The sequence below is a fragment of the Sceloporus occidentalis genome, unplaced genomic scaffold (genome assembly GCF_023333645.1).
Source record: "Sceloporus occidentalis isolate IW3139 unplaced genomic scaffold, rSceOcc1.0.p SCAF_139, whole genome shotgun sequence".
Lineage (NCBI taxonomy): Eukaryota > Metazoa > Chordata > Lepidosauria > Squamata > Phrynosomatidae > Sceloporus > Sceloporus occidentalis.
Window position 1 is genome coordinate 632,700 of NW_028317119.1, and position 72,089 is coordinate 704,788.

General features: G+C 39.3%; 3 protein-coding genes across 3 annotated transcripts; 1 reads left to right on the forward strand and 2 right to left on the reverse strand.

Annotated features, from left to right (window-relative positions):
- The first annotated feature begins 9,447 nt into the window (after nt 1-9,447).
- On the forward strand, nt 9,448-35,587 carry LOC149281077 (transmembrane protease serine 6-like). Its single transcript, XM_089499768.1, has 13 exons — nt 9,448-9,487; nt 12,482-12,686; nt 19,021-19,157; nt 19,330-19,442; nt 28,792-28,901; nt 31,466-31,608; nt 31,785-31,883; nt 32,063-32,176; nt 32,419-32,535; nt 32,916-33,096; nt 34,166-34,440; nt 35,122-35,258; nt 35,417-35,587. The coding sequence occupies exons 1-13, from the start codon at nt 9,448-9,450 to the stop codon at nt 35,585-35,587; spliced, it is 1,842 nt and encodes a 613-aa protein (XP_089355894.1).
- Nucleotides 35,588-38,830: 3,243 nt separating this feature from the next.
- On the reverse strand, nt 38,831-46,555 carry LOC149281078 (BTB/POZ domain-containing protein KCTD17-like). Its single transcript, XM_089499769.1, has 6 exons — nt 46,370-46,555; nt 46,005-46,113; nt 44,337-44,422; nt 39,965-40,072; nt 39,355-39,480; nt 38,831-38,920 (listed from the first exon to the last, which is right to left on the reverse strand). The coding sequence occupies exons 1-6, from the start codon at nt 46,553-46,555 to the stop codon at nt 38,831-38,833; spliced, it is 705 nt and encodes a 234-aa protein (XP_089355895.1).
- An 8,586-nt stretch (nt 46,556-55,141) lies between these two features.
- Nucleotides 55,142-56,150, reverse strand: LOC149281079 (3-mercaptopyruvate sulfurtransferase-like). Its single transcript, XM_089499784.1, has 2 exons — nt 55,550-56,150; nt 55,142-55,440 (listed from the first exon to the last, which is right to left on the reverse strand). The coding sequence occupies exons 1-2, from the start codon at nt 56,148-56,150 to the stop codon at nt 55,142-55,144; spliced, it is 900 nt and encodes a 299-aa protein (XP_089355910.1).
- Between the last annotated feature and the right edge of the window lie 15,939 nt (nt 56,151-72,089).

A 72,089-nucleotide genomic window follows, 5' to 3' on the forward strand; every position in this document is an offset into this window, starting at 1 on the left:
ACATTTTTTTTTATATTTTGTTGGAACTGAATGGTTGCCCTGATGGTGAAATCACTGCATAATTATTTTTAAATGTTACCATTTTTATTTATGTTTTTAAGCTATTTTTTTAAAAAAATATTTTACTAATCACCCTTTTGGAAACTTGTTTATTTTTTAAAAGGACACCGCCACCTTGCGAGAGGCAAAATCACTCACAGTGGCGCTTGTGACCAATCTCCGGTCCATTGATCAGCCAACGTTGGCCGCCTCCTAAGCTCTTTTAAAAATGGACGTCCGCCTCTATACAGTGTATGATGGACGTTGACACCCCACAGAGGGGACACACAGGGCCCCTTATGCAGATCTCAATGTTGCTGAACGCCTCAACATTGAGACATTACAGCAACACCGTTTGCACTTTTAAGAATTAGTTTTTATACCCCTTTACATTAATAGGTAGGGTTTAGGTCCTATTGGACCATTCATATGAAAAGAAGACCCTCTAACATGAACATCACATGATTAAAAACATATGTTCCTAGCACTCAGGTTGCATTCAGGCCTAATGTGTATATATGTATAGGAAAAAATAAAAGCATGGAAATTATTTCTTACACAAGGCAAGTCCTATGACTTAAGCAAATGGGGATATCCACTCATTTCAATTATTATTTGAATTTGGAATTAGAGCTGGGTGAAAAATTGAGCAATGCTCCGGTGGGAGCTAGTGCAGAGACCCTGTTTTTTTAGCCATTTCTGCACTAACTCTTCTGAAACTAAAGAAGCATTCGAAAGCAGGAGGAAATTGGCAGTTTCTACCAACTGATATCACAATGCATGTTTCATTTTCTGTCAAGACAATACTGTGTACAAAAGGCAAAAAATAAATAAAGGCCCAAGATATATTACAATACGTAATTAGAGTAGGACTCTATATATTGTGTACTGAGGTGCCCACCTTATATATTTAAACCTTAACTTTTAATAGATTTAATGAATTCTCAGAGACAAAAAATACAGCAAAAGTTAATAATCAATATTATATAGCTTGCCTCAAATTAATAGCACTGCCATTACCCGTATAAAGGTATAATACATTTTAAATAGCTACTAGCACAGAAAAATGGGGTGGATGCAGGAAGAAATCCCCCAGTGTAATTCATGAGTGATAAGTGTATATGTTTTTGCCTCTAAAATGACAGATAACCTGGAGATAAACCAGAACATGCCTTCCAAGGCCAACTAGGATTATACATTAAAGGCTGAGAGAAGCTGAGGTTATGAAAAGTTTCATTGAAAAGAACATACTGCTTGACTTAAGCTCTTATTTGTAAATATCTTGGTTTTTTTTATTTTTTCATGACAGGATGCTGAGTCTGTGGTGGTGGCTGAGAAGAGTCTTTGGAGATCCAGGGATTGGCTTAGATTTGCTCCTCTTTGGATAATTCTGGTTCTGGTGGCTGCTGTGGGAATTACGTGGTACCTTCTTGGTGGGTTAGCTACATTAATAGGATTAAGAGGATTTAAATAAAGAGAAGAAAGACGTTGAAAGGGTCAAATGGAATAGAACGGCTTATGTGAATGCAGGGATTTAGCACATTACCAATGGTACCAAGTGAACATACAGTATGTAACTTGTAGATGAGATGGAAATTGTTTAAATGTTCATAAAAAGTCAGTTAAGGTTCTGTTATGTTTTTATAGTGGTTTAATACTTGTTCACTTTGGTGCAATCCACAACAGAATTTTCTCTAAAATGAAATGCTATGTTCTCTCCTGTGTGTCACCATATGTTTTCTTATGTGTTGCTGGGTGCCATGTGCAACAGAGGTGGGATCGCCGTCGGTGCTACAGACCAGCAAACTCTATGCCTGTAATTTACGAGTTGTTAGCCATGAACTCACATATGACCTTACTCGTCCCGAGAGCAGCACATTTAGAAGCGAAGCCGCTCACCTACAGAAACTGGTAAAGTTTTTATCAATTTGTATTTTATTGCATGCAAAAATTAACCTACTTTCTATTGGCCTTCAAGCAGAAGATATGCAGTATTATATTGCTTAAGCTCAGCTCTTAAGGTTGGAGATTTGTCTATGCCAAAAAATCGACCTTACTGGTTAGAAAGGGATGAAGCACTGTTTGTGAGTTATATTTAAAAAGGGAAAAGCCTCAAGATTAACTTGTTTATCTCAGGCTACTCGGCTGGGCTTTCTTTCGAACCTTTTGTTATTAATAAGATGTTGCTTAGCTTCAAATCTTGAGCTACAGCTGGGACCCAATTAGGACATGTTAAATATTTTCACGTGTCTGGCAGTTCAATATTGTCTGTCTTACTTACAGCAATCACAAAGATTGACCTTAGCTGCCTCCTCTTGATTTTATGCTCTTCCACTTGAGGTTCTTTGATGTCCAACTCCACCATCTTCTTCTTGATGACTCTAGCCTGGGTACCCTATTAGTGCCTTCCTGTTCATCAACCTCCGCTCCTAGTAATCTCTACCTGCCACCCCAATCTGACTCTTTAACTATACAACCACCTGCCCCCACTGTCTCTCACCCCAGAAAATAACTCACTCAGCCTCATCAGCATTCAATCTGTCAATCACACTACTTTATAAAACAAAATACATGAGGTGTACATGTTATGCGTGTATAATGGTGTGTGTGGTAAAACATTTTGAAGTGTAAGGTTAATTGCCCAACTTACTTTTAAAAAATGCTTTAAATGCACTCTTTTTTATCTTTTCTCTCTCTCTTACTCTGTCATTCATTTCTGAAGCTTGTATTGTTGCTGGGAAATGTCCAGTCACATGCAAAAAATCTGTTGTGCAGGTTTTTATATAATAAAAAGAGATACTTTTGATAATTGTATGACTCAAGATTTGTTGGGATGTGCTTTTCCCATGGAAACAAATTGCATGAGTATCAGGTTTCCATTTAATAAAGTTCTAATTAGAGGAGCCATTTTTGAACCATGTTTGTGTCAGGACCAAGGTGCTCTGTTGGTTATGGTGGAGACCATGAGCAGTTAAGTGCTTACCTGCTCAAGTGCACCACTGACTGAGAAGGCATTGTAGAGACCAGCCCACAGCACATGAACTGCTCTGGTGCAGGGTACAAAGGCTTTAGGCAAAAGAATGGTCATTCGGTCCATGTACTAGAAAGGGGTCAGATGGGTTAGATGGGAGACAAAGTAGGGGTCTGCAGCAGGAATAAAACGGTACAAAATAATCAGAACAATTAAGCAAAGATCTGACGAGGCAGGTTTGCATAGCCAATTAACAGGTAGCATGTGAAGGTGTTCCAGGCTTCCAGGAACAGCAGTATAGCAGGTAGAAATGTGCTTGGGAATGTCTGCTGTACAGGTCTTTCTGGTGGCAGACAGACAGGAAATCTGCATGAACTGCACATAGTGGCGACTCTAGGAACAATATATAGGGGGCACATAAGATACCACAGTCAAAACTAGGGGGGCACTAATAAGTTCCACAACTAAATCATGCCACTAAAAAAACTAAATAAATGTATTTATCAATATGATGCCAAAATATTGCAGTATGCAATGATACCTTTTTATTGGCTTTTAATACTTAAAAGACAAGAAGAAGAAGTTTTTCTCTCTTCCTCAGGTATTGCTTCAGACCTGAGAAGAGAGGAAAACTATCAAACGCTTTTCCTTATAGTTTACAAAGCGACAGACTCTCTCGCTGGCTCTCTTTTGTGCCCGAGGCAAGAATGTAAAATTGTACCCTTTTAGCTTTTTTTATACAGAGGTTATTTTATTTATACTGGCCTTAAACACTGCCCATACATGCTGCCTTTACACACTGCCTTTACACACACCTGCTCATAAATACACAAATACACTGCCCTTACACATGACTGCCCATACACCCTCCCTTTAAACATACCTCCCAATAAACACGCATATCCACATACACTACCCTTACACATGATTGCCCACACACACTGCCTTTACACACACCTATTCATAAATACATATATACACATACACTGCCCTTTTACACACCTGTCCATACACACACATATACACACCAGCTTACAAACACATAAATCACTACACTGCCCTTACACACACCATCTTACAAAAACACACACATATATACACATACACTCCCCTTACACTCCTTTCTCCCCATCTCTTATCTTTCTCATCTTCCATCCTGTCGGGGGAGCATGAGGTCTGTCATTTCAGACCTCTTTGGTGCTCGCTAATTACAATTGGCTATTGATGCAGAGAGCTGGGATAAAACGTCATCCCGGCACTCGGCATCAGTTGTCAGTGCATAGTGATTAGGGAGCACGGAAGCACTCCCTAATGTTGGGCTGGTTAGAGGGGGATTGTGATCTCCCAACCAGCCCTGCTCATCGGGCAGTGCCTCAGTTCGATCCTGAAGACCGGCCCAGGAGAGATGGCCTCTCCTCTCGCCCCCTCCCCTATAGATACGGTACTGTTTTAGGGGCCCTTGGGCAACTACCCAGAGTGCTTGTACATTTAGAAAGCACTGTGCCAATTGGTCCTGCAGCTGGGGGATTCTAAATTCGGTGGGGGCCAAGAGGGGGAAAGATCTAGAATAATCTAGGGAGGAAATTGCCCCCCTGTAACGAGGCCTATGACTGCACAAGATCCCCACTTCAAGACCAGTAAGAACCTGAATGAAAGCCTAACTGTTGATGACAGGGCAGCCCTTGTGCTTTAAGGCAAGCATTTGCCTGATGACATAAGCATGGCCACACATATGTTTTTATGCTTACTTAGTGTGCACCCAGGCATATCAAAAAAACTCACACTCCAGTGAGTGTGTAGCTTTGACGTTTGCCCAGTGTGCCAGATAACCAGTTTGGGTCTGACCAGATTGCACATGGGCCTGTCAAATTTTGTATGGCGGCTGATTTGAAATTGTATGCAATCTAAGTACATACACTAGGACCTGCCAAGTAATGATATATTTTTTATGTTAAATAGCTAATCCCGTTAATGGGAATTAGCTGTCAGCTCTATTTTAAAATCTAGTTCATATTATTTGAGAGTGTTTCTTTTTCGCACGTCTGCACCAGATCTTTATCCAAACTATGAAATTAAATAATGCCTTTCAAATGTGCACATCTTTGTATTTAACATTTATTGTGTTACAACCTATGTGCGCATTCAATGCCATATTATTATTCTGCGCCATTACAAAACGATTCTATTGTGAGCTCAGCAATTGCATTACAGCATTAAAAAAAACCTTGGTAACTATGCTCATAGTATGTAAGGCCACAGAGTCCTTTTATTTACCTTCATATTATAAAGTTAGATCAAAATGATTTGGAGCTTAATTCTCCTTTAATGGATTCCTGGTTTGGGGGGTTATTAGAAGAATTTGTTGCTGAAAATATTATTACTCTAAAAGACAATTACATTGCAACACAAGAGGTTATGATTCTGATAAGACAAATAATTTTGATATACAGGTTTCATAATTGCCTTTTGTGATAATGTTTCTTACTATATTGTAAACGGACTCTAGGTTAAAGTCACAATTGCAAGAAAAAAAGGCCTATTGATTAGTCATTTTTATGAACTTGCAACAGTTTTTTTGGCTCTGTTCTGGGATTTGCATAAAATAGTGTCTGGAAATTTCCATCATGCATGACTACTATTTTAGTTTAACCACTGGCAAATTTATCAGTTATATGAGGTCTCGAGACATAGCTTAATCAACCGCTTTTTAAGTGTTTCTACTAAATTTGAGTAAGCTTGTTAAAGGTCACATATTCTGTTAGCAATACCATACACCAGGTTTTATAGCTGCTGCTTTATGGAAAATTCTGGATAGCCATACTAAGACACTACTTTTCTTTGAGATTTATAGCAACCAATCAAATGGTCCTCGGTGGTTACTATGGTTTCATTTTATTTTCCAAAAATACACTCAGAGTCACTCTTTAAAAATAATCCCCTATGTATATTAATTTTTATTTTGCAAAGCAGTGTAGCTAAGATGTACATATATTATGCAGGACCTGGTGACTGCCGATCTCTATTGCTCTAATTGCATTTTTTTGTCTAGTTATGTAACCTAATACTTTCCATATTTTAAGGTATCCAACTTTTTTTTTCATCACACACAAAGGGATTAAATGTGAAACAGAACAATTTTTGTAAAAAGTCATTTATATATTTTCTGTATTTTGGAAGATAGATAGATGGATACATAGATAACCAAATGTTTGCATAACTATTATAGATTTTTAAGGTACATGGTGTCCAACGTGTGACCCACCAGACATCTAGGTGCAGCCCACATTGTATCTACAGCCATAACCACACCTCCAACCAGACACACCTCCAGGTGGGTGCACACTGGTTGATGTCAGAGGAGGCCCCTGCCTGAAACCAATAGAGTCGCTCTTATGAACCTTGTAACGGGTTCACCAAGAGAGCTGTAGTAACTCCCAGAGATCACCAACATGTATCCTTCTGTTGTCCCCGGAATCACTTCCAGCACCAGCCAGCATGCGCACCTTGGAACCCTGCTATGTGTACCCAATAAGTAGACACAACTACCTTGAACTGAGTACAGCCAGAATGAACAGTTTATTGTTGTAAAACATAGACTCATATATCCACAGAATGCATTAACATAAATTAACAGATACATGTATTCAACCCAACCTTTAATCCCCAGGCATCAATCCTATTGATGGGATTAATTAAACAATGGAGTTCCTGCCTGTGCTATCTTTGTTTGACAGCCAGGCTGGAGCCATCTCTTACTTGGGGCCCTGTATGACAGGTCATTCTGTCACAAACCTTTAACCGCTTCAGTCCCCTATAGACGTACCGGTACGTCCAAAAAACGCATCTAAAGAAACACATATGGACGCACCGGTACATCCTGCCCTTCTTGCAGCGGCAGGGACACATCCTTGCTGCTACACAGGAGATCAGGCTGTCGTTTGACAGCCTGGACTCCCTCTTGTCAGCAGAAGCCAGTATCGCTGGCTTTCTGCTGCCCGATCTCATGTAACAGCTTCCATTTTTTAATGCCCAATCACGCTGACGTCACCCGGAATCACTGCTGACGTCACCCAGAAGGTCATCAGAGGACAGGATATCCCCTGCAAGGTCTGTCCAGACCCTGCTGGGATATCCGTTGCTCCGATATGGCACAGATCACAGTGTGATCGGTGCAGGGGGATTGCAGAGAGGAGTGTTTCCCATGCTGAAACACGAATCAGTAAGAAAAAAAAGTGTTAGTGATTTTTTTTTAACAATAAAAAAATCACTAAAATAATACAATAAATAATAATAAAATAAACAACAAAGTGAGCTAAGTAATGTCATTGTGACATCACTGGCATTAATAACATGTTTAAGAGGCCCCTAAGAGGACCTCTAACCATACTGCACTGATATTTAAGTGCAATAATAATAAAAATATATATATATATAAATATATTTATTTTTAAAAAAATTATAAAAAAGATAATAACATTCACAACCCCCAAACCAGTTAAGGAGATGCAGCTAAACAATTTTGGCTGGGTTTCTCTGCTGTAACACATACCACTTTTGTGGGTACCTAATGTAAAAATTATATGGCTTTGTGAAGAATAATGTACACCTTATAGTATGTTCCCTATAAGTGCTAGGAAAGTATGGAAATTCTATGTGAATTAGGTATTTCTGAAATCAGGACACCTGAATTGATGAACTTGGAGGAGATTTTCCATTACTTTACCTAATTTTGTGAGGATTCAGAGGGAAAAATATATATTAAAAAAATAGGGTTTTTTTTCAAAAGAAAGCCCTCTCTCTCCTTGAAAAAGCAATATATACTTTACATGGGTACACTATTCGCAGGAAAGGAGAATAATCGCTGAACCGACATACAGCAAAAATGGCTAAATTGCTCCAGGCTTTGAGGTACCAAAAACCCCTGGGAATGAAGGGGTTAAAATTTTAATTTAGTTTAAATCCTGGCACAGAAGCCATTGGTCTTCCCAGGCCAAGTTGCTCCGAGGTGTACCTTGCCCTGCCCTTTCCCAGGAGCACTCAAATCCCCGTTCCTCCCAAGCCAAGTTGCTCAGAGCAGTTGTCAGAGTCTGAAACAACTACTCTAAGCAACTTGGCCTTGGAGGAACATGGATTTGAGTCAGGGTTGCTTGGTACTCTGAAGTAAACAGTTAATAGCCAAATGTTGTTTTCAAAAATTTTTTTACATGTAAGAACTATCATCTCATCTACTGTGTCTGCAGTAGAGCTGGCTTTATTATCTAATTTTCAATATGCATTATAGGTCAGAAATGTCTTATCCAAAAATTGCAACAAGTACTTCAACTTTGAAAATGTTTTTTTTTAAGGTGATTTAAATGAACCGTTTTGTATGTCATCGTCATATCAAATACATCTCACCTTCTGCATCAATATAGAAACAAATTCATTCCAAAACTTAGTTTGCAATTTAAGGGTAAAAATTTGCAGTAGCCCTTTATAGTCTTCTTTTCTGCCATTATTTTTCTTCATAGCCTTTGTTAAAAGTCCAAAGCTGTATATAGGGGCCCTTTATACCATCTTTTCTTTGTCGTGACTTCACTACCCCACCATGTAACTTAGTGTCTTCTTCCGCAGGTAAATGGACTTGTTTTGGCATCCGAATTGGCCGTTTATTATAACTCCAGCACAGTCTATGCCTTTGGGTGAGATCCTCTGTAAAATACAGATAGTTTACAGTGTTGTGCACATTATCTAGAATGTCTCAAAAATATGTCTAGCATTTAAAAAAATATATAGTGAATCCAGCACACCTTCTTTCAACTTCAATATACCATTTTATTAAGGTAATATAAATACATAAAATAGTCATGCAACATTATTCACCAACCACAGATACCCTCTTAACATGTTACCGCAGCAGACAAAAGAATGTCAACTCAGAAGTGGCATTACCTGGGATTATGTGGCCTTTATAAATAACAATATGTATTATATCATGTTACATTTTTATATATTAAATGTGTAAAGTGAATTTAATTACATTGTTATGACAAACACACAATGTTCTGCAAGATGGAATATAAATATCATGACACATCACAATGGTAGAGGTAGGAAAAATGTTGTACCTGAAAGAATGCGTAAACTTTGTAATTTGGGCGTTTCTGTGCAGAATCCCATATTATAATGTAATGAAAAAAAGGTTACAAATGTAAAACTAGGCGTGGAAAGACCCCATATTCATCCTATTTGAAATATAAAAAAAAAACCCTTCACTTCCCCCCAACCCACAAGTTTTAAAGTAACAAACAGAAAAGTATAAGGGAGCATTTAAAAAACAACAATGCATGCAGGGTATTATTGTATTTGTTGGATGTTGTACATAAATCAGAGTGTTTGTCATTAGTGGCACCATAATGTTCTTATTTTAAAACATACAGTATTACCCATACTAGAGAATGGATTATACAAATAAGAATGGTATAAAAAATATTGCGGGTAAACTAAAAATAAAATAGGGAATGACCACTCATTCATTCATTTTCTTTTTTTTTCTATCTCAATATGCTGTAAAAAACCTGTTATTTACTGTGGCATCCATTGTTATTTTCTCTAGGGAAGGCAGTCTGATGGTTTACTTTTGGGTGAGCTTGGAGGTACCGGACACTCACAGCCCATATGTCACCGTGTCATCTGTTAAGACAGCACTTACCAGGGTCCTGAAATCCAAGATTAGCAAAAAAGGAACCTACATATTTGATCAGTACCATGTGGACCCTGAATCACTGGATATACAGGGTTAGTTTCTGTGAAAGACAAAATGGGTACAATGTAAGATACATTTCTCGCACATTTGTATTAAATTTAAAAAAGTTGATTTAAGAAACTATGAGGAAGCAGGGAGGATAGGACTAGGATAGAGACTTAATAATGAGATCTAGACAAAGAACAAGAGGCAGGCGGAAGGAAGAGTAAATAATATTTGCACACTTGTATACTGCACTTTTATTTATGTTTGTTTGCCCATATTTTCACACGGCAAAAGACATTCAACAGTTATTCTTCCGATTGTGGAAGTTGTAGGTTCCACATTGGTTCCACACTATATTGCCAAAACTTTGTGGACACCTTGCGAATAGGTGTTTCAGTCACACCCATTGCTAGCAGGTGTATAAAATAGGCAGCCAACTCCATAGACAAACATTGTGACACAGTGACTTTAAACATGGCACTGTCATAATATGATCTGGCCCGGTCCACTGTAAATGTTATTGTTGTGAAGTGGGAATGTCTATGAGTAATCACAGCTCAACCATGGTGAGGTAGACGATGTTCACTCACAGAGCGGGGCTGCTTAGTGCTGAAGTGTGTCAAAATCATGTCCTCTGTTGCATCTTTCACTACATACTTCCAAACTGCCTCTAGAAACAACACTGTGCATCAGGAGCTTTACAAAATGGGGTTACATGGCTGCAACGGTTGCACGCAAGATAAAGATCACTATGTGCAATGCCAAGCTACGGCTGGATTCTGGAGCAGTGGAAACATGTTCTTTGGAATGATGAATCTAGCTTCACTACCTAAAAGTCTGATTAATGAATCTAGGTTTGGCAGATGTCAGGAGCATGTTAGTTACTGGAATGCATAGTGCCTCCCATAAGGTTTGGTGGAAGAGGTATATAAGTATTTGGCTGTTTTTCAGGGTTTGGGTTGGGCCCCTTAGTTCCAGTTAAGGGTAATGTTAATAGCATAGAAAGACATTTTCAACAATTGTATGCTTCCAGCTTTGTGGTTCCATCAAAGCAAAATCCATAAAGACATGGTTTGGAGGACCTTGAGTGGTCCCCACAGAGCCCTGATCTAAATTCCATTGAACACCTATGGGATGAACAGGAATGCAGATTGTTCATCCAACATCAACCCCTGACCTCACAAATGTTCTTTGAATGGGTGAAAATTCACACATACACATTTCAAAATATTGTGGATACCTCCCCCTTTATCACTTTTTATACCCCATCTTTTCTGAGATGTACACTGGTACATATTAATTACTTATGTTTATTAAAAATCCACACATAGTTATCCTACAAAGATGAATGGTGTTTGTTCAAAACCAACTCACAGGACCAAAAGCAAGACTTCTAGAGTTGTAGATTAACTATGTCTGTGGTGCCCTTCCCTGCATGCATTTTATTGCTAACATTCTAGTCTATAATAATCCTCATATACACCTGAGGCTGTTCGGGCATCCAATATAATTTCTAGTGTGCTGCCACCTGTTGGATACATGTGGCCAAATGCCATAGTTGTTGATCCAGGCTGCACCTGTGATCTATGATGCTGGCCTGAAAGTTCCAGTAATAATGTTATGATCTGGTCTGTTATTAATGTTTGTATTCTGTGTAATCATGTCATATAGAAGGTATCCTTTTATTTTCAGTCCATTGTGCTCCTTTTTATTTCATTTTAATTTATGTTGAATTATATTTTCAGAGGCAAGTTGGCAGGACAAGCAGCTGCACTTTTCGGGTGTTGGTAGGGCAGTTTTTATTTCTGTTTCCTTTCAATTCAGTTACCTTTTTCATTTCCTTTCAGCTTTCCATTTTAAGAGATTTTATTAATGAGAATAAATGAATGTATACATGAGAAAAAATACTGGATTCATCATAAAATAAAGGATGTATTCTATATCAGTTATGTCAACTGAATCTTTAGTTCAATATTAACTATATTTATCATGGTATCTGTGGTATATTGTACTGAGAAATCGAAAGACCTTTAAAGTTTTATTATTATTATCATTACAGTGGAACTGTCAAATATGAAAAAAAACATTAATTGAAATCTAAACTGGATTTTACAGTATGCCCCAAGCAAAAAGCTAGTTTCTTTACTGGTCTCTAGGGTTAAAGCTCTTGATGTTTTACATTATTGGATTCCAAACATCTTTCACTAAAAGATTGTTTCAGTTATATCTTTTTGATTTTAAATTAAAATCAAATGTATTCTGAAAAAAAAGGAGAAACTATTATAAAAAATATACTTTCTAGAAGGCAACTAATATTTATGAGTCAGACAGACCTTGCTATTATACATCCTTATTTCTTAGGAGCCAGATAAGTTACATGTCTGTAGCGCTTTCTATGAAAACATTAGTATTTTAGGAGTATTTTATGAAGCCCATAAAGCTGTGTATGTTATGCTAACATTTCATTTTAGACTGTTTAGCATGTTTTTGAAATACATTATAAGCCGTCTGTCCTGAACTTCACAATGCAATGTACATCCATATCTTATAAACTACTTAAACATCTACTATTTTTAAAACTATTGAAGCAAAATCTGGTATGTTATCTTGACTTTTTCATACCTATGTTTTAGCTTTACTTCTGCCTTTCTCGTTCCCTCTTTCCTGGATCTCAATTAACCGCTATATTTGTGTTATACTATGTTTAACTCCCCCTTCTATATTTTTCCTCTGACTCTCAGGTTGCTATAGGTACACCTATGTGAGGGCTGGCCAGGAAATTCGTTTGAAGGGCCCAGATTACCTCTCTCCAATATGTGTGTGGCATCTACAAGGTCCTCCTTCAAGTCTTCTGAAGCTTTGGCTCAAATGGACTCGCCCTGACTGCAGAGACAGACTGGCAATGTATGATTCTGCTGCCCCCTTGGAGACTCATCTCATCACTTCGTAAGTTTGGGCACCTTGTGTATTTTCTGGAACCACAAACCAAGAAATGGCTAAAGCAGTACAGGTATTGTGACCTAGGAAAATAAACATTGACATTAAAAATAAAATATAATTGTCCTTTACAAGGATACAGAATCATTCTTACTAACCAAAGAATTTTAAAGACGAGAATAAAAAAGATGTGATTGAATGGGGCAATACATATTTGAACTTTTCATAATATATTAATATATGTCAGCTGGACATAAATGAACTTAAGCTTGTGTAACATTGAGGCAAGCTTTCTTAAATGCTGTCCCAAGACAAAAAAATTGTCTTATAGGTAATAGGTCCAGCCGGTAGTCAGTTCATTTCAAGTACATTAATTAGATGTTCAATGAATTGTAGAGTATGTCCCTATTAGGTTTAAAAGACATCTACCGCATTTTGTTGTGGTGCACAGGACGAAAATGGTATGTCCTACCATTAGGCTTAAGAGGTCAATTCATGAAAGAATCATTTTGACATTCAGTTTCTCGGCATGTCACTGTGACATTCATATCTATTTTTGACACAATTCATTATGTTACAAACAGTCACACGGGAGTGATTTTTCCTGGATTACCCAATCTAAAATGTTATAATACTGAATGTCTGTTCACCAGAAAGGCATCCAACTTTTTTTTTTAATTATTAACTGAATTTGCTAAAAAAAAAACCTCACTTGCATTCCACATCTTACCAGCTCTCACTACAAAAATATATATTTCCTTTGCTTAAGATAAAATCTCTTTTGCGCTAACCTTAGTGGATGCCCCATGTTTCCTGTAAGACACTATAAGTTATTTTAGGAACCTATTTTGAGAAGATTTGTGTGTTGTCCTTGAATATACTTGCATATGATAATCACAATCCCGTGTAAGCATGTTTTCTCCATAGAAAATAAGACCTAAATCTGTTGTTTTAGCTGATATCCATCATTCCATTAATTCATCCTAGGCAGAACTGGCACCTTCTGGCCCGGGAAGCAGGTAAAGCCAAGTGACCCCATATGTACTAGCATACATACGCACACACTTTCAAATTAACAAACATACATACACATTCATACTAACACACATTTACACATATACACGCATGCTAACAAACACAACATATATAACCATGTATCCATACAGTTGTCACAACTGGGGTCAAATGTTATAAACACTGTATCAACCGGCAGTATATGCAATATAATATAAACTCGCTGTGCGCAATGAGTAGTCGTCTAATGATTCATGTGTACATGTTGGGACCAAAAGTGGATAGTGAAGTCCTGCATGCTACCACAGTAAAATGCTCAAAGAACACATATGAGTTGCAGGGAGGCAAAATAATTGCTTGTAGTGTGTCTCTTAAAAAATTGTTTATTAGGAAAATAGTATAGTATAAATGCACTGTGACATTCATCAGATTAAACTATATATTAATCCAGTTACCGTCTCTGTGCTCTTACCGAACTCTACCTTCCAAGAAAGCTGGAATAAACCATGTTACTTAGTTGTTTTACTTAAATTGGGGTTTATACATTTTTGATACATTCAGTGTGGTACTGGGCGTTACCGAAGCGTCGATAAACTGTAGTCATCTTAAAACATAATTTGGCATTGGCAGCGTATTTTCCTATAGGAAAAGTGGTACTAGGTCAAAAAATCCCGACCAGTTCTGGCGAAACTAGCGACATTCATAAAGTGCGCGGATTAACAATAGCATGAGGAAGTTAAACTACTGACAGCTAAGTACTTTATATTTTATTGCATACTCCCGGCTGATACAGCATTTTACAACATTGTGACAACTGTATGGATACATGGTAACTAAAATTTAACCCCTTCGTGACAAAGGCTGATTTTACTTTTTGTACCCTTCGTGACAATGGCCGTTTTAACATTTCTGCGCTGCTCGTGTTTAGCTGTAATTTTCTTCTTTCCCAATTACTGAACCCACACACATTAGATATTGTTTTTTTCAGGACAAGAAGGGCTTTCTTTAGATGACATTGTTTTGATTGTATCGTATTATTTACTATTAAAAAAAGTATAAAATATGGTGAAAAATTTAGAAAAAAATGACTGTTTCTAACTTTTAGTTGAAAAATCTTTTACTCATCTATAAAAGGTAATAAAAAAAACTGCTAAATAGATTCTACTATTTGTCCTGAGTTTAGAAATACCCAATGTTTTTATGTTTTTTTGCTTTTTTCTGCACGTTATGGAGCAATAAGTACAGGTACCGTTTTGCTATTTCAAAGCCATTTTTTCCAAATCTGGTAATTCTTCCCCCATGTGCCATTTCGGGTATCTTTGAAGCCGGCCAATGCAATTTACCCCATCAAGTCATATATTTTTGAAAACTAGACAGCCCAGGGTATTCCAAATGCTGGTATTTTAACCCTTTCCAAGCACTTATTCTACCATCAGCCTTTGTCAAACTTTATGGTAGTAATTTTTTTGCATTTGTTTTTTCACACACATTTTACTTTAGGTATAAATAAACAGGTTCTGGTATATGTCACTATCAAAAAACACCCCAATATGTGTTTAGCAACATCTCCTGAGTACAGCGATACCTCACATGAATGATTTTGCCTGGCTGTTTGGGGGCAAAAGGGCCACATTTGGGGCATGCACATTTTTCAATGTTGAACTTTGGCATTTGGGGATCCACTGCCCGTGCCCTATTTGGTACATCTTTGAGCCGGGCCATTTCAGTATGCCCAACAAAACCATATATTTTTGAAAACTAGACACCCCAGGGTATTTTAAATGCTGGTATTTTAACTCTTTGCATGCACACATTTTACCACCAGCATTTTTTTAAAGTTTGCAGTAGTATTTTTGTGTGTGTATTTTTCCCACACACACCTACTTTATGTATGAATTTACAGCTCCTGGTATATGCCGCTGTCACACGACACCCCAATATGTGTTCAGCAACATCTCCTGAGTACAGTGATACCCCACATGCATGGGTTTGTCATTTTTGGGGGGAACTAAAAGGCCACACTTGGTACGTGTGCATTTTTCTAATTGGAAATTAGATGTGTGGCCATCCTTCCCCCCGTGTTAATTGGGACCTTGTTGAACCCGGCCAATTCAATTTACCCCATCAAATCATACATTTTTTAAAAGTAGACACCCCATGGGCATTTAATATGCCAGTATTTTAACTCTTTCCATGCGAGAATTGTTTTAAGCTAATATGCTAATTTTAGGACTTGCTCACAAAAATATATTTTTTATATATATATTTTTTTTTTGCCTTTTTTTTTTATTTTTTTAACATTTTTTTTCAACTTGAAGGTTCCCCTGATAGTGACATCAGTGGGAAATTATTTTTACATTTTACTGTTTTTTTACTATTTTTTTTCTAATTATTATTAATTTTATTTTATTTTTAATTTATTTTTTCTAATCACACTGTGATTAGAAAGCTGAGCTCCATTGACTTGCATGGTTGAATGCAGTACCTATATTCAACCTGCAAGTGGAGCCAGAGTTCTCTAGAGGGTCTGGAGACCGTCTAGCGAACTTTTTAGACTTTATTGTTTCTTTATTGAATTTTCCCGGACCGCCGCCATCTTGCAGATGGCGAAGATCACCGGCAGCTGCGGCTGTGACCGCTCTCCGGAGCGGTCACAGCCCATCCAAAGGTAAGTGTTTGGTGTCGCTGGATGCCTCCTGATCGAGGCATTCCAGCGACACCATTTAAGTTTAGGAGGCGATCGTTGATCGCCTCCTAAACGCTTTTAAAACGGGCGTCCGCCGCCATACAAAGTATGGCGGATGTTGACGCCCCGGGGAGGGGCCAGAGATGGCCCCTTTGTGCCGATAATGGCATTACAGCAACGCCGTTTCGGTGCAGAAAGCGAAAATAGATCGCTTTCTGCACCCGTTTAATGACGTGCCGGTCCTGGCACGTCATTTGTCGTTATCGACATGAATTTCCGTGACGTGCCCGGACCGGCAATTGTCATCAAGGGGTTAATGAAAGCGACAGTTCTTTGAAATTTCATGTACATTTTAGCACACTGCTATTTTGTGAAATATTCACTTATTGATGGCTACTGGCTTTTAGTTACTCGCATGTTTCGTGTTTATAACAAACACATTCTCACGCATACATATTCATGCTAACACACATACACTTACACATACACACTTATACTGATACAGACTCCCTCTAACACACTTACCCATACACATTGTTTGAGGGACTTGGCCTCCATAGTCCATAGCACAAGGACTGTAATCCACCCTGTAGTCATCTCTGAACCATTTCCAAGTAATGATGTATTTTTTAATGACGTGGCTCAAAATATTTTGTCACGTATTCAAAATTTGGTGTTACCGGTGATATATATCCTGTAGAGAGGCAATATTATATTATTATTCTGTAAATTAACCCCCCTTTCAATTCAGGAAGCTACTTGCTTGCCTTTTGTACTACTGCAGGAAAGCCTATTACTAACAAGCACTCCCAGATTCATCTCCTTAGAGGATTTCACTAATAAGCAGCCCTTCTGTATATAAATAGGATGCTTACTTTTCTTCTCCAAATGTATAATATTAAATTTTCCTATGTAGAAACACGTCTGCCATTTAACTGACTTGTCTCCTCTGCTGCTTAATCACTTTTCAGGCACATACCATGCCGTTCTGATTTAATTACCTTACCTCATTTTGTTCTATCTGTGAATCTTGAGTTGATGGTTTCAGTGCTCTATTCAAGATCATTGATAAATCACATAATATATTGTTTGGCGCAATATCAAAAGCCTTTGCGATATTTACATAGTTCACATCCATCCTAGCCCACATTGTAACATACAGTTTCATAAACGCAAGCAAGAAAGGACTAATGCTCATAAAACTTATGTTGACTGCTAGTAATGATATTGTTGCACTGAGCAGTTTCTTGCTCTCTTAGCAATCTTTTAATACCTTTCACATTATGGATGTTAGGCTTATTGGTCTATAATTTTCATTTTTGCTGAACACAAGCCCTGCAAGCCTAGGAGCTGGGGACAGTGAGGCAACATTCATAGTGGGATTCTAAAGAAACCATATATATGGTTTCCCAAGGTGTAGAAAATTATAATTTGAAGGGCACACGCTGCTATTATGTATTAAAGTCTGTATGATGGCTAGCATGTTCCTTAATTAATGAAAAGCATTTTTAAAGATCAGAATCCTCTGGCAATGAGAAATATGAACGATTCATATTGACTAATGGTATTATGGGATCATGAGACCTGTATTTCATTGACATAAGGTAGAACTATCATGACTGCAACACTAAAAGTAGTGCTGATTGTCTTAAGGACTGTCCTTAAGAGGAAGAGTTTAAAAATGGCTCTGGGTGTGGACCTTCTTGCTTGTGCTTAGATAGACACCTCATTGAGGAGTACCATGTAGGTCAAAACCTACATATAGGGATGTTCCCTTGCACAGAGGCAATCTGCTTTGTAATTTGGAACTTGACTGCCCATGTGGATGTAACTTGTTATTCTTCTACCTTATATGTAAAGAGTCAATATTTTTATAGTTAGGTGGTTATACATTAATGTGTCGTGTCTTAACACTTTATGGATCTGCCATTGCTCCAAGATTACACATAAAAATCACATGTTTTCTATGAAAAGATAAATATCTCAGACTTCATCGTATGTAAATTAAGTGGTGGTATGTGCAAAGGAAGGAGTCATATTGCAGACTTCAGCTTATGTAAAGTAAGTGGTATGTTCAAAGGAGGACCCAAGTAAAATCACAATTCACAAATAATGAATCAGCCAGCTACATAAAATGAGATTTATTAGTCTTATACACAGTATGTTTTTTTTGTTTTTTTTAAATAGATTTTTACCTACCTTTTCAGATCCGTATTTAAATTTATATTTATGTTATATAAGGGATAACAATCAATATATAAAGAACAGCATATTTGAATTATTATTTTTCTTGAAAAGATATAAGGGGATGAAATGCGTTACTTGCAGAATACCAATACAACCAAAAATATTGTATACAACTAGCATTAGTTACTTTAGTCTTAATAAAATTCTGATTCAGGGTTGCATGCCTGACTTTTAAAATTTCTTGTGTGTATTGTGGGTGTACACAGATGCATGTATAGTCTAATCTTCAGCCATTCATTGTACCATTGCCAATGGTAGAAAGTTCGAAATATATAAAAAGTAAGCTTTGCAATTGCTGGCAAATGAACTAGTAATTTATAGGTAAAGTTTACTTCACCCTTTGTCATATTTTTAACTTTTTTAGTGTTTGGATTTTCTTTATTCTTACTTTTTCAGACATTATGGATGCAGTCGTCAGGAACCAGTGGCTGAGGTGTTGTCTTCGGGTAGTGTGATGCTGGTTGTGTGGAAGCAAGGGATGTACAGTTACTATGACCCATTCATACTCACAGTGCAACCATTGCCTGTTCAAAGTAAGCAAGAGAAAATTTAAGGAGGGGACATTGGTAGGTAAGGGCAGGCAAAGCAGCTAATGTACACACCAAAATGATAGACAGCGGATATTGGTATACAGTAGATGGTGTAAATTGAGATGGGAAAGAAATATGATTGTGTAACTAGTAACCCTGCAATTATTGTTGCCAGCCTGTGAACACAGCATCATGCTAAAAGAAGGACTGGAAATCCAAGGACAACTCCAGACCCCATACTACCCAAGCTACTACCCCCCAAAACCTCAGTGTACCTGGAACATGACTGTGAGTATTGCTCATGTTGAATAAATAGTAAAGCCACTTGCGTAGCAGAATGCATATATCCCACTCTGGATATTTGTAGTGACAGCTCAGTAGTAGCAGTGTTGCATTCTCTGCAATGCTCATAATTGTATTAGAACAGATGGATCAGTACTGTCATCTGATTAGCTGTAGTCTCTACAGCTCACTTAAATAACAGCAAACAAAATCAAACAAATATATCTATATATAAGACATGTATCAAAAAACTGAACAATATTTTTCAGGGCTTGATTTATACTAAAAGTCTCATGGCCTTTAATTGTAAAAAGCAGGGCATAGGCAGAAAGTTTAAGAGAAAACAGATCTTCATACAAAGACACATCCTTGCCCAGTCTCCTTAGACAGGGCCCGGAATTGATGATCAGTGCAAAACACACTCTGTAACTGCCCCAGATATTATGGGAAGTCTTGAAGTTATCTGGACTGCCAAATCTTAGACGTTTTCTTTTCTTAAAACAATCTACAGGATGTGTTAGTGTGATCATACCTTAGTTTTAATTATAGTTCGGTGTTTTTTTCAATGCAAATGAAGTAAAATATTAAAAGTAAAAGGCATACACATTGTTCCTGCCATCAGCTAAACATATTAACATAGCATATCAGGCTATATGAAAAAGAAAGATTCAATAACAGCAGTACACAGATTATTACAGCTACAGCAAACAAAGAAAAGGAATAATATAAAACACTTGTTAGCCTTGATTCTGAAAAGACCTTTGTGACACCATCAGAATAGTGATGATTCATATACGTTAGGGAACATTTTGTAGCTATTGTATAGTGCACAAGAATCACGAATACATGTTGAACTTTAGATGGATGATTCACAAAGAGAGCCCCTTCTACTCTTATATATAGCACTAGGTACAACTCACCAAACCTTGAGTAGATAATTTCAACTGACTTGAATATCTTGCAGCAGACCCTGAACTTGAACTCAAAACCTACCTGTGGCACTCTTGGACCTAGTCCACAAAAGCCATGTGTTACATCACATTGCATCTGACTGTTACAGTCCGTAGAACAATTTAGAAACACATACAATAACACATACAATAACAAACTGGTGCAAAGGAGAAGAGGGCCCTGCTCTTGCGAGCTTACAATCTAGTCGGTGGTTGAGGGGGAAGTGAGACAATAGTAGAGGACTGCTTGGATGGGGATGAGTTGATCTGGTTCCGATGATGTGTTGAAGCTGTTGATTGTTCAGATGGCTTGATTATGATGATGGTTGGGAGTAATGGGAAGGAATGTTGTACGCTTCTCTGAACAGGTGGGTTCTCAGAGAGGTTTTGAAAGTTGCATATGTGGCAGAAAGTCTGACGGAACGGGGAAGGGAATTCCACAGGAGGGGTGCGGCGCTGGTGAAATCCTGAATGTTGGAGTGGAAAGAGGCAACAACAGTAGAAGATAGCGTATCAATGTGTTCTACTCCTTTAACCCCTTAACGACAATCCACGTACATGTACGTGGTTGCCATGCAACGAGATAACGACAATGCCCGTACATGTACGGGCTGCCGTTAAATAGCTGCATCGAGGACCATGGATCCGGGGAGGAAAGCCCTCCCCAGAAGAAAAATTGGCCGCCGCCCGGCTAAAACAGCTTAGGAAGCGATCGGAATCGCTGCCTAAGCATAAACTGTGTTGCTGACATGCCTCGATATAGAGGCATGTCAGTAACACTACCCCCCTACCCCGATCGCCTTGTGATTGCTCCGTGGAGCAACCACAAGTGCCATCCTGTAAATGACGTTGCCGTCATTCACAGGATGGCATCAACAATAGAAAATTAGTTCACAGAGGGTCTATCCAGACCCTCTTGAGAACTCTCGAGCTCCTCCTGCAGGTTGAATGCAGGTACTGCATCCAACCATTCAAGGTCAATGGAGCCCAGCTCACTAATGACAGGGAAAAAAAAATAATTATTGTTCAAAAATGTTTTTTAAAAAAAATAAAAAAAATATGGTAACATGTAAAAAGCCCCACTGTCACCAAAAAAATAAAAAAAAATTAATAAGCAAGTCCTAAAATTCTTTATCTTTACAAAAATTCCAGCATGGAAAGAGTTAAAATATTGGCATTACAAATGCCCATAGAGTGTCTCATATTAAAAAATGCATGAGTGGATGGGGTAAATTGAATTGACTGGGTTCAAAGATGTCCCAAATATGGGACATGGGGGCAGTAGGATCAGATGTCTAAATGGCATAAAAATACACACCTCACAAAGGCGGCCTTTTACCTCCCAAATAACCCAACAAACCCATGCATGTGGGGTATCACTGCGCTCAGGAGATGTTGCTGAACACATATTGGGGTGTTGTGTGACACGGACATATACCAGGAGCGATAATTTTATACCTGAAGTACAACATGTGTGAAAAAAATACAAAAAAAATGTACTACCATAAGGTTTCACAAAGGCTGGTGGTAAAATTAGTGCATGGAAAGGGTTAAAATACCAGCATTTCAAATACCTTGGGGTGTCTAGTTTTTAAAAATATATGATTTGATGGGGTAAATTGCATTGGCCGGCTTCAAAGATACCCCGAAATTCCACATGGGGGGCAGAATTAACAGATTTGGAAAAAAAGGTTTTGAAATAGCAAAACGCTACCTGTACTTATTGCCCCATAACGTGCAGAAAAAAAGCAAAAAAACATAAAAACATTGGGTATTTCTAAACTCAGGACAAATAGTAGAATCTATTTAGCAGGTTTTTTCATTCGTTTTTGCAGATGAGTAAAAGTTTTTTGTTTAAAAAGTGAGAAAAAGTAATTTTTTAACAAAAAATCCCCATTTTTTATCATTTTTTTATAGTAAATTAGATGATATGATAAAATTAATGGTATCTAAAGAAAGCCCTGTTTGTCCTGAAAAAACCAATATATAATATGTGTGGGAGCACAAAATGAGAAAGAAGAAAATCACAGCTAAACAGTAACACTGAAAAACGTTCAGTCCCGCAATATACTACGAGTAATAACTCCTATTGTCCTTAAGGGGTTAAAGAACAATAACATGTACATAAACAGCATAAAATATATTTATTTTATTTACTGTCTCCTCTTAGAAGTACTGGGCAATGGGCTACATAACAACATGTGAGCTGATATTCTAATATTTGTTCCTGAAATTGAGCCCCAAAAATAAATGTTGAATTACACTCTACGCTCTGTTTTAAAATCCCCCAAAATCAACAAGAAATTTTCTTACAAAGATATTTTGTCAATGTCTCTGAATGTATAACCAATAACCAGCTCAAATGTATTATGTTATAATACGTACAGAAAATGTATTTTTGCAATTGTTAAACTAAACATTTAAGGTTGACAATAACAAATGAAAGCATGACCGGTATAATGTAAATGTATATTAATAACTTTATTTCATTTTAAGGTTTAACACAATCTTTCCACATAGCTAATACTGTTTTCCTAATTGCTAGACTATATATATATCATATAATATACGGTGAAACTACATATCCCATGATCCTCATAATGACTTATATCATGAGAGCTGTAGTTCAGCAACAGCTACACCATATGGACAAACGTATTGGGACACCTGACTATTACAACAGGGAACTTGATGACATTGCATTCTAAATACATAGATTAGGCATAATTCTGTAGTTGCAGGTATAACAGCTTCCACTCTTCTGGGAAGCATACCAAAACATTTTGGACAATGATATGCTTGCAGCGTGACAGTGACCCAGTGCACAAAGCAAGGTCCATAAAGACAAGGTTGGATGAGTTTGGTGTGAAAGAACTTGACTGGCCTGCACAGAGCCCCTAACTCAACCCCATCGAACACTTTTGGGATGAACTGGAAGGGAGATTGAGAGCCAGGCCTTCTAGTCCAACATCACTGCCTGACCTCACAAACTCCCTACTTGATGAATGGGCAAAATACTTGTGAAAATCTTGTGAGAAGCCTTCCCAGAAGAATGAAAAGTGTTATACCAACATATATATTAACATATTAATGTCTATGTATTTAGAATGCAAGTGTATATCAGGGGTGGCAAAACCATGGCTTGCAACCCACGTGCGCCTCTTTCACATGTAATGTGCGGCTCGTGGAAATATGTTGGTCATATCAACATATTTTCATGCCAGCTCACTCAGACCTCAGACAGACCTCCTACAAGTGCATTTGTGGACTCTTTCTCAATGTCTCCCTACCTTCTCCAATGACCCCTTTCTTGTCCTAGTCTCCTTTCCTGCAGCTCTGTTTCTTTTCTTGCCTCTACTTGTCTTCTTTCTTCGTCTGCTTCTCCACAGCATCAGCTCTGACCAGGCCTTCTGGAACACTTCCTCAAAAGGGCGAAGCCCCTGCCCAAGCCTCTCCCCCTATTGGAGGAACGATGGAGAGGTTGTCCACATGGTGTGTGCCTTGGCTCCAAGAAGTTAGAATATTGCAGATAGATACATAGAGAAAGAGAAGTGTTACTGGACCTCTCTTTCTCTGCAAATCTGTCTGTATTATTCTGGCTTCTTGGTGGAGCACACCAGTTGGACATCCTCTCGCCCATTCCTTCAGTTTTTAATTTGCAGTAGGCTATTCCCATGGTTTTATATTGGAGTAAGTATATCTTAATTTCAATTTATAGTTCATGTTGTAAAATCTATACTGTGTAAAAGAAAAAAAAGTATGACAATTGTCAGGATACTATGGCAATGTTTTCTTTCATTATTTGTGTTATAAATTATTATTTAGTTTTATTGCTTTCACCCGCTCCCTTTTTAGTGGTACTGTAAGCACTGTCTATGCTTTATTTTATACAGCCACAAAATATCTCACGTGACAATGAAATAACAAAAAAAATGGAGTTACAAACAAAAAAACACTATAAGGGACTACCTTCACCTAGCAACAACCCAATGATCTAAGGCATTGTCTAAATAGCAATATGTTCAGATTAATAATTTGCACAAAAAAGCAACCGAATAAGCATATTGCGTAGAAAATTAGGAAATAACCAAATGGAAATGTAAGGTCACACAATCATTACTAATACAATAAAACTAGGAAAACAATTAAATACATTGAACACTATGGATAAGTATACTCTGACACTCCTGGGAAAGAAATAAATACAAATCGGATGTGTGGAATATACACCAATAATAGTGTATTATTATGAACAAATCATTTTTCAAGAATGAAAAGAATAAAACCTTGACATTCTAGAACTGCAAAGAAAAACTTGGGAAAATTACAGTGCTAGTATTCATTTGAAACTGAGGGCAAATTTTCCATTTTACTAAATTAAGAAAATTGTCTGGATGATCAACTTTACACAGACAATGGAATTGTTCAGAAGCCAATTCATAAAACATTATGAAATGGACAAAGCAGCTGCTATACCTTTTAAAGAATAAATAGACAGCACAAAATAATGTTACATAATCAGGTATTTATCAGGAAATGTTTTGCAATACCTTCTATAAAACATACTTGATCATTTAACAAGGCGTTGTTCATTCTAGTGCGTCTATAGCCATATAAATATATTTATCACTGTCTCAGACAGCCAACTGGCATATGAATCAGACCAAAGTGGTCCTCCTGGGATTATTTGAAAGACCAAACATGTAGCAGGATTTACAGCCTTCAGTAAAACATTAAAACTGCGGAAAGGCATTTAACATTTTACTGTGCATGTTGATTTAACTCCAGCAAGCCTCTCCTTTAAAAAGCGGCAAATTGGCCTTGTGTAATGTATAATTCAATTGCTAAACTAGTCATCTCACCTTGTCTGTTTCATCTCACCTGCAACTATATGTACTATGCATTGTTTAAATTTATGTGAGGGGGGGGGGAGTATGTTTCAACCCTTCTAATCCAGCCCTCCTAAGACATTTCGTCTTTCCACCAGAACACAACACACTAATCTTTCTTCAATATATGAACATTAAACATCAAATGAACATTGTGTCATACATATTTTTTTCCTATGTACTTTTGTGGGGAGGTACTATTTGGGGAGTCTTCTACTGCCTACCTACACAACTAGTAACAGTACTGAGTATGAAGGAGAGTTTGTACCGTATTTGCTCGATTATAAGATGACCCCCCAAAATCTGAATATTAATTTAGGAAAAAAGAAAAAGCCTGAATATAAGACGACCCTATAGGAAAAAAGTTTTACTAGTAAATATTAACATAGTAACATAGTTCATAAGGTTGAAAAAAGACCAAAGTCCATCAAGTTCAACCTATATACCTATTGTGTGCCTACTGTGTTGATCCAGAGGAAGGCAAAAAACCCTTATGAAACATATGCCAATTGCCCCATACCAGGGGGAAAATTCCTTCCCGACTCCAAATATGGCAATCAGAATAAATCCCTGGATCAATGTTCTGTCCCTATTAATCTAATATCCATAACTTGTAATATTATTGCTTTCAAGAAACACGTCCAGGCTCCTTTTGAACTCTTTTATTGAGTTTACCATTACCACTTCCTCTGGCAGAGAGTTCCATAATCTCACCGCTCTTACTGTAAAGTACCCCCATCTGTGCTGGTGTAGAAACCTTCTCTCCTCCAGCCCTAGAGGATGTCCCCTTGTTATAGATACAGTCCTGGGTATAAATAGGTCCTGGGAGTGATCTCAGTACTGCCCCCTTATATATTTATACATAGTTATTAAATCCCCCCTAAACCGTCTTTTTTCCAAATTAAATAACCCTAATTCTGATAATCTTTCTGGGTACTGTAGCCCTCCCATTCCCCTTAATTCATGTAAACTATTTTTTTATATTTAATAAATAAATGGGACAGAGTGGCATATAGGGGGGTATAAGGCATTTCTGGAGGCAGAAAAGCCTTATGCTACCCATACAACACCCCCCCCCCGACTTACCAGTGCTTCTGACTCCCTGGAGTCTGGTGGGAGCAGTGGGTGTTCCGCTGGAACTTCTACGAGCAGCATAAGGTCATGTGACGCCGGTGCTGCATCATAGAAGCTACGGTGGAAGTACAAGCAGTAGCGGGGGTTGTCTGGGTTCATCAAGCGGACATTCGCCGGCTGGCAGAGAAGAGAATTCCCTGCAGCGCTGCAGGGCATTCTTCTCTCTGGCAGCCAGGGAAGGTACGCGCGACACACATAGACTATCTCCGCTGCTGCCGGCACTTTCGCCGGTGCTCGGTGATAGACGCCCGGTGTAAGTGACAGCAGCAGCTGAGATTACCAGACAGGAGGATCCAGGCCCCCTGCAGCGCTGCGAGGGATCTGGATCTTAGTCTCATAGTCAGACCTCATTATAAGACGAGGGGTATTTTTCAAAACATTTGCTCTGAAAAAAAACTTTTTTTTATAATCGAGCAAATACAGTATTTCAAATAAACACAGTACATACGTTTCTTTTAAAAAAAAAATTTAAGAACTAGTAAGTTTGTCAACATTCTGTCATTTTATTTTTGTAACTATCATTTAATTTGTTGGTTATATGAATAGACCTGTGATATAGAAAATTAGGTCAATATGATGCTAAGTTGGTGTATATACTTTACAGTAACTATTTACCTTTTTCTGACAAATATATGGATATACATATGTAATTTATTTTTCCCCTTTTTGCATGACATTACTTGGCACAATAATGATCTCAAAATAATTAAGCATACTCTGTTAAAAGGAGATATTTCCTCAGGTGCAGTATTTCTAGTTGTATCCAGAGAGTGTCGCATGCTAAGATTACTTAGCAGAAATACATTAGGTTCTAGAGTATTAATGAGTGACAGACATCTAGTGGCTGAATTTAAGTACTGCTTGGTAAAAATTAGTCAATGGGATTGACCTGTCCTTATCCCTGCAAAACAACAAAAATGCTATGTTTTTCAGTTTCAAAATAGTGGTATCCCCATATAAGATATTACCTTTGGTGGAAGAATTATAGTTATGGTTTATGTGATCATACTATACCAGGGGCGTCCAACATGTGGCCCGTGGGCCAAATGCGGGCCGCGGCACCTCGAGGTGCGGCCCGCGGCACCTCGAGGTGCGGCCCGCGTGAGACCGGCAGCGACATCATAAGAGCCCTGCTACTTACCTGTGGGAGGGTCTTTTGTACTGCACAGAGGAAGCAGAACTCAGCAGAGTTCACGTGACATCACATGACTCTGCTCCTGTCCTGCTTCCTCTGTGCAGTACAAGAGAACGCAGAGGGAGGCCGCACCCCCTGCTGAAGTCTGTGAGCGGCATTGAGAGAGCTGCAGTGCAGGTAAGGGGATGGGGGAGGGTGTTTGAATGAGTATGCATAATTGAGGGAATGAATCTGTGAATGAATGAATTAGTGTGTGTGTGATAGCATGGGTGTGTAAGTGCTGCAACCTAGGCATGATGGGACTGTGATTGCTGTTATCAATCACACTCCTATCATGCCAAGTCAGCCAGTACATGCTGAAACCTGGCTTGTGTATTAATGCTGACAGCAGTATGGGGTCTGCACATCACTTACAGCCACCCTGTACCAGCATGTACTGGTTGACTTGGCATGATAGGAGTGTGATTGCTGTTAGCAATTTACACTCCTATCATGCCAAGTCATATTGTTGATTTTTTTGTCCAATTTTGGTGTGTAACTTACTTTTATTAAAAGTGTGGGATTTTCTTATTAAAGGTGGGGGGGTCGGTTTCGGCTAAGTGAACCCTGAATTTTTGGGTTTGGTTCAGAATTTTCATTTCGGTGCATCCCTAGGATAAATAGAACTATTTCATTTTTACTTATCCAGAATTCTGAATTTGTAGTCACAAAACTTTCTAGGCCCAGAAATCAGTGAGAGAAAAAGTAAAGGTTTTGTGTCATTTACTTTAATCTACATATTTTATTAAAGGCCATATTTTCTCACAGTGAAAAGTGAGGCCCTCGCACGTATACAATTCTGATGAAGTGGCCCACTGCAGAAAAAACTTGGACACCCCTGTACTATACTATACAATTAAGAGCTTGGTTTGAGGGTTTATTTGTTAGAAAGTCTAACACTAGTGGCTCAGAAGCTTATATGTAATGTAAGGAAGTTTTACTTTACAGAGAGAGTGGTGGATAAATTGAACAACCTCCCAGTAGACGTGGTAGAGTGTTACAGCAAATTAATTTAAACATGCATAGGATAGGTATATGGCTGTCGTGAATCTAAGACTAGACCAAGTAATGATTAAGGATTGAGTCTTTACATCAGAAAAAATAGGTAGACTAGATGGGCCAAATGATTCTTATCTACCATTCTGTGTTTATCATCTTAATCATATTATTTATAGTGATATGTTTTCTTTCTGTGACACTCATCTCAGGTTCCCTCTCCAGAGTATGGGGTTGTTCTGCGCTATGAAGGATACATGCTGACACGACGGTACACATATGCTCCATGCATGCAGGGACAGTGGCAAATCCAGAATCGAAGGTACCAATTAAACACTATGAGAGAAGTCCAACTCCCAAGTTAAAGGTTGGCACCTTACACTTTTAGTTATCAGCCATAACATTACGACCACCTGCCTATTATTGTGTTGGTCCTCATTTTGCTGCGAAAACAGCCCTGACCCATCAAGGCACGGACTCCACTAGACGTCTGAAGGTGTGCTGTTGTATCTGTTGCTAAGACGTTACCAGCAGATCCTTTAAGTCCTGTAAGATGCAAGGTGGAGTCTCCATGGATGCATCCTGGTTCCATATGCACACGCACACAGCTATCCATGATGTAGAAGAAAACGTGATTCATTAGACCAGGCCATTTTCTTTCATTGTTCGGTGGTCCTGTTCTTATGCTCACGTGCCCATTATAGGCGCTTTCGGCAGTGGACAGGGGTCAGCATGGGCACCCTGACTGGTCTGTGGCTACGCAGCCCCATACGCAACAAACTGAGATGCACTGTGTGTTCTGACACCTTTCTATCAGAATCAGCATTAACTTTTTCAGCAAATTGAGCTACAGTAGCACATCTGTTGGATTTGACCACACGGGTCAGCCTTCACCCCCCACATGCTTCAAAGAACCTTAGCCACCCATGACCCTGTCTCCGGTTCACCACTTTTCCTTCCTTGGACAATGTTTGACCACTGCAGACAGGGAACACCCCACAAGAGCTACAGTTTTGAAGATGCTCTGACCCAGTTGGCTAGATATCACAATTAGGCCCTTGTCAAAGTCGCTCAGATTCTTACACCTGTCCATTTTTCATGCTTCTAACACATCAACTTTGAGGACAAAATGTCTGCTTGTTGCCTAATATATCCCACCCACTGACAGGTGCCATAATAAGAAGATTATCAGTGTTATTTACGTCACCAGTCAGTGGTCATAATCAGGGGAGGGCTGGCAGCTTAAGGCCTGGGGGGCAAGTCTAGTCAAGTGGCCCATTGCGCCACCAAAGCGAGCGACATTGAAAGTGGCCGTCATGCGGCAGTCACTCCACCGGCGCCTAATGAAATTAAAGAGGCCTGACTGCCGAACGACGCAGGGGCGTACCTAGAGTATTTGGGACCTGTGGCAGATCCTGTATGTGGCACCCCCCCCACACACACACACTTTAAAACTGCATAGTTTCTATGGTTAGGCAAACATTGGCAGGGGTACAGCATAATTGTTATCATTCTATACTGAGGCACACATTGACGGTGGTACAGCATAACTGCTATCATTATATACTTAGGGATTATGCTGTACCACCATCAATGTGTGCCTATACATTGAGCCAGACACTGACAATACTGCAGTACAACCCCTATGACTATATACTAAGCCAAACATTAATGTGGTGTAGGCCTACCACTTCAGTGACTGGCTTAGTATACAGTAAGGATGCACCGAAATGAACATTTTGGACCGAAACTGAAAATTCAGCATTCACTTGGCCAAAACCAAAAAAACCCAAAAACCTTTAAAATACTTTATTAAAAGCAACACACCAAAATTAGACAAAAAAATCAATAACAATATTAATATATATATATATATTTATATATATATTTATATATATAATTAACAGCAATCACAATCCTATCATGCCCAGGTTCTAGCATGTGCTGGCATGATCGGAGTGTGATTGCTGTTTGCAATTATATATATATATATATTAATACTGTTATTTAATTTTTCTGTCCAATTTTGGTGTGTAATTTACTTGTAATAAAAGTGTTGTTAACACACCAAAGTTGGACCAAAAAAAATAATTGATGACAGCAATCACACTCCTATCATACCTAGGCAGCCAGTACATGCTGGAATCTGGGCATGATAGGAATGTGATTACAGCCCCCCTATGCCATGCTATCCCCCCACACTTACACATTCATGCTATCTGAAACCCTCATTCACAAACATTCAGCATAAACTACAGCATAACACCAATCACTCTCACACACTTACTAATCCACTCTCCCTGAATATTTTCCTACCTTTGCTCCATCACTTTTCCTCCTCCTGTTCGTTCTTCCTCTTCTTCTGTGTCCTGTCCTTCCGGTGCAGTGAGCGCGGAAGACGGTGGGCGTGGCTTCAGTGTTGTGCGCCGGGATTTGACGTCAAGTCCCGACGCACAGCCACAGTTGCAGCGCGCATCATTTATGGAGGCGTGCCGACACCCGGGGCGGACCGCCCCCGCCAGGTAAGCTACTGACCAATAGAGTTGCTCATACGGACATTTAAACTCCTGGCGCATTGACCCCTTAACCCGGAAAAAACAAAGAAAAAACGAACATGAAGAATGTCCACGGATATTCGCCCAAAGAGAAGACAGGAACGGGCGAATATTCGCGGAATACAAAGATTTTTTTTTTTGCCGAAGACGAGCACGAAGAGCGCCCTGGTGCCCAAGTCTGGTAGAAACTCAAATTAAGGAATCAAGTCGATCTTTGTTCTGAGGTCTTGAAAGCTTGTGTGACTCACATCCCTAACAATAAACAGAACTTGTTAAAGTGGATTTTGGAAATCCCTTTGGATTCAGTATGGATTTTTTTAATTGTCTGCAGGATGTGTGGACTACGCGTGCTCATGCCCTATGCTGAAAGAATTGTCCCAATCTCTGGCAATGTCACTATATCTTTTAGCTGCCCTACCACACTGACTGGGCCAGGCGTGCAGGCTTCCTACAGCCTTTTCAATCAATCAGATCGTAAGTTACCCTAATAGTTTCTGAGTATTTTAAGCAAATGATTCTTCATGTTATTTCTAGCTATATCATTTGACTCTTGTTATGGTATTGCCATTGTATCTTTAATTATATTGCCTATGGGAAATTGTAATGGTTGCTAATATTATTACTTTGCCTAACTACATTTATTTCTGCAGCTTGCCCAGGGGAGTTTTTGTGTGTAATAAATGGGATGTGTGTGCCTCTCTGTGATGGTGTTAAGGATTGTCCAAATGAACTAGATGAGAGAAACTGTGGTAAGTAACAAACATTCTCCTATACAAGTATTCACTCTAATGTCAAACTGCCCAAAATAAAGTTAGAGGTACATATTCACACATTCTACCTCAATAACAATGTCCAACTCTAATGTATCCCTCTAATTCACTTTCAACACCATCATAAATGAAAACTTTCTCTTTGATGGTTCTCACAGTGTGCCCGGCTCAATACCAATGCTCAGAAGCTGGCTCATGCATCAGTGTGTTGCAGGTCTGTGATGGCAAAACGGACTGTCAAAATGGCACTGACGAGGAGCACTGCCACCAAGGTGTCCATTTAATTATTTTCTTACTCCTTCCACCATGTACATCATCATGATTTTCTTTTTGTCCTCTCTTCTGTCAATCTTAACACTTAATACTTAGTACTCATCCAGCTGCATTATGTTCACACTTGTTCCATAGTATCTTCTATTTAATTTAATTTTCACTCATCTCCTTTCCTCTGTTTTCATTACACAAGACTGCAAATGCAAGTTGGTCAATAGTATTTGGATTCTCACTCCAACAGCTGTTCCTTGTGGTCCCTTTACATATAAATGTGAGGATGGAAACTGTGTAAAGAAGCCAAATGCCAAATGTGACTCCATAAATGACTGTGTTGACGGATCTGATGAAAGGAAATGCGGTAAGATGCATAGAGATGATGTAACTAGCATAACTTCCTTGGCATATTACAGGAAAATAGTGTAAGGAGGTTTCACACAAGCTACATAATTACAAGAAATGGTTGGTCACATGGTATGGGTGACATGGTTCACAACTTTTTGGGAAATAACACCACAACCAGACACTGTATTAGTACTCGGCTGTATTTTTGTGGAACTGAAATAGTTACACTATAGTGTTGTTTTGTCACATGTTGTGATCTTGGCACTGTAAAGTGTTAATAAAATGATACCACAGACATTGAATGCATCATTAGCAGAAGATATTGATGAAACAAAAGCTCAACTGGACAGAACAAAGTTTTATATAAAATATTTAACACAAATTTACCTCACACAGACTGTGGAGTCCAGGCCATTGGGAGCCGTGTAGCGAGTCGCCTAGTTGGGGGAACAATCTCACAAGAGGGAGAGTGGCCATGGCAAGCAAGCCTCCAAGTCCGTGGGGCACACATGTGTGGTGGTTCCTTGGTGTCTGATAGGTGGATCCTGTCTGCAGCTCATTGTTTCCATCAAGAAAGGTGTGGTGACATAAGTATTGTTGTCAATGTTTTTGTCAGTTGAACTCTTCCTGTATCACGTCTTTTGATATGTTAACGAGGGCACACCTACAGTGATTCAATATGCCTGTTGAATGCAAAATCTTAGTTCAGTCTCTCTCTGCCCACCATCCTGCATGGATGGGGTAATCGGTGGTGTGCTGGGTTATGTTGGACCTTTAGGTTGCAGGTTAGTCTTGGAAAGTGTTGCACTGTATGTTGGGCTGTCACTCATTTATTGTATGTTACTGTATTTTTTGTCTCTTATTAAATATCTGTTAAAGTAAACAAACCTTTTTGTGTTATATTTTTATATTTGGTTTTAACACCACATTTGGCGACCATGATATTCTACAGCAGATATTTATGAGGCCAGTGACTAAATTGCATTTTTAGTGCACAGCGCAACTGCAGTGCGCTGTGAAATTACGGGTTTTTTTATATATATATATTGTGCATTATCTTTGTTGTTTAAAGGTATTTTTTTTGCATGAAATCTGGGCCTGTGTTTTTGTCTTATTAAATATCTGTTAAAGTAGACGAACCTTTTTGTGTTATATTTGTATATTTGGTTTTAACACCACAAAAGGTAATACTAGTTATAGTTAGTTACTAGTTATATGTTGTGGAATGTATAAACTCACACTGGTCAGCAATATATGAACAGCAGAACAATCTGATGTTGTTTAAAAGATGGTCAATACAACAACCCTAGAGCAATTTTAGGGAGATTTTGTCTTGAGAAGTGGCTGGTGAGGGGTTAACATGTATATTTACTTTATTTGCTAAAGAGGAAGTGAAACTACAGTAATGTGTACAATTTGAATTTGCTAAAAAATTGAAATCTGCCGTGTTTTAAATGCATTCAATTTTATCTCTCTGATGCTGATGTTGCCATTCACACATTTATCTTATTTACTACTATGTGTAACTCTACAGAACTTAATTGCTCCTTAACTTCTGATTCATCTGGATTTTGATATTATATATATAATGCTATTATCTGATTTCCTTTTTTTGCCCTGTGTCTTATTTTTCACCCTTCTTGTAGTTACTCTTCGCCTGATGTATGGACAGTGTCCTTGGGTAAGGTCAGACTGAGCCGTAACAGCCCAAAGGAAATGTCTTTCAAGGTCACACGGTTGGTTATCCACCCTTTCTATGACGATGAGTCCCATGACTATGACGTGGCACTTGTACTCCTGGACCATGCTGTCCCTCTCACATCCCCACACGTTCAGCCCGTCTGTCTCCCTGCTAGCAACCACCACTTTCCTACTGGAAATATCTGTTGGGTGACTGGCTGGGGCGCTGTCACAGAGGATGGTGAGTGCTTCAGCCTTCCCTTGAAACCTTTGGGTTATTATTGCTTCTTTTAGTTATTTTCTTTAGAATCTACCAATTTTCCACATACAGCATAGGTTTTTTGTGGCATGCTTTCCACCACCATAAGGTCTTCATGGCATTCAACTGAGAATGCATATTGGCAGTAACATTACCAGATAAATACGTAAGCACTGCTACAAGATACCAGCACCAGAAATGTCCACATCACTCCAGGTGGTGATAGGCATCACAGAGTTTTAGGATTTCACAAATGAATCTGTAATTGGATTAACAATCACTAAGTAAAGACAGTGTTAAGTGTAACCAAGGAAACATAGTTCCTCTGCAGCCACTAGAATTTGTCAAAAATGCATTTATTTCTCCAAAAACTGAAGACAGCAACAAGTGAAAATAAATTCTAGCAGCCGCAGGAATTGTCCTCTTTGGGTAACTAGAGTTAATGTACCAGGGCATGTGGTAAACAGAAGTACAATTTTCGTGGATTATTGTAAGATATAGTTACATGTAGATAAATAGGTAGGGGTTTCTTTTGTATTCACTTATACAGGCTATTGATTAGTTATAATCACTCAGCACAATGGTTGGACATTGCTACTTTTTTACCAAGCATTTGGTTCTGTAAGATATTATATTATTTAATACTTTACTGAATAACCTTAGGGCCTACCAGTGATACGCTCCAAAAGGTGGATTTACAGCTGATTTCTCAAGATATCTGTTCAGAACTTTACCGCTATCAGATTTCTCCAAGGATGTTCTGTGCTGGATACAGAGATGGAAGTAAAGATGCATGCCTGGTGAGTATACTAACATTGAGGTTGTTTATACTGCAGGATAGAGTATATATATATATATATATATATATATATATATATATATATATATTTGGAGGCATTAGAATTCTTGTTGGAGTCTGTGCGGACAGTTTTGAGATGAAAATGTTCCTGTGTTTCAGGGTGACTCTGGCAGCCCACTAGTTTGTAAAGAACCAGGGGGGCGCTGGTTTCAAGCTGGATTGGTGAGTTGGGGTGCTGGCTGCGGTATCCCCAAATATTTCGGCGTTTACAGCCGCATAACCAGACTTGTTGGATGGATCAAAAATGTCACATCACCAAGTAATCCATAGTGAACACGTAAAGAGTGGAAATTAGAATATAATATACCTACATACATTGCATATTGCTTCAAGGCATTTACTCAATCGTTAATTTCCCCTGAAAAGGAGCACAAGCTACATCAATGGAAAGATGGAGTCAATAATCTCTACACAGTCCATATATCCCATCAAGGAAAAAAAAACTTTGCACCGGTGCCATTCAGACCCTATAAAGAGGCATCAAGAACCTCAATTAAGCCCGACAAGGAGCATAAGTTACATAAATGGAAAGATGGAGTCAATAATCTCTACACAGCTCACATATCAAGAATTTTTTTTTTTCACCAGTGTCATTTAGACACAATAAGGAGGCATTAAGAACCTTGGAATACCTTAATGATTAACCAAGTTAGTGATAAAGAGATGTTAAGTAGCCATCACCTAAATGTCACAAACTAGGAAATAGTTGGATGATCGCATGTAAAATATAGAAATGTATAAGTACAATATGATATTCACCCTGGGAGTTATGAGTATAAATGATAACTTTAAAGGTGAATCAATAAATTTTCCTTGGCACATACTTTGTTGTGTTGAGTATTGTGTGGTAGGATTTAATAAAACTGGTGGGATTTGATGAAAGTGTGTTTTATTTGTTATATTACACCAGGTGATTACCACTGTACCCTAGGTAATAATGCAATATTTGAGTGACATTCCCCACATATTAATCTTTCTCTCCTTAGCAAAAACTAATAAAGCCTTTTTTATTAATTATAAAGCCCACAGGAAGGAGTATAATAATAGTTTTAGTGTTTGTCTAGTAGGTAAAAAAAATAGAGATAAAACACACACATCAAGCGGGGATACAGCAGTCAAAACATTATGTAATGAAAAATACATTATTTTTGAAAAAGACAATATGAACTACCATTAAAACTGTTTATAATTAACTTGTTTTTTTTGCTGTTCTTATCTACATGAATATCTATACCATCACAAAATGGAAAGGGTGTGACGGATTACACCTAGGAGAATACAGAAATCAGTGAGAACAGCCATTTTTAAATGCTATTCTGAACAGTTTTCTGTTTTTCTTTTAACAAAGAAAAACAGTATGTAATATGCAGCGTAAAAGACACTGTACACGTTAAACCTGAATTTCAAAACACAAGCTATAAAGCCGTCTTTAATACATTTCATTACATAATAACTATATTTTATGCATTATTACTTTATAATATAATGAACAACACCAGAATAATAAAACCTTAGTGGAGGATGGAGAGTACTACGTATAAGAAATCGAAAGCTAAACCTAGTATTTGCTAGGATGTAGAATTTGTATTTTATTCTATTATTATTATTAATTTTATTTTTTGGGGGGAGTGTAAGTGCCCAGAAAATGTTTTCCATATTCCAAACACAACCAAGCTGGTATTTTCTTTTCCTGAATGTTTGCTTAAACATGGTATATGTATAAATCTGCATGTTGACAAGCTGCACTCTAACTTAAGTGTAGCCTTAATTCTAACATGCGGAAGAACTGGTTTATTACAGTTGAATTATACAAACAAAAGGCCTCATGCCCTCATGTATAATACTGGCATGACAAAGAACAATTCTATTAGCAATTGCGTGTACATTCTGAACTTTTTTTTGTACAAACAGTTGCAGATCTTATTAGAGGATTCATTGTATAAATCCCATATTTTTATATAAAGTGGGTATTTACCAGGTTCATTTATTCATGTTTAAAATATGGAGATTATACTTTCCTCTTGTTAAGGAAAAAAAAGCGTTGACAAGTCAGTATTGTGGAAGTTGTTCCTTTTAATGTAATTGGATATTTGCATGTTTATTAATTTATTTACAATCAATGTGCATATATATAATTAAGTGCTGATATTACCATACACTGATCAGTCATAACACTATAATCACCTGCCTAATATTGTGTAGGTCCCCCTTTTGCCGCCACACAGCCCTGGCCTGTCAAGGCATGGACTCCACTAGACCTCTAAAGTTATGCTGTGGTATCTGACACTAAGACATTAGCAGATCCTTTAAGTCCTGTAAGTTGCCAGGTGGGGCCTCTATGGATGCAATGGGTGCAATGAGTTCTCCAGGTAAGCAACGCACACGCACCTGGCCATCCATGTGATGTAAATGTTCACTTGGTGCCTAATATATCCCACCCACTGACATGATAATAAGATTATCGGTGTTATTCGCTTCACCTGTCACTGGTCATAATGTTATGGCTGATCGGTGTATATGTATGTATGTACAGTAAACAGTAGCACCCAGGAACTAAACACTAATCAATACTCACAATATAAATCAGTATATAATGAATTTACTGCAGAGCTTTAAATATGGCTATATTAAAAATTAACTTTAAATGTAGACAATGTCAGGATATTGTCAAGAAAAAAAGTTAATAGAACAGGGTAATAATCAGATGAAATTGTGGTATTATATGCTGTGACATGATGATGGTAGAGTTGTATATTTTCTTACATTACTTGCAGTACTACATAGAAATAAACAATGGTAACAGGGTTTCTGTTAAAATATTGCTTTATTTGTAGGAGTGTATCACAAAATGGAGTGTGCATGGAAGATCATTTATAACATGTATCATTGGGCACAATACCTTTGGGAAAAAGAAAGGGTTAACTATAGAGGTGTGATGCCCAAATGCCCTGATAAGATTTAAGGAAATATGACCTCAGAAAGTAGTATATTCTGTTAGTTTCACAACTCAAGATAAGATGCTGTGTTTCTTTGCTACTGCTAGATAATGTATTTTATCACCTACAGGTATTTGGTCCAACTCCTTGTTTACAAATTATAAAGGACTGATCACTGATGAGGTTCTCTTATCCATCATGTTAGGCTGTGCCTTGTTTAGTATAACAGATGCCAGTGGACCCCGGATTACATTCAGTGGAAAAGATATTTAGAGGAGTAAGGAATAAAGAAAAGGCTTTAAAACAATAAAGGACAAAATTAATAAAAATAGAGAAGAACATAAAGAGCTGTGCAGATCATCATACCACAGTGTTTATTATAATTCCTTAGGAAACCTATCAAGCCATGTTTTAATTCCATGCCAGCATGGCCAGACAGGCTGAATAAAGATGTATCTATGTGTATCCTAGAAACCTGTCTTGCAATGGGTATTTCAGGATGAGTCAGAGAAACACTGCAAGGTTGAAGAGTGAGATGAGTTTGAGTAAAAAGACCTCTGAGGTACACTCACAAGAGTTACTCTCTGCTGTCCCTTTCTGTCTCCTCCTGGAGCAAAATGCACTCGGGGTTCAGCACATTTTCTTCATCCTGTTCAACGTTACAGCTCTGCCAGGCAATTAAAAAAGGAGAATCAGCACAGCTAATAATAGTACAGGCCGAGGTGCAGAATGATAACTGGGGTCAGTACACAGAAATGTGAGGGAGACTTTTATTTAGCGCTGAAGGAAGCTGTGTATTATTCTAGCAGACTGTATATGGAGAAAGAGAGCACAGAGGTTACAATACTACATACACAGGCTAGCACAGAATACTGTTGCTATGCATTGAGAAGGAGTTATTGATTACGAAAGGATTCTGTGTTAGTACAGGATATCTGTCTGGTTATGTACAAAGGAATAATTATGTGCAGGATGATGTGCAAGCAAAAAAAGCAGAAGTTATGGCAGGATCAGGAAGGAATTAAGGAGAGTATTATCTGTGTGGTTCTGTATATGATGGACAATGATATGTAGCAAGACAGGTAAAACACTTCTGCATACCTCTGCTGCTGAGCAGGACTGGGAACCGCTGGATTTGTACTTATGCTGGAGCTCTCTGGATACCACACAGAGAAATTCAGCCTGCCCTTCACTGCTGTAACTGTACGGAGAGCCCACATTCACCAACTGCAATGAAAACAGTATATTATGTCTCCTCAAACTGGAGAATATCCCTAAATTAATAATTCTTTGAAGGCATTCTTACAGGATTCCATGCTAACTCTGTGTTCCCACTAGTTCTAGATCTCGGATGTTCCATATAAAATAAGGTATGAAATGCCATTAAACACAGTGTTCGTACTGAGTATAATAATAATAATGTCAGATATTAACTATTGTAAGCATCAGGGCCCTCCATGCCTAGTGTATCAGTTGCTCTTAGTTAGTTCTAGTTTTGTCATACCCTTTAAATGCATGTATTGTAAGAACTGTTGGCGGTATATAAATAAAAGTTCATAATAATAATTAAAAATAGACATCACTGATAATGACTGGGTTTGTACTCCTTTTAAAGAACTCCAGGGTTTTATCCCAATAACTAGCTAGTATTTACTATAGTCTGTTCTAATAACTGGCAAATTGCAATAATTAGCTTTAAAGAAGTAGTTACCTGTTCAAATTTCCAGTTGTCAGACATGGTGGAGACCATCTGAGCCAATTCTGCCTCCTGACACTGTAGCACCCGATACACATGCTTCTGCTGGATTTGAAAAACACACTATGATATATAGTTTGATCTTTGATTTTGAACAATTAAAGAGACATAAATAAAATAAAGGATACCCAGAGGGGACAGTGGGTTATGTGTGGGTTAGAAGGACGGATCATTGGATGGAAACAGCACAATATGCATGTTGAAGATTCGAAGGTATGTGTGAGTAGGTGGATAAACATTAAGCATTCATTGGGTCATATCAAACTAAACTGATGATCGATAAACAGAAACACGGTGATGAAAGAGATGCAGACACGTGTATGACATATATATATAATTTCCATATCTATGCATTTAGTTTCAATATGTTATTATCCTCCTATTGCTATGAATCTACGTAACCAAATAATACTGATTATTTTAACAAACTGCTTCCATGGTGGATAACTGGTACATGAAGTCCATACTTGAGAATTAAACATGTAAGCATCGACTGATAAAGTCTGCATGAAATTGCAATGTAGTATCTCCATTTCACAATGATTTGATCGCATCCACTAAATGTTATAGGGGCTTCAGTGACTATTTATATTCTGTGCTACCAGTCGAGCTTAGATGTGCACCAGTATTCCAGAAAAGCTCAGTGTGCCTTAAGCAAAATAGCAATAAAGTCACGTAACACCTGTTTTTCTAGCTGGGCGACATTGCTGTATTTATAACATTCCCAATTTCCCAGTTACTACTTAGCCTTCATAATTAACAGCAGAGACTTTTGTGCCCTTCATTTACGCTGAGGCTTCTATGAAGCTGCAGTGAAAGTGCCTGTCAGCAACGGAGGTTCACAAAACACCAGGGAGTCGGGAGAAAGGCAGAGTGGTGTATGGGAGCCACCCTCCCATTCACCACTCTGGCTCCTCTCCCTCCCATACGCCACTCTGCCTCTCTACCCGGCTCCCTGGTGTCTTGTGAACCTCCGTTGCTGACAGGAGGCAGAGTGGAAGGAGGCAAAGTGGTGTATGGGAGGGGGGAGGAGGAAGAGTGGTGTATGGGAGGGGGGAGGAGGCAGAGTGGAGTATGGGAGGGGGAGGAGGCAGAATGGTGTATGGGAGGGGGAGGAGGCAGAGTGGAGTATGGGAGGGGGAGGAGGCAGAGTGGAGTATGGGAGGGGGAGGAGGCAGAGTGGTGTATGGGAGGGGGAGGAGGCAGAGTGGTGTATGGGAGGGGGAGGAGGCAGAGTGGTGTATGGGAGGGGGAGGAGGAGGCAGAGTGGTGTATGGGTGAGTTATAGTGGTGTATGGGGGGTATAATGAATTTCAGGGTAGAGTGGTGTATGGGTGAGTTATAGTGGTGTATGGGGGGTATAATGAATTTCAGGGTAGAGTGGTGTATGGGTGAGTTATAGTGGTGTATGGGGGGTATAATGAATTTCAGGGTAGAGTGGTGTATGGGGGTGTAATGAATTTCAGGGAGCAGAGTGTCATATCTGGGGGAGTTAGAGTGGTGTATAGGGGGAGGTAGAGTGGTGTATGGGGGGTATAATGAATTTCAGAGTGGCATATCTGGGGGAGGCAGAGTGGTGAATCAGGGAGTATAATGAATTTCAGGGTGCTGCAGGGCATTTATGGGGGGGCGGAGTGGCATATAGGGAGGTATAAGGCATAAATGGGGGCGAATGGCATATTGGAAGTTATAAGGCATATCAGGGGGGCATAAGACATATCTGGGGTAAAAGGTATATCAGGGGACTCAATTGCATATCACTGGCATATAAGGAGTATAAGGCATATTGGGGGCACAGTGGCATATCAGGGGGCACAGTGGAATCCCTGGCATATAGGAGGTATAAGGCATATCTGAGGGCAGAGTGGCAATCTGGGGATCAGATGTGCATAACTGGGGCAGTTTGGTAAATAAAGAAAATATAAACAAGGCTTTTTTCTCATAGTTTTTATTAAATATGAAAAATAGTTAACATATGAATTAATATTTACTAATAACTTATTAAAAACCTAGTTTGAGAAACACTGTTTGGGTTCTTGTAGCTTTTATTATTATGTCAGTAAAATAAGAAGGTGAATAGAGAGAGAGGCCATTACAATAAAGAGATGAAAGTGTAAATTGTACGTTTTTTATTACATTATTTTAAATAAAAAAAAATTGCATTTTTTTTATCCGATTAATCCGAAAAATAATCGGCCAACTAATCGATTATTAAAATAATCGTAAGTTGCAGCCCTAATTGGCTGACTGGTGGATTACTGGTATTTTTTATTTTTTTTTTAAACTGAATTTTTATTGAGATCAGACATAAAAATAACACAGGTATCCTCCATGTAATGCAAAGGAGTAAAGACATAAAGAAAAACAACAGAAAAAAAAAATAAAAAAAAATTGCGCATTACAGTTGGACATTACTGCAAGTATACCGCCATACAATGCGGAAAAACAATGTAGAAATATCATATCGGTATAATATGTATACAATATGTCACATAGATCTCGGATTTTACATTTTTAGGAACAGGGAAGGGGAAGGGACGGGGGAGGGATGGGGGAGGAAGGAGAGAGAAAGAGAGAAAAAAAAAAGGGGGAAGGAGGAAAGAGCGAGAAGAATAAAGCAGTAGAAGAGAAAGAAGAGGCCAAAAAGGTAATCAGGATGCCAGAGTCGCCTTCCGATACCAAATGGTCCGCAAATCTTTCAGGATATAACCACTAGGCATAGGGCAGAATGTAGCAGTATAATACTCATCCCAGGCCGCCCAAGTGTCATGAAAAATGTGTGGAGTGTTAGAGGCGGAATGCGCCATCTGTTCATAAGTACGGGTTGTAGTAAGCGCATACAAGACGTCCTGAATCGTGGGAGGGAGTGGGTCCTTCCACTTGCGCGCAATGCAAACCTTGGCTGCGATCAAGACATGACCCAGTAGTTTTCGCAGTGGGGAGGCTAATGATGGGGGAAACATATCTAACAATGCAATCTCCACCTTGGCCGCGATTGGAATATGCAACAATTCCACTATGAGATGAAAAACAGCTGTCCAGTAGGGTTTAAGCACAGGACAGCCCCACCATACATGGAGCATGGTGCCTACTTCCCCGCACTGTCTCCAGCATAAGGGGGAGGAGGAGGGGAACATTTTAGCTAGTCTGGAAGGAACATAATACCACCGAAAGAGAACCTTCCTATCGGTTTCGAAATGAGTAGCATTTTTTGAGACCCCCTGAAACGAGGAGAGGGCATGATACCAAGTTTGAACATCATATTCCCTGCCAAGTTCCTTCTCCCATTGTAGCATAAATGGAAGTTTGTCATCAGACCCGTGACCCAACAGAGCAGTATAACAAACCGAGGTAGCCCCCGGAACACAAGGAGCTTTCAGGCAAAGCCGAACGATTGGGGTATCAGGACAGGAGGCAGGGAGGTCCCTCAGATGCTGCGAAAGGGCGTGCCGAACTTGTAGATACTTAAAGAAATCTCGACTGAGCAGGGAAAAAGTACTCTGCAGGTCTTGGAAAGAACGTAGACGACCCCCGGAGAACAAGTGGGATACCGAAGTGACACCACAATGTATCCAATTATCTAAGTGGACATGAGGGATAAGGGGTTTCAAAGAAGATAATGGGGAATTACTCACAGAGACTCTGGAAAAGAACAGCCACTATTGGTACCATTGGAAACTATTGTGCCCGTCAACAACTTAACTCTGACTGCTCATTTCTGACTACAGACAGCTCAGGGCCGTCTTTAACGTGGGGCAAAAGGGGTGGCTGCCCCACCCTTACAAAAAATTACTGCAGTTTTTCTGAAGTAATACTGCAGTTTTTTGGACATGAAAAAACTGCAATACTGCACTTTTACTGCAGTATTACTACACATTTACTGCAGTTTTACTGCATTTGTACTTCACTGTACTGCAGTTGTACTGCAGTATTACTGCACATTTAGTGCACTTTTTTTTTTTATATTGCAAACCTACAGTTGCACTTCAATGTACTGCAGCTTTATTGCATTTGTACTTCCGTACAAAAATAACTGCAGTAAAACTGCAGTACAGTGAAGTACAAATGCAGTAATACTGCAGTAAATGTGCAGTAATACTGCAGTAAAAGTGCAGTATTGCAGTTTTTTCATGTCCAAAAAACTGCAGTATTACTTCAGAAAAACTGCAGTAATTTTTTCGTAAGGGCAGGCCCAGTCAGTCCTGGGGGCCTTTAGCAGTTGCTCCTTGTCTAAATGTAATGCCAGTGTTTGAAATATTAGAAAATAAAACAAATGAAAGACGAAAACTGTAAACGGAAAGGCTCCTGAGAACCTTGGTGGTCTCACCTGGCTGACTTCAACCTCCTCCATTTTTTCCTGGATGATTTTAACCAAAGAAGCAATGTTATAAAATTCAGCCTCTTCTAGGACACCTGGCAGAAACAGCATAAGGAGACAATGATTAAAATAAATTCAAAGAGACGAGTAGTGGAGAAACAACAGAATTAAACCATTAATAATGGTAACCGGTATATAATTTGAAAAGGAAGGACATTGGGCCTGATTCAATGATCGATCAAATTACTGGATTTTCAAAGTAAAAAAGGAGCATACTCATTGGTCAACGATTCAACCTTACATATTTGTCCCACAAAACAGCTTGTCAGTGCCATCTTTGCCACTGAACAGCATATCAGTGTCTCAAAATGGTTTGCCTGTGCCACCTTTTGTACTCAAAGAGCTTGTCTTTGCCACGGTTGTCCCTAAACAGCTTGTTACTCTCCCAACTTGTCTCTGCAATCGTTGTCCGCAAATAGTCTGTCTGTGCCATCTTTGCCACCAAACAACTTGTCAGTGCCCCATGCTGTCTGTGCCATCTTTGCCACCAGCCAGCTTGTCTGTGTCCCCAAGTAGTGGAAAAACAGTATAATTAAACAAGTATATAATCTTAAAAGGAAAGACATCGGGCCTGATTCATTAATCAAATTATTGGATTAAAAAAAACGATACATTTTAGCTCACTGGTTAGCGATTCACCTCACAGACAGCTTGTCAGTGCCCCTAAACAGCTTGTCTGTGCTTTCTTTGTCACAAACAGCCTGCCTGTACCCCTGCTTACACCAATTACTCTTCCTCCTTGCTGTGTGCAGACTGATGCAGCATGCAGGGAGTGGATGTGATGTCACTTCCTGCCAGCTGGATCAGTTAGACAAAGCATACAAGAGAGACACATCTCACTGATGACTGGCACCCAGGTCTGACCAACCTCAAGTATGCCACTGCCTGGATTTGATTAATATTAAACATTAAAAAAAGCAACAACATTGCAAAGAGTATTGGTGTTTTTTTAAACTTTACACCTTCTTCTTACTTTTTAAAATAAACTAAGTTGAGGAAATTACGAACCTATTAATATGAGTGTAAAAGTTATTGTTATTATCATTGTAATAATCAGTACTTATTTTATATATATATATATATATATATACACTACATAAACTACACAGTATGCTGGCAACTATTAACGTTAATCTCACAATGAAAGGGTTAATAAATAAAATTGCACACGTAGGACTTGCCCCACCACCCAGATTGCATTCACAGCACCTGCCCAGCACCCAGATGGATGCATAGGACTTGCCATTTTTGTCCCCAAACAGCATGTCTATGCAATCTTTGCCCCAAACACCGTTTCAATGCCCCAAAAACAGCCTCCCAAGCAGCTTGTCAATGCTGCCAAACAGCCTCCCTGTGCCATCCTTGCCCCAAACAGCCCCTGTGTCACCACATATAAAGAACCTGTAATAATAATAACAATAATAGTATTAATAATAATATAAAATGTAATGACAGCTAAACTATTTCTATGAAAGGTAGACTTAATAATAAAGTTACATTATTGATGCAATTTATCCCAAGCAGACTAAAAGTCTCATCATGCTTAGGTGGCTCTCATAACACAAAGCACGGGGGGGGGGGGGGTGCGAGCGTACGAGAAGTAGTAGCGGGTTTTACCTTCTATACAGACATTTTTGTCTATTACGAGTTTTCCATGCCTTAAATAACGTAATATTGCGCCAAAGTAAGCCGGGTCCCTGTCGATGAGAAATGCTCCTGTCTCGTCCTAGAAAGAAGGGAAGATAGGCTCATGGGGTGGAGTGAATGATGATGAGCGGGAGAAAGGAGGAACACTGAGATTTCTAGAGGGTACAAGTGATGACTAAACAAGGTGGAAGGAGGCGAGAAAAGAGCTCTAGCAAACTAAGCAGGAGCGAAGTAAATCAACCCGATTTACTAAGCAGTGTGTGGGACAGTGTAAACACGTGGGACATTACAGACGGCAAGAGGGATGGCGGCATCAGTAGGAGCCGGGGTCTCACCATCTCAGACAGCAGCTTGGACTCCTGGCACAGCCGGCACAAGAAGGTGTTGGGCTCCCGACACAGAGTCTGTCTGGTGGTGAGGAACACGGTGCCCCCCACATTCAGCCGCACCCACTGCCCCACCTCGCTCACATTCCGGTGCGTGGGGTTGCCCCCTGCGCCATCGGCCTGGACACACTGCATCCTTTATGAAGTCCCGGATCACCCCTTTGGCTGTGGTCCTCTCACCACTGTCACCGCCTTTAGAGTGTCGCCGAGATGTGCCCTGATTGCTGCACTCGTGCTTCTAACTCCAGTTCTGGTATTCCACTCGTTATCCCTCACTTTTCTTTGTTTGTTGTTTGCCCCACTCCGTGTCCTGTGTCTCCGCGCCCTCCCACTGCGTGCTCCTCACCGCACCCTCTCTCCTGGGACAGGTTGCCAGCCAGGTGTGCTGTGTATAGATACCTATCTCATTGCAATCCCATCTGTCACTGGATCACTTTCCTCTCTTCCATGGCAATACCTCATACACAAGGCTAACTTAATTCCCTAAGCTGCCTAGTCACATCCATCCATATTTAACATATAAATGTGATTGAAGTATTGAGAACCTAGAACAACTTGTACCAAACCCAAAAACTCATGTGGACTAATATATATATATATATATAAAACTTCATTTTCAGAAAGATCTGGTAAATGGGTTATTATCTGAACCATGACAAAATTATATGACATTTAATGAGTTAACAGAAGCCCACAGTCAACATGACCTTCCATGCTCTCATGTGAAAGATGATCCTTATGTCGCATGGCTGGTGCATAATATTTTTTTTTAAAATATATGAAAAGTTATTTTCAATGTTTTTTCTTTATTGGCGCTAAATGATGGGCAGTACTTACGATTATTGTCTGGAAATAAAACCTTGTTTGTGCTTTAAAAATATATAATGTATGTACATCAAAAATACATTGGGGAAATTATGGTTGAACAAACTAATGACAGATCTAGTTTTGTGTTTAGTAGTTGCAAATATTATTGGTTATGGATGGGTTAAAGGTTTCCCAAACTTGCAGTATATATATATATATATAAACACACTCTACATGGACAAAAGCATTGGGATGCCTGACCATTATACCAACAGGGACTTTTATGACATCGCATTCTACATACAGACACGTTAATATGTCATTGGTCCCCCCTTTGCAGCTATTGCAGCTAAAGCCTTCCACTCCTCTGGAAAGGCTTTCCACAAGATTTTGGAGTGAATTCTGTGGGAATCTGCACATTCATCTAGTAGGGCATTTGTGAGGTCAGGCACTGATGTTGGATGAGAAGCCCTGTAACTGTCACCAGTAGCGGAACTACCGGGGTCGGAACTGCGACCAGTCAGGGGGGCCCAAGGGGTGCTGAGCGGTCGTTTTCAGCAACCGCTTGGCGCCCTTCTGTCTCCTCTGCTCCCTGCCGCCGCCGTAGCCACCACCTGCCTCAGCGCTGCCCCGACTGCAGTGGTGGGAGCGTGAGGCATCTGTCTTGGGTGCCGGCGCTTCACTCTGAGCACCGGCATATGACGTCATATGCCGGCGCTCAGCAGTGAAGCCGCGCGCACCATGGCAGAGCAGCGAGACTCAGGCCTCGCGCCCCCACCACAGGCCTGGACGGTAAGTGACCTACAAAGAGGTAGGGAGAGGGGAGATAGTGAGAAGGGGGGGTAGGGAGAGGGTAGATAGTGAGAAGGGGGGGTAGGGAGAGGGTAGATTGTGAGAAGGGTGGTAGGGAGAGGGTAGATAGAGAGAAGGGGGGGTAAGGAGGGGGTAGGGAGAGGGTAGATAGTGTGGGAATGGGGGGTAGGAGAGGGTAGATAGTGTGGGAATGGGGGGGTAGGGAGAGGGTAGATAGTGTGAGAATGGGGGGGTAGGGAGAGGGTAGATACAGGCAAAGGTACAAAATCACTAGGCAAAGAGTCAAAAACTTGGAAACGAACTTCAGCGACACACTCAGGCAATGAAGACCACAACAGGGTACTGAACAGAGCATTTTAAAATCTCATTACAAGCTCCGCCCCCTGGACCGCATCACAGCAGTCCTGGGCAGTCTCCCACGATCCCGCCTCTGAACCAGTCCAACCACGCCCCCTTCATCACAGACAGGAGGAACGCCGCTGGACTGGGAGCGGGTAAGTACAGAATACTTGGGCTCAATGCTCCGTCGGGCATTATGATGCTGAACGGCAGCAAGGTCCCCGGATACTGTTTTCTGACTTTGACCGACTGCCTGCATTGAAGGGGTTAACAGTCACCTCCGGTAACCGCGGCTCGTGAGCAGTCCTCTGCATGCGAGCACCCGATACTGAGGGATTGACAGTAACATTTTCATACCGCCCAACATTTCAAAATGTGAAAGATGGACACTTAAAAAAAAAAATTAATTGCAGAACTCACCAATACAAGCAATTGCACTTGAAAATGTCAGCACAGTCATGCATATTAAAAATAACCAACACATTGAATTGAATTCCGATAAGGCTCAGCCAGACATACATACTACTTCCATGATGCTGGCTGAGTGTCATGGGAAGTGCAGCAACAGTAAAGCTGCAGATGCTAGCTGTGAACTAAAATTCCTATGATTCTCAGCCAGCCAAGTGTCCACCATAATGCTGGCTGAGCATCATTTGAAGAGTAGTCCACAGCAGCAGAGATTTTTTTTTAATTAAAAAAAGGCTAGGGTTAGCCTCCCTCCTTTGATTTTGGAATCAAATCATTTGCTACTGCAAACATTTTTAGATGAAAAAGTTCCATTTTATTCAGTGGAACATTATTCTTCACGATATTCTTGTAATAGACTTATTTCTTAATTAATTCCTATTTGCCGCTCTGCCCCATGATATGCCTTTTAATCCCCTATATGCCTTATACCCCCTATATGCCATTCTGCTTCCAGAAATGCCTTATACCCCCTAAATGGCACTCTGCCTCCAGAAATGCCTTATACTCCTATATGCCACTCAGGCATATAGGGGTTAAAACTTAAATAACACGAAAGGGGGATGGCTTGGTTTTGAAATTACAAAATCAATATAAACAGGGGTGTGTGTGGCTGGGGGTAATACACATGGCAGTGGGAGCATCAATAGACAAGAGGGTGGTTGGGCATCACATTAACCACTATAAAAAGGGTGGGGGCATCAATACACAAGGGAGGAGGGTTGGTTGGGGGCAGCACATAAATCAATATACATGGGTGTGGTTGCATAAATGCACAAAGGGCGGCAATACACAAGGTTGTGGGGTAGAACACATTAATCGATACTAAAGGGGGCCTGGCTGGGGCATTAATACACAAGTGGCAAAAATATAAAAGTGGCGGTTAATGAGGAAGCAGTGTGGAAAAAAAAAATTTTATGCTTCATAGTGGCTTACCCTGTCCTGGTGTGTGTGTGTGTCGGTGTGGCAGTGCCTGTCCTGGTGTGTGTGTTTGGGTGTCGGTGTGGCAGAGCCTGTTCTGGTGTGTGTTTGGGTGTTGGTTTGGCAGAGCCTTCCCTGTTGTGTGTGTTTGGGTGTTGGTGTGGTAGAGTCTGTCCTGGTGTGTGTTTGGGTGTCGGTGTGGCAGAGCCTGTCCTGGCGTGTGTATCTGGCTGTCGGTGTGGCAGAGCCTGTCCCGGTGTGTGTTTCGGTGTTGGTTTGGCAGAGCCTTTCCTGTTGTGTGTGTTTGGGTGTTGGTGTGGTAGAGCCTGTCCTGGTGTGTGTTTGGGTGTCGGTGTGGCAGAGCCTGTCCTGGCGTGTGTGTTTGGGTGTCGGTGTGGCAGAGCCTGTCCTGGTACGTGTGTTTTCGGTCATCTGTTTCCTGGCACTTTACTTTCTGTATGAATAAATTGAACTATTTTATTTTACTTATCCAGAGATAAAACGCCCTCCTGAATTTGTCGCCACTTCAGAGGACAAAACTTTCTAGGTCCAGAAATCAGTGAGAGGAAAAGTAAAGGTTTTGTATTATTTACTCTGTTTCAATTTGCATATTTTATTAAAAAGAATTACTGGTACTAAATTGTGGCTTCAGGCGTCCCGTGTATGATGAATTTATTAGTGTATTGATTACTCCCAATCCCATCACATAATCTTGTATTATCTGCATGGGCGTAGGAACCGGGGGGGGACAGATCCCCCCCCAGTAACTCATGCGGGGGGGACCGATAATGAAGAAATACCCCCCCCAGGGCCGTAGAAACCCCCCCAAATGGAAACGCCGCAAATGCGGCCCGCGTAAGATCGGCAGCCAGGGCAACCGATTTTACGCGGTCCGCACCTCGAGCCCTACTACAAAAAGAGCCCTGCTACTTACCTGTGGGAGGGTCTTCTGTACTGCACAGAGGAAGCGGAACCCAGCAGAGTTCACGTGACATCACATCCTGCTTCCTCTGTGCAGTACCAGAGAACGCAGAGGGAGGCCGCGCCCCCTGCTGAAGTCTGTGAGCGGCATCGAGGAGCTGCAGTGCAAGTAAGGAGGTGGGGAGGGTGTTTTAATCAGTATGCGTGATTGAGGGAATGAATCTGTGAATGAATGAGTATATGAATGAATTAGTGTGTGTGTGATAGCATGGATGTGTAAGTGCTGGAACCTAGGCATGATGGGACTGTGATTGCTGTTAGCCTAACCATTCTACTGTTTACCACAAAGCAGCATGATAAGGAGTTGGGGGTTTGTCAAGTGCATTGGGCTAAGGAACATGTACAGTTTGGGGGGAAAAAAAATTTGACTAGTAATAGAAAATGAATACTAGTCATATAAAAATACGTACGAGGCCAAAGAGCATGTAGGGTTTTAAATCTCACCAATTGTGCCAACTCGATATTACTTGCAGTTAAGTCTATGCTTCTAAGGAAGATGAACTATTACCGATATGTTTACGTTTATTTCGACATATATTTTGATTACAGCCTATTCTTTGGAATATATTTACGTTCTTCTCATTCAAAGATTCACGGGGAATGGTTAAATATTCAAACCAGCCTTTTCTCTCAAAATGAATGGTTATTCACCAACTGAAGACACTTTGTGGAGGTGGATAATGAACATGTATGTCTTTGCAACATGGATTGAATTTCAGCATTAAATACCAGTCAGGAAATTACTTTGTTATGTCCTTGAACACCTTAAACAGACAGGAACAAAAATATAACTGGAGCAACCTCACCCTTCAATAACCTTTTGGCCCACAATTAACAGGTAAGGACAGGATTCGGCAGGTTTTAGTGTTTTCACAGGTTTTATTTGTATATATTATATTTGTATAAGGATAGGTTTAAGAGGTATTCTGCGGCAGAATGTTTTGCCTGCATTGTCTCAGCGCACAAGGTATGATAGGCGACCTGATATTTTGTTAATGCACGCAGGTGGAAATGATCTGGTCATGATTTTCAGGATAGTATTGCAAAAGCTTTGAGTTTGTGGAAGGGTTGGGAAGTGTGAGGTCTCCCCCTTGCCTCCTGTGGCAGTCTACCTTAGTTATGGGTCCTTAGGGGTCGTGGTGTTCGTGGTTTTAAGAAACTTATTTAGACAGGAGCTTCTTTTGAGTTATTGGTGTATGGGGGCCTACCTAGGCCGTAACGGGACACCATCGAGCTGGTGATTTGCGGCTGGTGGTGTACAGGCCTTTAATGTTATCAATGTTTAACTGATAAAATTGTAAACGCTGTGGCCATTATTATCCAAAATATTAAATTACATTTATTTTTGCAAATAATCAATTATTCATAATCGATTAGTTGGCCGATTAATCGGATAAAAAAATTAATTAAAATTTTTCATTTATTTAAAATAATTTAATAAACAAACAGGATGTTAAAAACAAACAGCAGAATAAAAAACTTGATAAGAACTTTGATAAAAATGAATTTCTTGTTTTTATTTCCCAACCTGCCCCCCCGTTATGCACATTTGACCCAGGCTTGCCACACTGCCTCCCAGATATGCCACATAACCCCAGATATGCCACTCCGCCCTCCCCACATATGCCCTATATGCCTTATACCCCCTGATATGCCACTGTGCCCTCTGATATGCCTTATACCCCAGTATGCCTTATACCCCCCAGATATGCCATAGTGCCCTTACAGATTCACAGACTCGTTCACAGCACACTGACAATACTTTTATAAATACAAGATTTATACTCCCCTTAATAAGGTTAACTGCACCTTCAGTTAATAAATATTGTTGATTTTTTTGTCTAATTTTGGTGTGTTACTTTTATTAAAAGTTTTTGTTTTTAAAGGTGGGGGGGTCACTTTCGGTTTCAGTCAAGTGAATGCAGAATTTTCGGTATATATATATATATATATATATATATATATATATATATATATATATATATATATATATATATATATATATAAATAAAATTGTTAACAGCAATCACACTCCTATCATGCCCAGGTTATAGCATGTACTGGTTGCCTGCGCATGATAGGAGTGGGATTGCTGTTTATATATATATATTATATATATGATTGCTATATTACTATTGTTATTGAATTTTTCGGTCCAATTTTGGTGTTAACCACACTTTTATTAAAAGTAAGTAACACACCAAAATTGAAAAAAAAAAAAATCAACGAAAATATTATATAATTGCTAACAGCAATCACACTCCTATCATGCCCAGGCAGCCAGTACATGCTGGAACCCAGGCATGATAGGAATGTGATTACAGCCTCCCTATGACATGCTATCCCCCCCCCCACTTACACATCCATGCTATCACACACACTCATTCACATTCAGCATAAACTACAACATAACACCCATCACTCCCACACACTTACTAATCCACTCTCACTGAATGTTTTCCTACCTCTTCTCTGTCACTTTTCCTCCTCCTCTTCATTCTTCCTCTTGGCTCTTCTTCTTCTGTGTCCTGTCCTTCTGGTGCAGTGAGCGTGGCTTCTGTGTTGTCGCCGCGATATGACATCAAATCCCATTAACAGACCTCCCGCTCCCTTGATTGTTTTTAAGCCGGTTAGAAGGAGATCCTTGATCTCCCCAACCGAGCCTGCTCCTCTAGCGGCGGACATTACTGTCCATCTCTGGAGGGGTGCCGTGCACACAACGCCCCCCACTAGGTGCGCTGCTGGTTATGCGCACAATTTGAAAGCTAAGTGCGCGCTCGCAAGCGCACAGATTAGAGGGAACACGGTTTGTACACAGGTATTGTTTATAATAAACTAAAATTTAGTCACTACCAAATACTATGCATATATATATATATATATATATATATATATATATATATAACTGAATGCAACTAGAAATGGCTGTGGAATTCCTTTAACAAGGTAGAGCTACACCAAGTTAAAATTGAACATATCCTCAGAGGGACATACACCGGATATAACAAGGGTTACGTATAAAAGTGACTTTATCACTAGGGAAACCAACATTAGCTAACCAATTAGCAGCAATATTCCATTGGTTGCTATGGCAATAAGATAACTTTTAAACTTTGCAAAACAATCATGTTTTACACATACAATGTCTTCAAATTAGAGCTTTTCATCATCATCATGTGAAATACAGATCGATACTGCTGCAAACCTGATTGGCTTCTGTTATGTGAAAGTTTAATTTCACATGCAGAAAATGTAAACATTTGATAGGAGTGGGTCCTATGGATCATGAAAGTTTCTCAGATGCTAGTAAAAGAACATGAGGTCTATGACAAGGGCAGATGTGAGAATCCCCATGCATTGCAACATAAGGTACAATATAAAAACAGTGGTTGTGGTAGATAAACATGACACTACCAATTTATTTATTAATGTCTCTTTAATCTGTTTACATAAAAACAAGAGGAAAGTCAAGATAACGTAACAAAAGACTGAATCAAAATCCCAAACAGAGTTTACCAAATGTGCCCCTTTCCTAATACATCACCTCATGTGACGCCTTGCTGCAAGCTTTATGCAGCTTTCTACTTAGTATTAAACACTTTAGATTTGTAAACACTACAAGAAGGTGGTACAATTGCATATTTGGATCTTGCAAGTTTTTTTGCAATAGAAGGTATAAAATTTATTTTTCTCATCTCATTACTATTTAGTAAAGTGCAATTGTATCCCCCACTTTAAAGAAGGCACCCATCACCATATTCCACTGCATCAGTTTATGAAAGCCATTAAAGACCATTCATTGATCAGCAAAAAAAAAAAAAAAAAAAAAAAAGGTACCGAATGCGAATTTAATGCCGGTACATCAATCCACTCTAGATTCAAATCAAATTGTGTATTATTGCGTGGCTCTTGCTCTCATAAATTTAGCTCTCATAGAATTGCATAGACACACAGCTAATTAACAGCACATATTAGCCCACAGCAAAGTTTGCTCTACAACAGGAACTATATCCTTGTCAGGCATTTTTTAGTCCCTAGAGTAGACAGTGTGAAGTGGGATAAAATAGAGATTTTTATTTAATCTATAAAATATAATTCTGCTCCTAAATTACAACGTTTCAATTAACTCCACATACACTGGTGCCGCAGAACAAAATAGAAAGTGGAGATAGTTATCCTGGATTTTTATTATCTCTTGTGTTAGGCAAAGGAAATAAGGCACTTCAGGAGGAAAGTTTTCACAACATGAACAAACTGATGTGAGGCCAGTAAAGTTTAATGTGGTACATGATAATCTGGCCTACAGGTAAAACGTGTAACCTATTGGCAAAATTACTAAGTAAAACCTTTACAGTAAGTACTTGGTCAATTATGTAGTACCAGCCACCTCTACACTCAAAGGGTCTTCCCTCTTCCTTCTGACACTACATCCTCTGGCTTTGCACGCATGTACCACTCAACCCAGGAACCATCATAAATTGCAGTATCTTCTTTGCCACAAAGGAAGGAAGCTAGAGCTACATGACAAGCAGTAACGCCTGACCCACATGTGGCCACTAGAGGACGAGACAGGTCAACGCCCTTTTCTTGGAACAGACGCCTGATCTCATCGGGGGATTTTTCATAACCATCTTCTGTCATAAGGCTGGGAAATGGAAGGTTCAATGCACCAGGAATGTGCCCAGGTTCAATCCCTATAAAAAAAAAAAAAAGAAAGAGAGGGATGGAAATTGTAAAACAGAATAGAACTAAATTCACATCTAAGCCACTAATTTTCTATGCACATGAATTCGCAATAATTACCCTCTCTTGGCTCAGGCTCCACGCCTTTGAATCTTCCGTTCACTCTAGCATCCACTAACTGAAATGTTTTCTTTTCTATGTTCTCTGCCACCTCCTCATATCCTACAACTTGAGCAGCGTTGAGTTTTGCACGGAACTCTACTGGCTGTGGACGGGGTTCCTTCCCTGAATTTACTGGGTGTCCTTCCCTCATCCAGGCTTTCAAACCACCATCTAACAGAGATACCTGGCGATGCCCAAAGACTCTAAACATCCACCACAGTCGAGGGGCACTGAAGGAACCAAAGTCACTTGCATCATAGACCACCACATGGCTACTATTTGAGACCCCCAATCGCCCTGCATACTCTGCAAATTGGTCCTCACTGGGCAGCATGTGATCATAGGGAGAGGTGCGATCACTGCAGGCATCTATATCAAAGAAGTAGGATCCAGGAATGTGTCGCTCTTTGTATTCTCGCCATGCATCCCTGCCAGATTTTGGAAGATGCCATGAAGCATCTAAAATACGGAGACTTCCTTTAAGGGCAGATCCAGGGCGTAAAGAATCCAGAAGCCAACGAGGGGACACCAAAGCACGGGGAATAAGCTGGTGGGTCATGGTTGAGCCTGTCAAGGTGCAAATAACAAAGAGAAAAAAGTGACAGCGTTTAAAAAACAATCACAGATGTGTGATAAAAGCAGAAAAGCAACCTAACCATATTCAGTAGCGTGTGAACTGAAAACATGGACTTTGTCTGCTATATCAAAAGATGATTTTCTGAGAGGTTAAAGGTGTGGCTAAAATAGGTTTTATTAAAGAGACATCAATGAAGAATGCATACTAAATTACTTCATAAGAAACTTAACACGCATTCCTTAAAAAATAAAAACAAACTCCTAACAATCCAATATTGCTGGAGCTGACAGGCGGTAAGTCAGGTAAAATACCTGGGCGTGGGGAAAGGGGCAGATATGTATTGGACATCATGTCAATTTAAAGGGACCTCAGCTATCACATGCATTTAAATTCATATGATGTCTGGACTGTCCCTTTAACGTATTATCAAAAGGTGAAAAATGTATGACGTATTTTTGTTATGTGGTTGTACATGGCAAACTTGCCTAATAGATGTGAACAAATCACAGGTAACTTCTGGACGAAAGATCCTTGTTATAAATCAATAGTCTCGGAAGGCCAAGTTACGGTATATCAAAATAACCAAAAAAAAAAATCCAACAACAATTTATGCATAAAAAGCACTTGATGCAACTGATGCAAAGTTGGAAAAAATGGTGCAACCACCATAGCAACCAATATAACGTTACTACGGATTGTTCTACGTATAACAACCTACAATAAACCTTCTCTTTGTACTTAACTCCCCTAAACAGTATATCATCCGTATGGGATGAACTGCTGGAGGCTTGAGTTGATCTTCTATATTCAAGCAGCGCAATCAATCTAGGTTTTGTCCACTGCACGCATTAAACAGACTTTTGCGTCCACTTGCAGCCCATGATACCTTCTGTCCTCCGGGTACTTACCGGTCACACTTTCCTCGGGGACTTGTTTCCGACCGTCACTGTCCTTATCAGTCCCCCGCCCCGCCTTCCACTATGTACCCCTCTGTGTCACCTAACACTCTAGCTGTCACCCAATCCCCTCCGTCCCACTCTATCCGCCCCGGCAGTAAACTCGCCGTATCCGGATTGCTACACCTTCCCAAGCACGTTCGCAGCTGCCAAAAGTCCAGACACAACCACTTTGTTCTTGTTAAACAAGAGGTTAAAACTCTCACAAATTATCATGACAAATGAAAAAGTCCACAATCTAATTGGCGAAAGAAACATGTGGGGTATATATATGCTGTTTGTTAACAGTAAGGGCCCGCAGTTGCTAGTATAAGTACACCCCGCAAAGAACAGTGGTATGATCTAAAAAAGAGCAGCGTTCTATGAATTGATGCGAACTTAGTGCAGAGTTATATACGATAAAGACGTTAGCCTCATCTCTATTCTGAAAATGTACCCGGTTTCAGAGGTCAGCGTAGGCTGTTTAACGATGTTGTTGCACACCAAGACTTGCAAAGGTCATAGCAATTGCCTAAATTGGATCTCATAGAGGAAATAGACTTTGGTAATTAGAGCTCTGAGGTGTTGGCACTTCGCTTTGAATGCGCTAGGTTGTCAGGAAGACCGCTAAAATAACCTTTAATATGAAGTTAGCTTTAACCTATGTTTCTATAGATATATCATACGATAGTGCACATTCACTAGCTTTCACTAGTATTGGCTAGCAGAAATAGCTTCACACTATCAAATTAAGACAAACCCCTAAAAATGGCTACTCGTTTTAATAGAAATTGGTTATTTATAAAGAGCAATTCTGGTAGAAAATATGGTTTTATCACCAACCAAGAGGACGGTTAAGAGAGCAAGAAGTTGATCAGTCATCTCTATGGGGATAAGACCACATATTTACAGCGTTTGTAATAAGGAAAAAGTAGTATGCTTCAGAGTGACTTAACTTAAAAGAATACATAAAGGAGGGAGAAGTGTAGCAAACCTGGCGGGCATTGGCTACCTATTTTTAACACATTTTTTGTGTTTTTGCTTTGTCTTTCTTCAACCGTTATTTCCCTCTTTATCATTTAGTGAACCCATACAAATTATATTTTTTGGGGGGTGACAAGTAGAGCTTTTTTTATTCCATATTCTTATATGCAACACTATTTTGTATAAATAACATTTAAAAATGAGAAAGCCTGCACCGAATAGGGCAGGGTAACATGAAGATGTGGGGACTAAGTAAGGTTAATATGGTCAGAAAAAGGTCAACGTTTAAAAAAAAAAAATGTGTTATGTAGCCCTGGCACTAGAACTCCTCCAGTTGCCATGGTGATGAACTATGCACCACAGAGTTCTAGATATAAACAGACTGACTGTCCTTCATCAGCCAGTATTATGAACATCTGTGTAAGCCAATCACTTGGGATTTTTGAAAAGGAAAGGGAGGGTCAAGGCATCCATCTTGGAGATTGAGGACCTGAAGAAGAGGAGCCAGGAGTGATGTTCTGTACAGATACCTGGAGAATCTAAGCCAGTCTTACTGCATATCTGTGCCCCAGAGATTACAAATCTGAAGCACACTGGGGCAGAAGAAGCTAAGTTTAGTCAAGCATGATTTAGTGGTTGTTGGAGTTGAATCCAGCCTCAACACTTAAAATACCTACTCTCTTCAAAAGAACAGACCCTGGGACATGTGAGTTGTTACCAGTTTCTTCCATAAAGTTTTGGTGTCATCCTAACCTGTTATACCAAGATAATACCATCTACTACATTGAAGGGCCCCACCTAAGTGCACCACCGTTTCCCTGGGGAATTTGGGGCTGGGTTACTGCAAATTGGACACAAGCTACACTTTTGTGAGGGGGTATTGGGAAAGTGGGCATTGTTGTCTAAATTGTGCTATTGCATTCTGTGTAAATGTTAGGTTAAGAGCTGTGTGCTTACATAGTTTATAGTTACTGATGTTCTAATATCACATAAAATATAGTTTGCTACAATATATTTAGTGGATGTCATTCCTCTTGTAAAAAAAAGGTTTCTATTGTGTCTGCCTTGTTTTTTTTCCCTTTTGTTATTGTAAAGTTATTTTCTTAGTGGGTAATATATCTGAAAGCTTCAGATATCCCAGCTAAGTGGAGGCACTGCGTCATTAGATCCCCAATCTCTCAACAATTTGCAGAGGCTCAGGACTACCTGCTATCACCAATATGGAGGTAACCAAGCTGGAGACTAACCCTGCACCCAGGTTAGTCCAAAAAAGGGTTACAGTTATATAAGCAAAGTGTTTTGCGCCTGTGCCAGCGCCTTGCTGCCATTTTTGGTGTCTCGTGCCGGCTCGCGAGTGTCTCGCGCTGCGCTTAGATAGGCTGCGCCCTGCCTCGCGCTGCGCTAAGGGCGGGAAAATTAACTATAAAAGGTGCGTTCCTGAGGCAGCTAGTTTACTTACCTGGCGAACCGCCTAGCCGATACTGCACTGTCCTTGAGACTGGTGAGCAGTGGCGAAGCGGTGTGCTGAAGATGGACGAGCTGATAAAGATGCGCCCGCCACCCTCCCTTTATATTGTTGTAATATTTTTTATAAAAAAAAGAAAAGAAATATATATTGTCGTGGCTTTTATTGGGGTATGGTTACCCTATAGATTTATGGGGTGAACTGATAATTTGAGTTTTGCCAGCTGGCTTATAGGGGCGGTTGGCAAGGTGATATGTTTTAAGATGTGCTCTGGGGCTTATGTCAAGAGTTACGTTTTGGTTAATGTATCAGTTTATAAGTTCAAGTTATGATTGGAGTATTTGTATGTTTGGTAAACTAAATAAAAGTCCACGGCCTGATTCATCCAATTTACTTGTTGCGTTTTTATTATTATGGTTTTAAAGACACAAGTTATTTTGTTGGTTATGATTATGGTATCATGTCCCCTACAGCTTCAAGTGGGTTTTTATTAATGAATACCTTCACAGGTATATATATATATATATATATATATATATATATATATATATATATATATATATATATATATATATATATATATATATATATATTATACACCGCTAGTATAAATGGGAAAAATACAAAAAATATATTCGTTAACTTGATTGGGAACTACCCTTTTTTATTTTTGAGATGCTGTATTATGACCTTTTAAAAGGCAGTTCATACTCAAAAACCCTTAACGTACGGTTTACGAAAACTGATGTGCCGGGACCGTCATGACTTCAAACGGGTGAAAAAAGCGATCTACATTTCTACTTTCTGCACCTAAACGGTGTTGCTGTAATGCCTTGATGTTGAGACATCTCAAGACTCTACAGGCCTCAGCATGTTAAATGTAAAATGTCATGACATGTACATGCCAGGAGAAAGCCTCTTCTGTCTAAAAAGAACATGACAGCACGGCTTAGGTCTCCAAAGTTTAATCTGAAAAACCCACAAGACTTATGGAAAAATGTCCTTTGGACATACAAGGCCAAAGTGGAGATGTTTGGCCATAATGCACAGCACCACATTTGGCAAAAACCAAACACAGCATATCAGCACAAACACCTCATACTATGTGTCAAGCACAGTGGTGAAGGGGTGATGAGTCAAATATGAGACCATCTGCCCAACAGTTAAAGATTGGCCAGAATAGGTTCATGCAACAGGACAAGCACACCAGCAAATCTACAACAGAATGGATGGGAAAAAAAAGAATGCAATGGCCCAGTCAAAGTCCAAACCTCAACCCAATTGAAATGCTGCGTCGGGACCTTAAGAGAGCTGTGCATAAACAATTGCCCACAAACCTCAATTAACTGAAGCAAAGTTGTAAAGAAGAGTGGGGCAAAATTACTCCACAAAGATATGAGAGACTGGTAAAGTCTTACAGAAAACAATTAGTTGTGTTATGCCCCTCTTACCCTTACCTGTTCTCCCCAGCTGTCCTCCGTGTCTGCAAGCCTCCTAAAAGGTCAGCGTAGTAGGCCCGAAGCTACGTTATGTAGTAGCTGCGCTTACCCGTGATCCTGGTAGTGCGGTAGGCCAAGGTCGTTGTCTAAAGTTACAAGAGACCCCAGGGAAGACTGTGTTGCCTAGACCTCAGCATACTGTTGTACACCTGTGGAGGGGAGGTAAAGCCTGCCTCCACCATCAGCTATCCACAAATGATGTTCACACAGACAAACAGTGAACCAGGTGCTGTGGAAGCACACCCTTCTGGTAACCAATCCAGTGAGGAACTTGTCCAGTACAGGGAAGGAGTAGATACCTCAGACTGTTACCACTTTACTCCAGTGTTCCAGAGTTTTGGTTCCTGTGTGTTATAGAACTCCAGATTCCAGTTCTTCTCTGCTCGCTTTGCTACAGACCCTATATTCGATTATCCGTTACTTGACCTATGGCTTACCTGTTGGACAACCCCATTTGTCTATTTCCTGACCCTAGCTTGGATTACCGTTTTTTGCTGATTGCCACCTGTGCTGATCTATTGGACTGTTCCTGACATCGCTATTGGACTATCCTTTGCACTCTCATGCTTCCATTCCTACCAGGATGTCCTGCTTGTTTATCTCTGTGGACCTCCTGGTAAGGGTGCCGAGCAAGAGATAGCATGCTCTTATGTTCCAAACCCAGTCCTGACATGTTGCTGCTAAAGGTGGTTCTGCACGCAATTGAATCATAAGGTACACTTAATTTTTATACATGGCTTCTCCATTTTGGCTTAGTTTTAGCTTAATGATTCATGACACGGTGTAATGTGTCATATGTTTCTGTCCATCTGACGTTGTATTTCCCTAATTTTTAGACCTCCTAAAGAACAGATGATTGTTATTATGCCCTCATATGTAAAGCCATAGAATTTAAAGAAGGTGTACTTTCTTTTTCACGCAAATGTATATATTATAGTACTTCAAGAAAACATTTAAATAATTTGGTAATGTTTACACAAAAAATGGATAGAAGCAAAAAGGCTTAAATCTCCATATGTTTTTCAAGCTGGATAAAACACTGTATTTAACCCTTTGGTACATAAGGGGTAATCACTACATTCATGTAAACACACGTTTACATGAGCTGGACACTAATGATTCCAGAATAGAAATACAATAATGTGCAGACTGATAAAAAGGGGATAACGTATTGGGCAGAATAATCATGCACTTCCTAAGGATAGGAAATTAAAAGGCTGCTCTTTGTTGTATGGATAAGATGGGTTTCTATTAGACTTGTGTATTCCGATTTGTACAAGTTTTATTTTTAACAAATTTTGGCGGTTTCGTACAAATCTCTGATAATGAGGAACAAATGAAGCAAAAGTGCCCAAATTTCGGTAAGATTCATTCACATTTCGCCGCCATTACAAGCCTTTTTGCCGCCATTATGACTTGTTTTGAAGCAGGAGGAAACTGTGTGTGGGAGGGTACATATAAAGGTGGCCAAAAAATTGGGGAGGGTCTCATTGATGGTTATGGCTGTGATTGATGAGTCCAACACAGTGGGGAGTTTTTTCCCCCTTTGTGGGGTAGATTGGAGACGATGTATTGTACTGTATATTAGCTCACAATTGAGATACAGAGATTGCAGCAGACATTTTTTACCATTTATTTTAGGGCTGTTTTTTTTTTTAATTTGAAAAATATCCAGCGAAACCTCTAATTTGTGGACAGCACAAGGCAATAACTCTTATTAAGCATTATTTATTTTTGTCATGTCCTTTCCTGGTAAGTTTTATCCTACAATCCATAAACCAGTTTAGTAGCCCTTCTCTATTCAAAGTACCTATATCCTTCTGGAGATACAGTCTCCAGTACTGTGTACCCTACTCTAAGTGAGATCTCACCATTTCTCTGTATGAGGGTAAAACCATTCCCCTCTTCCTACTGTTAATGGTCCTCCCTATACATTGACTCTTATGTTTCTCCATTTGTTATTGGGTGTGTGAGAAACATTTTTTTTTAAATTGTTAAACTTGTGCAAATAACCACAATCTTTGAGACTAAAATGTTACACATTGCACATTTAAGAAAGAAGAAAAAAAAGAACACAGTATATAAGAACAACACAAAAAAGTAATAATATACAATACACATTACTTTTGTCTAAACAAAGATCTGAAAATTCCATAACATAAGACAGGACATGCCATCAGAAGAGCATTCAACTCACAAAAGGTTAGAGACCTATGTTTAAGGCATTCTACCATGGGGACCAAATGTTGTAATATTTTTTATTCTATTGAAAGAGTAAAAAAAGAATTACATTAATTAATTAATCTGGGATCTAATTTCAATCCAAGATGAAACTCCCCATCTTTTCTAGCATCAAGCAAGAAAGATCCTGACTGCCAAAAAAATATTGATGCCTTGAACCAAATTTGTTTGTTTCTGAAAAGGTAAATCTAAGTGAAAATTATGCAGAGAAATGATAAAATGAAAATTAAAGATGACATAAAATATTTGAGAATTTTTGTTCTTAAGTGGAGTTTGTAATAAAATATATAGGGCCAAACACAAACTTCGTATCAGGAACAACACATAAATATGTGCGTCAAAAATAGGCAGAGTCACCTAGATGCAAACAAAGGTAAAACATTTAATACGAACAAAAATAGAAGAAGAATATTAAAAGTAGATAACAAAAATAATACAAAACGAGTCTTACAAAACCTTGGAGAGGAATTTTAGTTCATGACATCTGTCCTATGCATTCCTGAGGATGGAGGGAGGGAGTGTTGGGACGTGAAGAGTACATGGATGGCAAGTACATCTCCCCTCTACCTCTCCTCCTATGCTTCTCCAAGGCCTTAACTTATATACACAGTTTGAATAATGATGTCAGTCTTGTCAGTCTATTGGTCTTCACCTAATTGGGTAAACATGCTCACTAAGATCTTTACACGTCGAGACCCTATTTTAGGTGGTGGCTGTACGCATACTGTAATGCCCTTTTAGAGTTACAACTATACCCTGCATTAGCAAGTTACTATCCTATCTATAGAATGCCTGTTCAGCAAATCCTTCATTCCATATCTTAAGGTCAAGGAAACCTTGAAGCCTATCATTGAACTATTGCCTATACCAATAATTATATATGGTCCATTTCTTAATTGAGGTTTATTAGAATCTTTTACAATTCCCCCTGATGATAGGATAATATCCTTATCATATATTTTCAAATACACACATTTACTCACCATTCGTATCACATTCGTATCACATTTATACTACAATCACATCACACTTTACCTGGGACCATATGATAATCATTAGCATGAGACACCCTTTTCTCTACATTTGTTATGGAATGAGAGGATTGTGCTCTTTTTATCATTTCCCTTAATACTCCATCTCCCTTATCTACTTCATACTTAACATGTTTATATATCTTACTTATTCTACACATAAGAAAACTTTGATAAACAATACATAATAAAACAAGTATAGCTATAATAACAATTGGATTTAACAATATATTCCCAGCTGCGGATTTTACCGAAGATTGTGACCACATATTTACTGATTTTTTAAAATTTGACCACCAATTAACTCCAGACATATCATTCCATTGATGTTGAATTTGTTCTAATTCACCTTGTTTATGTTGGAAAACAATTTCTGCATCTTTCAATTGTTGCTTTAACATGGCCAATAATCCCTTATCTTTCTTTATTTCCTCTGTCCATGTTTTCCAAGGAAAATGGTCTATCTGTGTCAGATTAAATTGCAGAGGTAGTGTTCTCAAACACTCTGTACCTATAGTGGAGACATTAAACTTTTTCCCATCTATCTCCAACTTTTTCAAATCACCTTCTATACAATATAATCCTCTGTGAAGAGTTTCATTATGCATACAATTTGAAAAGAATGCTCTGACCAATGACTCTTCCTTCATTACTTGAAAACAAACTTTCCCTATCTTTACTTGAGTCATTAATTCATGCATAGATGTACCACTTTCAATCCTGGCCTCACATGATGAATGATTGTGAAAACAAGAATGATAGACAACCTTTTCTTGCCCTGGAAGACATATTACTTTAGAAACAAAATGAAGACAAGCTGAAACATCTAATTGTTCCAGATTTTCCCCATCAAATACAAAATCTGTATACCTTAAATTATAATGAATCAATTGTGTGTCACTGACTGGAATTCCTAAAACTGTTACTGGTACCACTACTTGTTCAACTCCTGCCACTGGGATTAAAGATGTTTTCCCTTTTGACCAAACGAGTGATGCTTCCTGGGGTAATAGTAACCTTGTCCCACATTGTAGTTCTATAGGTTCCAATTCCTCTTGGCTTTTCACACTATGGGGATTAACTCTAACTTCAGGTGCTATAGAATTAGTTACCGTAAATACAAAAGATACTTTGACTATAGCTATTTCTCTTTCCACCTGAAAGTTCCAAACCCTAGTCCAATCATCATCCCCTGCTGATATAGAAAGCAGTGAAGGATCCAAGATTTTACCATAAGACTGAGTCTTATACCAAATCTCTGTCTTTGATTTTCCCATTTTCCCTGATGTTAACATCTCATTGGTAACATCACCTGTCCATTGTGCATGTTCTTCTCCCTTAATTGTTATAAACCACCACATGGACTCAGTAGGATGACATTCCCAAACACCTGTCTGATTATTATGGGTATAATTCCCCTGTGACTGTGTGAATTTGGCTTTTGGTCCTACTTTTGCATGAACCGTGATCTCTGAGGTATGCTCAAAAAATATAGTCAAACAAGGTTGATCTCTGGAGCCATAACCGAATCTAATTTGTCCAACAATGTCTTTTGATGTATCAATGTCTGATGTCAGGAGTCGATCCACTTGAACTTCTCTTATCTTATGTGATAACAATGTCTCCTGTGGTAAATCCTTTGTCGGATCATCAATTCCAATTGGCTTCTGGTATAGATCAAACAACACAGCAATCAAAAAACTCAGCACCAACAACCATGGAAGTAATATGTAGCACGCTATCTTGATGTCACGCTTCTTGTATTGCTGTTTCTTTGGAGGTTCTTTGTCCAATAGTAAACAGTTTTGTTCCTCCATTTTCTTGCAGAACTGTGTTCCTGCAAGAACAGAATTTAGTTAGAAACATATAATTTACACTGGTCAACATGTACCCACAGCTTCTGCTGCCTACGGGTATTTTTCACAGTCTTTTCTGTCCTTTGAACAAGGATCATAACTTGACCCATAGTGTCGATTATTTCAAACGGTCCTTCCCAATTACTTTCCCACGGTCCCGCCTTCCTAAAAGTCTTAATCATTACTGATGCTCCTTTCACAAATTTAGAAGAGTGAGGCGGTACCATACGCTGCATTCTAGACGCTGCGTGTGGAAGGATTGCTTTTAAATTATCCTGAAGTACCTGTAACCACTTAGTTCTTGCAATGGCATCTTTCTGTGGAGTAGACAAAAACGGTTCATGAGGAAAGATCAATGGCATTTTCCTCCCTGTCATTAATTCAAAAGGTGTATACTGGGTAGTTGAGGAACTTGTTCCCCTAATACTCATCAATACCAGAGGTACTGCATCAACCCAAGTATTTCCTTTATCGAGTAACATTTTTGCAATTCTAGACTTAATCGTTCTGTTCATTCTTTCTACAATACCTGCGGACTGAGGATGGTATGGAACATGGAATTGTTGACGTACCCCCAGGATTGCGCAAACAGCCTGCATGACTTTGCCAGTAAAATGGCTCCCCCTGTCAGATGAAATCATCCTTGGGATTCCCCAAGTACAAAAAACATGATTCACCAATGCTTTTGCCGTAGACAAAGCATCATCTTTCCTGACAGGTAACAGTTCTACCCACTTAGAAAATACATCTACCACAACCAATGCGTACCTGAGACCTTGTTTACCTGAAGGTAGGGGACCTACGTAGTCAATCTGCAATGTAGACCATGGACCGTCTGCAGGTGCAATTCTTAGAAGTGGAGGCTTTTGTCCTTTAGGCCTGGGGTTTACTTGAGCACAAATGAGACATGACTGAACAACATTTTGTACAGAGTCCTCCATTTTGTCCCAATAAAACTTCTCTTTGAGAATTTCCAGCAACTTTTGCTGACCCACATGACCTAAACTTTCATGATTATAGCGGGTGAATTCCGTCTGCAAGTGTTTAGGCACAACTGGAAGTAAATTACCTTGCATTTCATAACAAATCACTCCATTTTCACAAACAAAAGGAGGTGTTATTTTATTCTTACATTCCACAATGAACGGATCTTTCATCTGTTCATCACTAAATGAAGGTAAATTTGCTTCCTTACTCTTTACTGGTAGTACTTCCAACGGTTCTAGTTCCATCACTATCTCTCCTATCAAAGCTGCTTCCTTGGCTAGAGAATCTGCTTTCTCATTTCCCAAAGCTAAATCACTAGTTCCTCTGCTATGGCCAGGTACTTTGACAATAGCATATCGGTTAGGATTTTTAGAAGCTAGCTCAAAGATAGTCTGCAATGTATCAACATGACTTAAGATTTTGTTAGATGAATCCACAAAACCTCGTTTTTTCCACACAGGTAAGTAGTCTGTTAGTGAACGTACAACATATGAACTATCACTATAGATTACCAAAGGATCATTATTTTCTTTCTCATTAATTTCCAATACTGTTTTAACAGCTTCAATTTCTGCTCTCTGTGCAGAAAAATGTCCTGGTAGTCTGTGCTGAATAGCTCGGCCTTTCTTTGGAAACCAAATGGCATATCCGGTATAATATTGTCCTTTCAAACAAAATCTAGAACCATCTACAAATACTGGTTCATCAGTTTCCTCTACTTCTTTTCTAAAAAGAGATGGAAAATCCCCCTGAAATGTCTCAACACACTCATGTGATTCACCCTCATATTGCATTAGTTGAGGGAGCACATATTTAGCTTTATGATCCACTTCAATCTGTTTTGGAGATAAAGACAACAACCAATGTGCAAATCTTTGATGTGACACTCCTGGGATACTTTTTTCAAGAAGCAATTTCAAGGTGGAGTGAGGGGTCTGCAGAATTAGTTTGTTAAACCCAACAATATGTTCAGTCGCCTTGACTGCAAAGTGTACACCCACCAGATGTCTTGCACACGTTTCAAACCCTTTTTCCACAGGTGAAAGGAGTTTGGAAAAATAGCCAACTATTCTCCATTCCTTTCCCTGTAGCTGCAGTAAAACTGCCGAGACAGCCGTCTCCGAGGTATGAACTTGTAAAGCAAAAGGCTTAGATGGATACACAGTTGTCAAAGCTGGTGCTCTCTGTAAATCAAGTTTTAGTTGTTCAAACGCTTTCTGCTGCTCATCTCCCCATGGACCAAACAAATTGTCATCATCAGTACTTTTTAGTAAGTCATATAAGGGTTTAGCTTTTTCAGCAAAGCCCTCTATGAAGTCTCTAGAAAAATTTACAAGTCCCAGGAATTGTCTTAAAGCTTTGAAAGTTGTAGGTACAGGCAAAGCTGCTACTGTTGCTACTCTTTCCTGCAAAGGACGTCTCTGGCCTGGACTTATCAAAACTCCCAAGTACTGAACCTCTTGTTTCAGTAATTGGACCTTCCTTGGATTTAATTTCAATCCTGACTCGTACAACAGATTAAACAATTCTGCTAGCAAGGTGAGGTGTTCCTCTCTACTCTCTGTTGCCAACAAGATATCATCCACATACTGTAGAATACAATCTTGCCTTGAGAATTTTGATAACACTTTTGCCAATGCCTGATGAAACAGACTAGGTGACATGTGCGCCCCTTGTGGTAATCTGCAAAATACATATTGCTCATTCAGAAAAGTAAAAGCAAATTTGTATTGACAACTCCTCTCTATCTGAATACTGAAAAAACCATTACTAATATCCAGTACCGAGAAAAACTTCGCCTTAGCATTCAATCGAGACATGATGTCAGGGGTATCTGCTACAATTGGTGCCACATTTGGGGTACATTTATTAAACATACGCAGATCTAGAAGCATTCTATAAGAATTATCTGGTTTCTTAACTGCCCATAACGGATAGTTTGTCACCGAATTCGATTTGCGTATGACGCCTTGTTGAAGTAGTTCTTCAATAATTTTGGACAAAGGCTCAATTGAATCTGGAGGCAATCGGTACTGTTTCTGAGCTATGGGATCTGTTCCTTCCACTTTGACAACAACATCTTTCATCGTCCCTACCTCATTCTTAGATTGAGCCCATAACGAGGGATGTTTCTGTACAATTTCTACAAGAGTCAAGTCATTACAATCCATTTGTGGCCATACATGATTTGGGGATACCGCCTCAATTAAATTGATGACGGCCACTACACTGTAGTCACTTGGATCAATTACTACAGGCCCTTTAAGGTTATTACTTCTCCAAATCACTTGATTCCCTAAGTCAATGACCCAGCCTCGTTCTCTCATTACATCAGCCCCTAAGATATTTTCTGAGCTAGGACAATGCCAGATATCAATTTCAGTACACAAATAGCCAGGAATCTCAAACAAAACACCAGTAACCAAAGTTGCTGAAGTATTACCTTTACCACTAAAACCTACAATCGTGCAAACAGGTGAGTTAGATGTTATAGGTAAAGCTTGATTAGTCACACTTAATTGAGCTCCTGTATCAATTAGGAATGTAATCTCTTTTCCCTGTAATTTTCCCTTGACATATGGTCTGCCACAGTTGTCAGTTGACACTGGAGCTACATAGGTCAACTTACAGAGTGATTGATTCTTATCTAGTCACTGAGAGGGCGTCAGACCCCCCCTGACATTCTTTCCTGTTACATTAGTAGCAGTACTATTTGTTGTGAGCTCTTGCACCTGTCTTATTAGTGGAGTGTATGGGGACGTTGACTTAAATTGTTCACCAGTAGGTGGGGCTGTTGGCACCAGCCCATTCTCTTTCCCAAAATTTTGTGTTCTAGGGACAAATTTTCTATTTTTAAGAAATTGTTTACACTGCCACTTCAAATGTCCTCTTTGACCACAATGATAACAACTAACATTTGGTCTGAATATCTTTTGGTTAGTATTATCAAATCGTTCAAAATTAGTAGGATTAGTTTGTGGCTTGTGACAGTCATTCTGAGTTAATTCTCGCCGTTTGTCAATTAGTTCCTGTACTGTAGATACTTTTACCTTTACAGTTGACATTTTCATTGCTCTTCTAATACGATCAATGAATATGGCTGCTTCTTGCAAACTAGGTTTTTCAGAGGCAAGCTGAACTGATACAGGATCTAGATATTTAAATTTCCTTACAAATGCTATAATCATTGCCTGTGGTTCATCTCCATCATCAACTCCCATTACCATTCTATAGGCTTTCTCAAATTTCAACAAAAATGCAAAGGGATCATCTTGAAGATTTACTTTTAGAGATTCAATTAAGTCAAGAGATGAGTCACCAGTTGTAAACAGAATTAATTGCTTCAATCTATCCATATCATTTGCATGCACTAATTGACCTAATGCATCCTCTGTAGGTGTGTCCTGTAACCTTTTGGACATATGTGAAGGTATCCATAGCCTAAAAATGGTGTTTCTTTGATTGTTATTTAATTGGAATTTGTCTGTATTTGTTTCAAATACATCAATATTATGGAATGCATCCATCTTATCGTCATATTTAGGAATATCTTTGGCAATTTTTATTAATTGATCATTAATTTTTAAAGTCAATTTTGTTGCACTGTCTCTGAGCTTTTGTCTCTCAACTCCTCCTACGTCAAGTTCCTCATCAGAATCTATTGTTGAGGTACCAGATATTTCAGGGACAAAAGATACGCCCTTCTTACCTTCTTGTCTTGTGATAACTGACACCTTCTTATTTTCTAAACATAGTTTAGACAGTAACTGAGCTTGTCTGTCCCTAGCCCTCTCCAAGTTCTCTAATTGCTGAGCTAAAACAAAACAGTCGGGACAGCTGTTAAAGTCGTCAGTACTGTCATCAGGGTTAGATTCTGGTACAACTTTGTTAATCATGCAAATACTTTGTCTAGGTTGTAAATCCTCCACAATCAAGTCATTAAACGTTTTAAACATGCTTAGGACATTTTGCAGTTTCTTCTTAAGTTTATCAATACATAACAATTTCTTATCTATCTTCATATTTTCTAGCTCACATTGTTTGTACATACTAGCCCATAACTGTGCATTAGTAGGACAATTATCAAATTGAAAAGTTATTTTACTTTTGTTAGCATATGTTTTTATAAAATCCATGACTTACCCTTCTTAATGAACTCTCCTTGAATGGCTGTTGTATCACGCTGTATGGCTTTCTTGCGTCTGCCGTCAATAGCGTCTCTTAGCACTTGTTGTTCCAATAAAATCTGGAAGTCTGTATCCTCAAAGGTTCTTTTCTTAATTATCTCCCGACAGTTTGCAAAAAGTGTACAGATATATCTGCCCTTCCCCCTGAGCAAGCTGGAGGGCAAAGGCCAGGAAAAAATACGCAGGGCTGGCACGCCAGATATGTAATAAAATATATAGGGCCAAACACAAACTTCGTATCAGGAACAACACATAAATATGTGCGTCAAAAATAGGCAGAGTCACTTAGATGCAAACAAAGGTAAAACATTTAATACGAACAAAAATAGAAGAAGAATATTAAAAGTAGATAACAAAAATAATACAAAACGAGTCTTACAAAACCTTGGAGAGGAATTTTAGTTCATGACATCTGTCCTATGCATTCCTGAGGATGGAGGGAGGGAGTGTTGGGACGTGAAGAGTACATGGATGGCAAGTACATCTCCCCTCTACCTCTCCTCCTATGCTTCTCCAAGGCCTTAACTTATATACACAGTTTGAATAATGATGTCAGTCTTGTCAGTCTATTGGTCTTCACCTAATTGGGTAAACATGCTCACTAAGATCTTTACACGTCGAGACCCTATTTTAGGTGGTGGCTGTACGCATACTGTAATGCCCTTTTAGAGTTACAACTATACCCTGCATTAGCAAGTTACTATCCTATCTATAGAATGCCTGTTCAGCAAATCCT

Bases quoted from the DNA above. Each gene is read 5' to 3' on its own strand.
- LOC149281079 (XM_089499784.1), bottom strand. From the start codon at position 56,150: ATGACCCACCAGCTTATTCCCCGTGCTTTGGTGTCCCCTCGTTGGCTT. The intron at 55,441-55,549 runs GTAATTATTGCG...TTTTTTTTATAG, and splicing joins GGAGCCTGAGCCAAGAGAGG to GGATTGAACCTGGGCACATT.
- LOC149281078 (XM_089499769.1), bottom strand. From the start codon at position 46,555: ATGCAGTGTGTCCAGGCCGATGGCGCAGGGGGCAACCCCACGCACCGG. The intron at 40,073-44,336 runs GTGAGACCACCA...TATATATCATAG, and splicing joins AGGAGGTTGAAGTCAGCCAG to TGTGTTTTTCAAATCCAGCA. The intron at 38,921-39,354 runs GTATGCAGAAGT...ATTGCCTGGCAG, and splicing joins AGTCCTGCTCAGCAGCAGAG to AGCTGTAACGTTGAACAGGA.
- LOC149281077 (XM_089499768.1), top strand. From the start codon at position 9,448: ATGGATTATACAAATAAGAATGGTATAAAAAATATTGCGG. The intron at 33,097-34,165 runs GTGTGGTGACAT...CCCTTCTTGTAG, and splicing joins CATTGTTTCCATCAAGAAAG to TTACTCTTCGCCTGATGTAT. The intron at 34,441-35,121 runs GTGAGTGCTTCA...GAATAACCTTAG, and splicing joins GGGCGCTGTCACAGAGGATG to GGCCTACCAGTGATACGCTC.